Source organism: Marmota monax, unplaced genomic scaffold (assembly GCF_021218885.2).
Source record: "Marmota monax isolate L192 unplaced genomic scaffold, Marmota_monax_Labrador192_F-V1.1 WCK01_AAM20220418_F8-fsc00703, whole genome shotgun sequence".
Lineage (NCBI taxonomy): Eukaryota > Metazoa > Chordata > Mammalia > Rodentia > Sciuridae > Marmota > Marmota monax.
The window spans coordinates 21,305-93,393 of record NW_026694311.1 but is presented as its reverse complement, the minus strand read 5'-3'; the positions used below and the strand labels follow the sequence as shown (position 1 = coordinate 93,393).

Genomic DNA, 72,089 nt, shown 5'->3' with positions numbered 1-72,089 from the left:
ACTCTTCTGGGAATTGGGCCTTGGGAGGGAATTGCCTTCTCAGGCAGCTCAGGTCCATGAACAACTGCAAAAATAGAACAGCTTTGAATGCAAGGTTTGGCCTTGCTCCCAGGGCTGAGGAGGTGTGGCATGGCCCCCAGAGCTGGGACACTGTTGCTGTAGAAGTCTGGAGTGCGACAAGCTTCCCATTCCTTTTCAAGTTCCTGTGGTGTACAAACAGTCACTCAAGTGTGAACATCATGTTTACAGCTGAGAGTGTGTCTTGCACCTGAGTGTGTGGATCTGAGTGTGTGTTATTGTACAAAGTGATCCAGAAATGCTCTGTGTGTTTGTGAGTTTCCTCAATTCACCTCCAGCTGGAAACATAACATAATAGTACTTTTAATGGTTTTACACTACTGTTTGAGGACATACATTGTAAGGTTGTTGATTTTTAGCATTTTAACTTTGGGGCTATTACACATGAAGTTACACTTTTTGCAAGTTAATTTGGGGACCTTGGAATTCAGTATTATGGCATTAACACAGCTCAATCCATGCCAGTCAGTCATTATTTTTCTTTTAACTTCACAGTTATCTATGCTAGGCCCAGCCCCCACTCCTGCCTGAGTGTGTCAGGGTGGCCATGCAGACAGCCTGCCCAGCACCACTCAGGTCCAGTCCACGTCCTCACCTGCCTTTCCCCAGAGAGCTCACCCTGCCCATGGCTTCCCTTCTGCCCCTCTGCCCACAGCCATGATGTCACAGCCAGCTACAGGACAGGGGGATGGCCAGGTCCCAGCAGGTCTGCCAAGACTGCACCTGGGAGAAGTAAACAGCAGGCACAGAGACATGGGAGGATGGACTGATGGGTGACTAACAATGAATGAATGAGCAGAGCCAGGGCAGGGGACCTCGGGATGGTCCTGCAACACATGAGAGGAGAACTGATGGGAAACCACCTGAGGAGGCCAGACACAGGCTGCTCCAAAACCCAGATGAGCACAGTGAGGCCAACTGCAGTCCAACAGCCATGATGAACCAGGGGCTGGAACTCTGCAGAGAAGTCCTGGCAGGCTGGAGCTGAAGGGCAGGGCACAGTGAGAGTGCCACACCTTGAAAGGGGCCACCTGCCTGGGGTGCAGGGACAGCTAGAGGAGCAGCCCACTGTGGTTCCCTCCTCAGCACAGCAGAGGCCAATGTCACAAGAGCATCTCAACTAACCTAGAGTATAAAACTGGGCGAAATCCACCACTTTCCATGATGAAAGGAACCAGCAAGTTACTCAGAGGAAGAACAGCAGAGTGAGGCTAAGGGTGAGGCCAGGGGGCTGTGTCCAGTTGGACTGTGTACTGAGGCTGCCCAGAGCCCTCACCCATGTCCCCACAGTGGCCCTGAGGACAGAATTGGAGCACTGGGTTTAATGTCAGGCCTGCTGGGCTTCAGTCCCCTTCAACATGTCTCTGTCTTTTTCCTTCTCAATGGGAGTACTCACCCTTGCCATAGGACTTGGGAGTATGGGACCCCTCTTTGATTTTAAGGCACATGGTAGAGAGTTCCCTGAATCTTGCAGAATCTTGTAGTGGTCAGACACACTAACCTCTGCTCCTGCCTCCCCACGTTGTGCAGCTGTTTTTCACAAACTAAAACCACAGGCCTGGGGTGTGGCTACTGTAGAGTAGGCTTCAGTGTGCACAGGGCCCTGGGGTCCACCTGGATTTCTGGGCTCTGCTGGAGGATTTGTGACTTTAGGGACTCCAGGATGAGGACTGAATGTGCTCTGTCTTATGAGATGGATGTGAAAGCTTTGTGTCCAGGTATGAAATGACTAGTGTCATAATTGTCCTCCCAAAATAACATGTGCTAAGGATGTTCTGCAGCCCTGTGGGCTGTTGGGGAGTGGGGGATCCCTCAGGACATGGGGACTTTGAAATTTATGTCAATCACTGTGGACATGCACTGCAAGTGGGTGGTCATACACCATCTCTTCTCCCCTCCCTTTTGATTCCTAGAAACAGGGTGAGTGGCTGTCCCACAGTGGGATCTCTGCATTGCCCCTGGCACACCCAGGAAAGGTGTGAATGCAGTGGACTCCTCTCTTCATGGACTAGAGCACTGGAAGTCATGAGCCAAAGGAAAGCTCCTCTTCATGTGTTGGTGGCCTCAGGCACTTGCCACAGGGGTGCACAGCTGAGGAGCCCAATTTAGGTTACAGTGCTAGGAGAAAAGGCCAGGCCTGAAGGACAGCCTCTTCATGGCCTCATTACCCTGTCAATGTAAGAAGCTGGCTCACAGGCACAGAGCTGGACAGTGGCTGTGCTGGTGAGCAAGGTCAGGAGAGGGAGGGGCTGAGACAAGAGGCACATGGCCATGGCTGACACAGGAGCACTTCTCTGTTGTCACCCAGAGGGTGGCTGTGGGCAGCACGCTTACCCTGCAGACCCATCAGAGCCAGCAGAAGGGATCAGGAGGGCTCTCCTCCCAGGAGGGAGAGTGTGGGGTGATGGGTGGACCACGAGTCCTGAGCTGACCAACAGGCCATGCTCAGGCACCTGGACCTCTGCTCCTGCCTCCCCAGGATGTGCAACTGGTTTTTACAAACTGAAATGACAGCCCTGCGTTGTGGCCACAGGTAGAACAGGCTCCACCTAACACAGGGCCCAGGGGTCCACAGGGGATCCCCAAGATCCTAAAGTCCTTTGATTATGATGTTGAGATCTGCAAGGAAAATGCCCCCAGGTCCCAGGATCAGGAAGTTAGCAGAAGCTGGAGATGGGAACTGAGAGACAGAAGCCAACAGAAATGCAGCACAGGGAAGCACCAGAGGGGCACAGTGAGTATCAGGTGCACCAGGACAGGGAGCAGGTCCCCAGCAGTTTCCACTCAGCCACCAAGAATCAGTCAGTGACCGTGTCCCTGGGGGTTATCTGAACAAATTCCAAGAGGAAGCTCCACAACTCCAGCAGAGGGAAGCTGAGGAGTAGCTGCTCAGGCAGCACAGACTGGACTCAGCTCACACAGGCTGGGGCCTGAGGTGGACACACTGAACTTCCAAGGATGCGGATCCAGCCCTGGGAATGAGTAAGTGTTGGTCTGTGCCAGCTCTGGTCTGGAGATCAACACCCAACTGCCAACCTGGCAGCTCCCATGGACTAAATCTGCAGGCACACAGGGTGCCCAAGTGTGGAGGTGGGTCTTCCCCACCCTGATTCCAGAAGATTCACTGGGTAGCCATGGAGCACAGGCAGAACTAGAGTACTGGGAGCAATGTCACCTAAGGTCCCAGTACTCTAGTTCTACCAGCTACAGGGCCAGCTTGGAGGGCAGCAGGCAAGAGAGCTCACCCTGTGCAGCATGTCCTGAGAACAGCAAAGACATGGGGTGCGACAGCCTGAGGCTTGGGCACAGGACCTCTCTTCATTGTGCACAGCAGTTGGGACATGGAGTCTAAGCATCCTTTCATTAACTCATTAACATGGTTGTTGAAGCACTTTTTATAATCACCATTTTGTCCCTTGTATATGTGTATATGTGTAAAATATGCTGTCCACAGAGGAAGAAGGTAATTTAATCTTTCCTTGCTGTCCCTGGGAAAGGCTCTGGAGCACATGCACTTAGGTGAAATTGGTCAGGCAGAGGGAGACCATCACCACACCATCACTCATGTGGGGAAGCTACTGCATCAGTTCCTGGAAAGAGAGAGGACAGTGGCCCCTGGAGATGGGAAGGTGCAGGGAGGGTGAGGGTGAGGGTGAGGGTGGGTGGTGAGGGCCACGTGCAGAGAGGGCCTTGTCCTGGGGCTCTGCAGCTCACAGGGCACCTGTGGCCCACAGCCAGGCTGTGCTTCACAGTGACTGGGGCAGTGCAGCTGGTGGGCTCCCCACACCCAGGAGGGGCAGGTGATGGACAGCTGGGTGTGCACAGCCTGGGATCCACCATGGCGCCTGGCACCCCTGTGTCAGGGTGCTGTCCTCTGCGGCAGAACATCTACATTTCACTGAAAGTATGGAAGTACATTTGGAATGGCCAGCTGTGTATCTTATTGTGTGGGCTTTCTTTCTCCAGCCAGGAGGTCCAAGGACCAGGGTAGAGGAGAGTGTGTTTGCAGAATCGCTAATTAAGACCTCAGGACACCAAGCAGGAAGCAGGTCTGATTTTATTGTGCAGTTACTGTGTATATATACTCAGGAAGTACCTTAGCAGATAACAGGCAGCCACCAATGCAGTTTCTACTAAGTGTCCTTGCAGTGACCAATTGAGGAGTGGCCCATGGATCAAGCACAGGGACTGCAACCATGGTCTCAAGCCCCGGGCTGTATCTATGGTATAAACGGCCTGCTGCTCACACGCGTAGCACAAGGGGAGTGGCCTGCCACTCAGACACCCTCAACATATGCCATGTATGCAGTACTCCATGCACCTGTCCCCACATCTCCCCCCTCTGACTGTGCCACAAGGACCTCAGCCAGCATTGATGTTTTTCATTTGGTTACCCTTACATGGTTACATAAACATCTCAAAACACAAGAAAAAATTGTCACTAATATAAACAGTAGAGCCAGGGTAATAGCATTATAAGGATTATTTAATTTGGCTATCAGGTTTCCCAATGTTCAGTTAATCCCTGGAAGAAAGAAGAGGTGGTGAAAATAGACACCTTAGTCTCACTGATTTTGACAGTGTCTTAGTAAGGTTTTGCATAGTCACAACACAGTTAGCATCCCAAGTGCCCTTAATATACTGAGAAAAACTGTAGATGTGTAAGGTTACATTTTAAGACACAGCATATTGGGTGACACAAATACTATGAAACTCAGGGTCACAGTGACCCTTGCAACATAAACAGAATATCTAGTTGTTCCTGGTGGAGGTCTGTTTCTTGCTGAATGACTAAAATGGCACCTCAGGACATTTTGCTTAAGTCATTTTGAGTTACAAAAGCTTCTGCTGTGGCAGTAGACACATTGTTCACAATCTGAGCAGTCTGGATACTCTTAGTGAGTGAACCAGTGGCAGTGGCTGTGGCGGTGATGGTGGCTACCAGGTCGATAATTCCAGCAATGATGAGGCTAATTGCACACCTTGTCTGGTGCAGGATCTCATTCAGAAGACTCTTCTTCTCCCTGTCCCAAGGTCTCTTCCACTTTCTGGACAGGTTCACTGGAAGCCAGATTACTGGGGCCAGTTTAAGGGTAAAAAATACATTTAGCTTTCATATCAGGGGTTAGACAATTTGTGAGCCAGCAGGATGCGGTGACTACACAAGGGACCTCTGTATGAGTGCTACTTATGCCATCAATATCATTGATTATAAGCATGGCAAAGGGTGGCGTAACACAAGCTTGTTCCTGGTGGGTATGGGCATAATTTGGAACAATGGCAAATCCATGGTCAGAGTCTGGACTCAATATTGACCCATTCATCCAGACAGCTGCTGCCCATTTGTGGGCATAGCCACCAGCAATATTGGTGTGATATCCATCATCTGTCGCGACCCCTTGCCCGCAAGGAAGACACAACTCAGGAATCTTCTTTCAGCAGTTTATTCAGGCCCTTGATATTTCTTCTTCTCCCTCTCGGATGCCCCTCCCAGCCTTAATAAAGCATCTCAAGCCCCAATGCGAAGCTGCCACGTGGAGCTTTCTCATAGGGTGGTGAAAAACCATGCGCCAACTCTCCCAAATAAGGAGTTGTTTGTCACAGACCACAGCGGAGCCAGCGCCATCTTGTAATGGCGACCATAGTCTGCAGAAACGGCAGAAGCGGCTCACCACAGTTCCCCCTTTCTGTTTTCTTAAAACAATACAGGCGAGAGTAGAGGTCCTATCCCACTGTGCAGAAGTGGCTGCATAGTATGGCTCAGTCCTAAGGAGGGCCCTTCCCCAGATCTGAGGCCATATCAGCCGACGCCTTTTTTCGTGGGGCGGGGCGTGGACGCGTCTAACCCGCATGCAATAGGACATGCTCTCCTTGAGGTCCACGTCAAGGATCACTCAAGTGCAGTGCCTTGCCTCGCATCCTGTATCGTGACGATGGTGGACGAAGGGGGATAGCTGAGGCTGAACTGTGGCTGTTTATAACGACAAACAAGTTGACAGCACCCTGAAAGAAAGGCACGGACTTTAAGGCGATAGAAAAGCACTAGTGTGGAAACCCATCTGCGTGCAATGGCAGTAAGACCGGCAGAGTGCAAGGGCTTTCCAACACTAACAGAATAACAAGGAAAGTCATGTCGATCCCAGTGCAATGTTATAATAACTTGGGGTGTAACGACCATGTCAAAGGTTTACTGTTTAAGATGCGCAAGCCAGACCTGAGGTGAGTTGCCATTTTCTAAAGCTGCAAGAGCTTGTATGATCATAGCCTTATCGTGAGCACTGCGGGCCTTAAGGCGACAGAGAAACCACAAACAGAGGAACATACCGAAGCAACACATTGCACCAAAAATACCTACCCCCACCCACTCTTTGAAGAAGGAAAAAGCAGAAGATATACAATCGGTGAATTGACCCAAAGTCACGAGATCGACACGGGTACTGTTCAAGACAGCTATCTGGGTTAGTTGAGACTGGATCATGTCTTCCGCTGCCATGGACCAATTTCCAGCCAAATATTCGCCAATGATGCTGGAGGCATTCCTGGAATCATTAAATCTGACAGAGGTTATGCATAAATGTGCACGTTGGTCAACACAACCCAAAAGCACCAAGTCAGCCAATTCTTCTACCTGAGCTTGGATTAAATCTATTCTTTGGTTGGCAGCTAAAATCCCTGACAAAATATGTTGATTAATTGTATTTTGGGATTCAAGTATGGTGGAAGTTTGTTGAACAACTTGATTAATGGTGGCAGCAGTTTGTACTTGACTGGCCATGGCCACTCCGGCCGTAACCGCTGCAGCAGCAGACACTGCCACAGCTGTCACTATAGCTGCCGTAATTCCAAAATCCCTGCGGACTCTAAGTAGCTCAACAATGGGGAATTTATCTGGGTCCGCAGTGACTGGGATTGGGACAAAAGTTGGAATTTTCATAACCACTGCTACAGTCCAAGAACCATTCCAACACTCAGATAAGAGACAGGTAACATTAGAACAATCCAGCATCCCCGACGAGGTGTCATTAGCCAAAAGGAGCAAGAACGGGGATTGGACACAGACCATTGCAGGGGGCAATGTGGCATTATATAGCAGAGAGTTGAACGAAACGGGTTGACCACAATGGAAGCATGCTCCGGCACCAGGACTGCCCCCTTTTGCAATCCGAAGGACAGCAGCTGCAAGACCTGCGTTAGTTAAAGGTCCTCCAATCTCTCTACACACTTTCATCCATGCTTCTATGCCCTTATTTTTATAAGGAGTGATTGCCGCTTTACATTCCTTGGTGCATTGTTCAAAGACCAGTTGCTTGATAAGGGGCATGGCTCTATCAGGATCCCCAAAAATCTTTCCAGCGGCATCCACCATCCTTGCTACAAAATCTGAAAAGGGTTCTGTAGGGCCTTGTAGAATCTTGGTCAAATTACCAGACACCTCTCCTCTATTTGGAAGCGACTTCCATGCCCGAATGCAAATGTTGTTAATTTGATCATATGCCTCAAGAGGAAATCCTGTCTGTTGATTTGCAAGTCTACCCTGCCCCAAAAGCATATCCTTGTCCCAATGGGGGTGTCCCGCCACATGGTTTTGGGCGGCCTGCTCTATTGCGCCCTCTAGCACAAATGCTCTCCAGTCCAAATATTTACCCGGGGAAACACAAGCCAGAACAAGGCTAGCCCAATCAGAGGGAGTCATGCAGTATCTAGACAGACTCTCCACCTGAGTTAGTGTGAAGGCGGCATCCACCCCATAAGTGCGCACAGACTCCCCCAGGGTCTTCACAATTTTAAAATCTAAGGGTTCATGGAATCTTCCCCTATTGTCATCCTGAAAAACTGGATAAGCAAGACCCATCTCAGCGTTAACAGCCCTCCATGTTTGGGCATGGAAAGCTCTCCCCGAAACACCCCCACCATACGGCGGTGGATCCGGGGGATCGCTTTTCTTCAGCCCCTGTTTATTTCTGTTCCCTTCTCCTATAGCTAAACTCTCTAGCTGATGAGACAGCCTCCCAAGCTCTTCCTCCTCATCCTCCTCCTCCTCTGACCCACTTTCATATGGGGGTGTGCGCAGCGTACTGAGATCTGGATACAATCGTCTCCTCCCCTGTTTCACGCTCCGCACACTCCCATCCTCCTGAGGCACCTCACTTCCTGCCGTCTCCGATTTCTCCTCATGTAATTGCTCTAGAACTTCCTGTCCTTTAGTAAGTGCTTCCTGACATCTGCCATCTGTAAGGCAACTACGGACCATTTTCCAAAGGGGTATCACCCCACCCTCTAATATGCCCTGCTCAGAAGCAAAGTCAAGATCTTTGCCTAATTTATCCCAACTAGGTACAGTAAGGCTGCCCGAAAATGCAAACCACGGTGCAGCAATATCTATCTTCTGTAAAAATCTCTGTAAAGTACTATGTTTCACTTCCAGTCCCTTGGAACGTAACAGGCCATCTAGGGCCAGGAGAAGCGGACTTGAAGATGCGGCACCCATGACACAACAACAAAAGAAGCACAAAAAACAAAAGCGAAATGACACAACAAAAGAAACACAGAAAACAAAAGCGAAAGTAGAAGGAAAGTACACAGTGCAGCTGCTTTAAAATGTAATGCTCTCTCTTTCTTTACAGAGGAGCTGCCCCGCTTTGGTCACGGATCCCACTTACCTGGGACTAACCCCGCTTTGATCGCGGATCCCACTTATTGGGACTAACCCCGCTTTGGTCGCGGATCCCACTTACCTGGGACTAACCGGTGCACCACCCCTGACTGCTGAAAGTTCTGGTTCCCGGGTCTCGGCACCACTTGTCGCGACCCCTTGCCCGCAAGGAAGACGCAACTCAGGAATCTTCTCTCAGCAGTTTATTCAGGCCCTTGATATTTCTTCTTCTCCCTCTCGGATGCCCCTCCCAGCCTTAATAAAGCATCTCAAGCCCCAATGCGAAGCTGCCACGTGGAGCTTTCTCATAGGGTGGTGAAAAACCATGCGCCAACTCTCCCAAATAAGGAGTTGTTTGTCACAGACCACAGCGGAGCCAGCGCCATCTTGTAATGGCGACCATAGTCTGCAGAAACGGCAGAAGCGGCTCACCACAATCATCCATACTGAGTTCCTGCATACCGGTTGGTAATGGCTTGTCCTGTGTAGCAGGTACTGCAGTGGCCCATGTGGTTTTGGGGCACAACAGTTACATTCCAGGGAGCTGCACCCACCTAGGCACATAGGTGTTATTCTTCCCCAGAGAAATTCCTCTTATCAAGGAGGTAAGGAATAACAGTGACACATTATTCCATGGGATGATGTCATTATCTGAGGGGGGCTTTCCAAAAAGCATTGTTGGGCATGTTGGCAGCAAGGGTTTCGTGCATTTGCCATGGGGGAGTCTGTGACTATAGGTAGTATTAACTAAACCTCTAAGGTCAGAGAGAGACAGCCCAACACACGACTTATTATAGTTATCTACAATCGTTTCATTGGCAAGAGCAAAAAAGAGTGGACTGTCTGGATTATAGACTTCATTATCTACTATGGAGAAACAAGTAGGCACAGTGGGTCTAGAAATGCTGATATTGTAGGGGACAGTTACCTCCTGGATGGATAAATCATGATCAATAAGGTTGGAATTATTGGAAAAGAGCTTGGATAAAGCCTGTCCCAATTAGCAATAGCCAGAAGGGGTGGTCTAGTGAGCAGGGCCCAATTTACCTGATGGGGGCTTCACTGTTAGCAGTGAGCATTGCACACAGTAGGACCACCATCATAGGCCCAGGGATGGGGTTGCCAACAGGCAAAGGGGCCAATCTGGTGGCTTGGTCAACAAGTCATTTAAGATCACCCCAGTTACTTTACGTGAGGTCTGCTTGTGTTGTTGAGGTCTTTGCCTATGAGGATTTTCCTCCAGCGTTAGTTTCTTCATCTCCTTGGTTGGTGGTTCTGGGGGTCCAGGGCTTGACTTTTTGGCAGGCACCAGCTGGGGTGAGGCTCCTGTTAACATAGGTAAACCCTACACCCGTGGTTAGGAGAGACCCCAGACCATCCCATGCACTTGTTATGGGATCCCTCCATGAGACCATAGGTAGAGGGAGGGCCCTGTAAGGGGACCCCATGTTTATAGGCTGCTGTGACTGTAGAACATTTTGACATTGAAAGAAAATTTGAAGCAAGTAAGGTTCTTTTCAAGGCATCATGAGGGACTTGGTATAGCTTCTCCCTCTGTTTGGTAGCATGTCTTTAATTTCTTGTGTGTTCTTTCTATGATGCCTTGAGCCTAAGAGTTGTAGGGGATCCCAGTTAAGTGCTGTATATGCCATTCACTGCAAACTGCCTGAAATGCCTTGCTAGTACAGGCTGGCCCATTGTCAGCTTTAATAGAAATGGGAAACATTGTGATTCCAAAACATTGAAGTAGATGGGTTATGACCCTTTTTTTTGGTGTCTTCTGTGGGGACTGTGGCCATTACACAGCCTGAATAGATATCAATGATTATACAAATATATTTTAAATTTTCAAAGGTGCATAATGAGAGACATCCATTTGCCATAAAGCTTATATGTTAACCCTCAGGGATTCACTCCAGCAGGTTGTAAAGGGCCAATGGGGAGATAAGGTGCACATTTTTTGCAGTCTCTGACTAGCTGTCTGCAAGCCTCCTTAGTTCTGCTTTTATGCAGCTGTCATGGCTGAGATCAGAAGAGAGGCTTGAGCTGGTGGTGTCCCTGTATCCTGGGGAGACAAAATCCAGTCATCCAGTGTGTCATTGTGTACTGGTGACACTCCTGCTCTGTGTTCTTCTCTAGTCCATCCTAGATTAATTCCTTGGCTAATGCTGTTCTAGGTCCTTCATGAGACACCTTCCCTTCTACACCTAGTTACTCTCTCAGTAAATTGGCCAGTCCTCCATGGCTCTCTGCCTTAAGCCCTGTATAGGGACAGTACCTGCCCCAGCTTGTAACATCCCAGGCTCTCAGAGCACAGGGCCCACCTGGTCACAATGCTTTTGTGGGCCAAATTATTGCTCTTCAAAAGGAGCTCTGCCTCCTGGAAGGGTTTCTGGGAGACCATGGCTTGGGCCTGCCTGGTGGCTTGGTCATTTCTAAGCTGTCATAGTCCTTTGCTGGCTTGGGCATTGCCCCATAAGGAGGCAGTTGCCATGGACTCAGGGAAGGATATAACCTTTGCCTGTCAGTAGAAGGTGCCCCTGCACATTTGTGGCCACTTCTTGCTGCACATGAAGGCCAGCAGCACCATGTCCTGCCTCTCTCCCTCCTGCAGCTGTGGGGTTGCTGGCTGTGAAGTAGATTCTCGCCCCTTTCCTGTGCCTGCTGCGTGTGCTTGCTTTGAGGTAGATAGCCACCCCACCTTTTTCCTCTTGCCTGTGTGTTTTCTTGATCAGTCTCACCAAAGATTTGTCCATTTTATTGATCTTTAAAATGACAGAGCTTTTTTTCATTGATATTTTGTACTGTTGGTTTTATTCTGTTTCATTTATGTCCACTTTATGTCAACAATACTACTATATTTTTAATATTTTATTTGATCAGCTCAATTACATTAATTATTTGGCATATTAAAAATTAAAAATGCATAAATAAAATGTTATAAGAGTCATTTCTTCCTGCCTGTATTTTCTATATAAAATCTCTCTGTCATAACCTTCTCAAATTATTACCTGTTCTTCATACCAAATACAAATACAGTAATTTTCCTTTGCCTTTCATCCCTAATATCATTATATATCTAATTAATAATCATATTTTGTACAATACCTTTTCATAAATGAACAAACATGATATTGCAACTGATAAACAGAGTTTTCCCAATTGTTTACTTTCCCAGTGGATTAGTTTCTGTCTCCTGAGTCTCACTGAAACCTCAGGACTTGCTCTGGGGGCCTCCCTCAGCTCCTTCCAGGGCCCAGTTGGATGCTGGGATCTCTTTCCCTAAACATGATCCCTCACTTGCACACAGTCTGTATGTGATTGCTTAGGTCTGCTTTATTTCTAGGGGTGGGTTTCAGGGGTTCCCGAGCACTAAGCCACATCCCCCACTGATTTGTATGTTATTTGAGGTAGGAACTTATTGAGATTCTTAGTGCCTTGCCTTTTCTGAGGCTGGCTTTGAATTTACAATCCTCCTGCCTCAGCCTCCCGAGCCACTGGGAGTACAGGGGTGTGTCATTGCACCCTGAATATGCCTGCTTCTATGAGTGTAATATTTGGACTTGGTTATATGAATTAATTTCAGGGATTTGACAGTTGAAAACCTTTTATTTATTTGTTTTTCTTCTAATTTGTTATATAGAACAGCAATATGCATGACAATTTATATTACAGATAGAGAACACAAGTTTTTCATAACTCTGATTGTACCCAAAGTATATTCCCACCATTCATGTCTTTATACATGTACTTAGGATAATGACATCCATCTCATTCCACCATCTTTTCTACCCACATACACCTCACTTCCCCTCCCAACTATTTGCCCTATCTACAGTCCCTCCCATGCTCCACTCCTCCCAATGCTTTTATGAGTCAGCATCATTATATCACAGAAAACATTCAGCTTTTGGTATTTTGGGATAGACTAACTTCATGTAACATTGTATTCTCCAACTCCATCTATTTACCTGCAAATGCTATAATTTTATTCTTTTTTAATGCTGAATAATATTCCATTGTGTATATATACCATGTTTTATTTTTCCATTCACATACTGAAGGGTATCTAGGTTGATTCCACCATTTAGCTATTGTGAATTGTGCTGCTATAAACAATGATGTGGCTGTGTCTCTGTATTATGCCATTTTAAAATCCTTTGGTTGTAGTCCAAGGAGTGGGATAGCTGGGTCAAATGGTGGTTCCATTCTCAGATTTCCAAGGAATCTCCATACTGCTTTCCATATTGGCTGCACCAATTTGCAGTCCCACCAGCAATGTATGAGTGTGCATTTTCCCCACATGCTCCCCAACACTTATTGTTGTTTGTATTCTTGATAACAGCCATTCTGACTGGAGTGAGATGAAATCTTAGAGTAGTTTTGATTTGCATTTCTCTACTAGCTACAGATGTGGAACATTTTTCCATGTTTGTTGATTGATTGTAGATCCACTCCTGAGAAATGTCTGTTCAGTTCCTGAGCCCCTTTATTGACTGGGTTATTTGTTTCTTTGGTGTTTAGGTCTTTGGTTCTTCATATATCCTAGAGATTAGTGCTCTATCTGATGTGTGTGTGTGGTAAAAATTTGCTCCCAAAATGTAGGCTCTCTATTCCCTGCACTGATTGTTTCTTTTGGTAGGAAGGAGATTTTTAGTTTGAATCCACCTCATTTATTGATTCTTGATTTTAATTCTTGCACTGTAAGAGTCTTATTAAGGAAGTTGAGGCCTAGTCAGACATGATGGAGATTCGGGAGATTTGGGCCTGCTTTTTCTTTTATTAGATGCAGTGTCTCTGGTTTAATTCCTAGGTCCTTGAAACATTTTGAGTGATGTGAATAGTGAGAGATAGGGCTTTCATTTCATTTTGTTGCATAGTGTTTTCCCAGCACCATTTGTTGAAGACACTGTCTTTTCTCCAATGTATGTTTCTGTGCCATTGTCTAATATTAGATAACTGTAATTGTGATACATCACAACATCACAAAAGCTATCTATGCTAATCTATGCTAATTTGTACCTCTACTCCATACTATTGATCTGCAGGTCCATCTTAGTAACAATGCCATGTTGTTTGTGTTACTATTGCTCTGCAGTAGAGTTTAAGGTCTGGTATAGTGCTGTCACCTGCTTCACTCTTCTTGCTAAGGATTGCTTTAGGTAATCTGGATCTTGTATTTTTCTACATGAATTTCATGTCTGCATTTTCTATTTCTATGAGGAATGTCATTGGGATTTTAATTGGAATTGCTTTAAATCTGTATAGTGCTTTTGGTATTGTGGTCATTTTGACAATATTAATTCTGCCTATCCCAAAACAAGGAAGATCTTTCCATCTTCTAAGGTCCTCTTTAATTTTGTTCTTTAGCATTCTGTAGTTTCTGTTGTAGAGGTATTTCACCTCTTTCATTCAGCTGATACACAAGTGTTTTTATGTTTTATATTTTGAGGCTGTTGTAAATAGCGTTAGTTTTCCATGTTTCTCTTTCAGAGGATTTGTCACTAATACACCAAAATGCCTTTGACTTATGTGTGTTGGTTCTATATTATGCTACTTTGCTGAATTGATGCACTAGCTCTAGAAGTTTTCTTTTGGAATTTATTGAGTCTTCTATGTATAGAATTATATCACCAGCAAAAAGGGATACTTTGAGTTCTTCTTTTCCTATGCATGTTCCTTTAATTTCCTTTCTGTCTAATTGCTCTGGCCAGTGTTTCAATAACTAAGTTATATAGAAGTGGTGAAAGAGGTCATCTCTGTCTTGTTCCAGTTTTTAGAGGGAATGCTTTCAATTTTTCTCCATTTAGAATGATGTTGGCCTGGGATTAGCATAAATAGCTTTTGTGTTGTTGAGAAATGTTCCTGTTATCCCCAGTTTTTCTAATTTTTTGAACATGAAGGGGTGCTGTATTTTGCCAAATGATTTTTCTGCATCTATTGAGATGATTAAATGATTCTTATCTTTAAGTCTATGATGTGATGAATTACATTTATTGATTTCTATATATTGAGCCATCCTTGCATTCTTGGAATGCACCCCACTTGGTTGTAGTGTATTATCTTTTTGATATGTTTTTGTATTTAATTTGCCAGAATTTTATTGAGAAGTTTTGCATGTATGTTCGTTAGAGATATTGCTCTGAAATTTTCTTTTTTTGATGTGTCTTTGTCTGGCTTTGGAATCAGGGTGATATTGGCCTCATAGCAAAGTTTGGAAGTGCTCCTCTTTTTCTAATTTGTGAAATAATTTGAAGAGTATTGATATAAGTTCTTTTTAAAGATCTTTTAGAACTCAGTTTTGTATCTTTCTGGTCCTGGTCTTTTCTTGCTTGGATGGATTCTGATGGCATCTTCTCTTTCATCACTTGAAATTGATCTGTTTAAACTGTGTAGAGCATCCTGATTCAATTTGGGCAAATCATATGACTGCCTTTGATATTTTCTATTTTATTGGAGTACAAGTTTTCAAAATAATTTTAAATTATCTTCTTTATTTCTGGAGTGTCTGTGGTGATATTTCCTTTTGCATCATGTATGTTAGTAACTTGAGTTTTCTCTCTCCTTTTCTTTATTAATGTGGCTAGGGGTCTGTCAATTTTATTAATTTTCTCAAAGAACCAAATTTTTGTTTTGTCAATCTTTTCAATTGTTTCTTTTGTTTCAATTTCATTGATTTCAGCTATGATTTTTAATTATTCCTGTCTTCTACTGCTTTTGGTGTTTATTTGTTCTTCTTTTTCTAGAGCTTTGAGATGTAAAGTTGGGTCACTTATTTGTTGACTTTTTCTTCTTTTAAGAAATAAATTCCATGCAATAAGCTTTTCTCTTAGAACTGTCTTAATAATGTTTCAGAGATTTTGATGTTTATCAGTGTTCTCATTTACCTCTAAGAATTTTGAAATCTTTTTCTTGGTATCTTTTGCAACACATTGTTCATTTAGTAGCATATTATTTAGTCTCCATGTGTTGGAGTTGTTTTTATTATTTATTTTATTGTTGATTTCTAATTTTATTTATTTATGATCTGATAGAATGCAGGGTAGTATCTCTACATTTTTATATTTGCTAAGAGTTCCTTGTGGTATAATATATGTTGTATTTTAGAGAAGAATACATGTGTTGCTGAGAAGAAAGTGTATTCATTCATTGATGGATCAAATATTATATATATATATATATATCAGTTGAGTCTAAGTTATTGATTGTATTATTGAGTTCTATAGTTTCTTTTTTCAGTTTTTGTTTGGAAGATCTATCCAGTGTTGACAGAGGTGTTTTAAAGCCACTCAGAATTATTGTGTTGTGGTCTATTTGACTCCTGAACTTGAGAGGACTTTTCATGATAAATGTAGATTCTGTATTTTGGAGGGCATATATATTTATAATCATTATGACTTGTTGATGACTGGTTCCCTTAAGCAGTATGAAATGTCCTTCTTTATCCCTTTTAATTGCCTTAGGCCTGAAGTCTACTTTATTTGATATGAGGATGGAAACCCCTGCTTGCTTCCACAGTCCAGGTGAGTGGTATGATTTTTCCCAACATTCCACCTTTAGTCTATGTATATCTCATCCTTTGAGATGAATCTCTTGAAGGCAGCATATTATTGGGTCTTTTTATTATCCAATCTGCTAGCCTATGTCTTTTGATTGGTGAGTTAAACCATTAACATTCATGGTTATCATTGAGATAGGATTTCTATTCCCAGGCATTTTGTTTATTTTTGGTATTTAACTTTACTTGGTTTTTCCTTTGGTGCAATACACACTCTGTTGATTTTCTTGGTTGTTTTCATTTTCTCTGCATGGAAAATTTTGCAGAGTATGTTTTGTAATGCAGGGTTTCTAGCTGGAAGTTCTTTTAACTTTTGTTTATTATGGAAGGTTTTTATTTCATCATCAGTTCTAAAGATTAATTTTGCTGGATACAAGATTTTTGGTTGACATCCATTTTCTTTCAGAGCTTGATGTATTTTTTTTCAGGATCTTCTAGCTTTCAGAATCAGGGTTGAGAAATCTGTACATAACCTAATTGATTTTTCTCTGTATGTTATTTCTCTGATTCCTTTCTCTTGTAGCTTTTAAAATTCTCTTCTCATTCTTTACACGAAGAATTTTTATTATAATGTGTCTTGCATGGATCTGGTGTGATTTGTAAATTTGGCATTCTGTAAGTCTCTTGTATTTGGTTTTCCAATTCATTCTTCATGTTTGGAAATTTTCTCTTATTATTTTATTGAATAGATTGATCATTCCTTTGTTTTGTAACTCTATGCCTTCCTCTATCCCAATAACTATTAAATTCAGACTTTTTATGCTATCCATATTTCTTGAATGTTCTGCTCATGGTTTCTTACCATTTTCACTGTGTGGTCTACACTGTTTACAGGATTATATATTTTGTCTTCATTGTCTGACATCCTGTCTTCCATGTGGTCTAACCTGTTGGTGATGCTTTCAATTGGAGGTTTAATTTGGTTTATTGTCTTGTTCATTTCAAGGATTTCTGTTTGGTAATTTCTTGGAACCTCTATCTCCCCATTGAAGTAATATTTTCTTCCTGTATTTGCTTATGTAACTCTGAATCAAAATGATCTTATGGTGCCTGTAGTCTATCTCTTATATTATCCATTCATCCACAGAACAATTTAATTATGTGCATCCTGAACTCCCTCATTGTGATTCTTCTGTGGTTCTGGCCATGGATTCTAATAATGCCATATCTTGATTTGTTTGGGCTACTTTCTTTCCTGGTCTTTTAATTTACAATGTAATTCTATATTATTTACAATTCTATTTTTATTTACAATATATATTATATTGTAATCAGTTTGCACAAGGGCTTACAGGTTGTGATGGTGGACAAAGAACCAGAGGTGAGGTGTAGGATGCTATGCCTTCAGAACTGGTGAAACATTGTGGTTATTTAGCAAGGAAGTTCCTTCATTCCCAGGAGCTGCTGGGCCTGAGGAAGAGGTCAAGGCTGATAAGACTCTAGCATGGAGGTCATTTCCATAGCAACCAGGCATTCTATGCCTTTGCACAGAAACTTTCCCAGTCACCAAGGATGCCACAGCCATCAAGTCATCAGGGACCCCAATATCAGACCCTGGTCTCCCAGTAACTGTTACCACTCCCCAAGCTTTGTCATGGTTCTCTGCAGCTCACAGGGCACCTGTGGCCCACAGCCAGGCTGTGCTTCACAGTGACTGGGGCAGAGCAGCTGGTGGGCTCCCCATACCCAGTAGGGACAGGTGATGGACAGCTGGGTGTGCACAGCCTGAGATCCGTCATGGTGCCTGGCACCCCTGTGTCAGGGTACTGTCCTCTGCCTCACTATTGGTAGGTTTCAGTGTAAGTGTGAAAATACAGCTGGAATGGCCAGCTGTTGTCTGATGGAGAGAGATGCTGACATTCTTAATCATGTTAACAATGAAACACCATCACATGTAAAAGAAAACAAAATACAACATATAAATTTTATAATCAAGTTTTTAAAAATATATTCAACTGTCAATTCTTAAATCTAATTTACTTACATGAGGACAATTGTTATAGTCAGAAATGTGAGCTTAAGCAATCAAACACAGAGTCTCTGCAAGTCAGGGGCACAGTGTTTAGAGGAGATAATCCCTGCATCCACCAGGCTCAGGCATGAGCTGAGAGAGTTCCCCAGAGCAAGTCCTGAGGCTTCATTGAGACAAAGCAGACAGAAAATAGACCAATGGGAAAGATATGTATTGGTGCTGTCTTTGTCCAGATGAAATATCCCTTTTTGTTTACTAAATTACAATAAATTGTACAAGGCTAAACTATTGTTCAGGTTTGTCACAGGTCACCAGAGGTATACAACAAAGGAACATTAATGTATTTGTATTTAATATGAAGAAAAATATAGAGATAATTGCAGAGATGATATCAGGCAGGAAAACTTCAGGTAGGAAATATGGGCAGAAAGCAACCACTCTGCCATAAAATTTTGCTTATATATCTATAAATTTGTCAAAATGAACCACATATTTTGCACAATTATATCCAAAATAAAATATTAAAATATAGAGAAACTTGGAAGTATCATTGACAGAAATATAAGTGCCAAATATCATTATAAAACATAACACTCTAACATGGCAACTTACAAATTAATTATGCAAAATCAATACCAAAGCTCTAAACACATATTTTGAAAATACACAAATGATTAATTCTGTGGAGGGAACAAAGACTAGCTTGGGACAATCTGGGATATAAATATTGCCACTTCTCATCCTCACCCAGACTGGAGCTGGACTCTCAGGACAGGGTGGGCACTGATGTGAGGAGGGACAGAGCCCAGGTGACCCTGTCGGTGGTCCTGCAATGCAGCCACACTGGCTGGAAACCCAGGCAGGATCCAAGTTGTCTCTCCCCAGCAGACAGGTGTCCTGAGGCTTCTCAGGCTTTGGGTCATCTCACAGAAAAATGGGGTCAGAGTGGTCCTGGCACAGCATTTCTTGAGAGTCCTTAGGCCAGGGTCAGAGCTGACCCACAGTCATACCTAGAGAAGAAACACCTCCATGCACAGCTGACCACCCTCTCTCCTAGGTCTTTGCAAATGGAGACCCTGTCTCTCCAAGACATTGTTCAGGTCAACCCTGTCCACAGGGCATGCACAGGTTCATGAGGAGTAGGAGTGTCCACACTTTGGAGCCCTGGGTGTGAGGTGTGGGTGTCATAGAGGCTCATCATGAGGGACAGACATCTCCCACACACCAAGCTTCACTATGAATATACACATTTCTATGCATTTTAATAAGTTTTAAGGTTTTATGTCAACATTTCTAGCTCACTCCATGGATATTTGTGTCAGATAATTTCTTTCTGTGGTCTCTAAAAACTAGAAGCCAGGACAATTCATCCTTAACAGGTGAAAACAACTCCCTCCAGACATTGCCAATTGTCCCAAGGGGTAGAAAGTTCTGACACTAAGTGGGCTCCAATAAGAAGTGTGCATGTGACCTGATCAAAGGAAGGACAGTAGAAGATGTGGGAATGGGAAGGAGTCATGGGAAGGGGACAGAGGATCCACCTGAACAGGCAGGGACCAAGACATGGTGTCAGGAGGTTGTAAAGTTCACAGGTGTGGGGGAACTCACCTTTATCCCCAGGGACACTGAGGGCTGAGGCAGGAGAATCATAACTTCAAGGTCAGCCTGGGCATCTCAGGGAGAACCTGTCTCCAAATAAGACACAAATGAGCCAGGAATGGAGCTCAAGGGTGGAGCACTCTGGATTCAATCCCCAGTGCTGAAAAGAAAAAAAAAAGTAAACTTCACTTTAAAGGTGCTATTCAGGAAATGTCACTGAAAAGTAACCTCCATCTGCAAAATTGCCTGGTCTGTGCTGAGAGAATTCCAGAGAAGCAAGACCTAGAGAAGAATCACCTCCCAGAGGGTCTGGCAGTGGAGGGACCTCGAGAATCTGCAGGCAAGGTGGAGTCCGGAGGTGCTGGTGGGCAGGGACCTCAGGGCCTGAGCTGAGCTGCTCCCTCCTCCCACTGCACCTGCTCTTGGGTGACCCTGGGCTCCCTGTGTGCTGAGCGCACTCTGCTGGCCCTGGGAGCCCTGCAGGAGGTTTGTGTCTGGGCTCACACTGAGGTCCCCTCACTGTGTCTCTAGCACAGTAATAGGTGGCCATGTCCTCCACTCTCAGATTGCTCATTTTCAGGTACAGGGTGTTCTTGGAGTTGTCTCTGGAGATGGTGAATCGGCCCTTCACAGCGTTGGCATAGTTTATGGTACCACTGTTATAACTAATGTATGATATCCACTCCAGCCCTTTCCCTGGAGCCTGTCGGACCCAGCTCATCCCATAGCTACTGAAGGTGAATCCAGAGGCTGCACAGGAGAGTTGCAGGGAACCCCCAGGTTGCACCAGGCCTCCCCCAGACTCCACCAGCTGCACCTCACACTGGACACCTGCAAACACAGAGGCAGCCTGGTCAGGACACTGGCACTCATCCACTCTTCCTCTCACTCCTGTCCCCCCACACACTCAGGGTCTCTGCTTCTCCATTCATCATCTTTGAAAACAGCCACCAGGAAAACCCAGCTGAGCACACTCTCCATGATGAGCAGCTGTGTTCAGTCCTGGTCACTGAGTGGGCTGAGCTGGGAGTCCAGGGCTGGGCTCCTGTGCAGAGCTGCAGGGTCAGGTGGGCTGGTTTTCATGAGCAGAGGGAGGCCCTATTTGCATGTGCTCCTGCTATATAGCAGCTCTGGGTGGAGGCCCAGGTAGAGCAGTTCTGAGGGCATATGGGGGTGTCATGGGGCAGCATGGTGGATAGATTAGCTTTCAGGAAGGGAGAATTAACTTTGTGATCTATTCTCTTTTCAATTATGGATTTATTTTTACAACCCACTAAAATATATATTTGAGCTGGTAACTCCATGATGCAAGTGTGAAGTCATACACAGAAGCATGAGTGCTGGTTCCCTGGTCCAACAGCTCATGTCTGGCAAGAGGGACTGCTATACAGCAATCTGTATTTGGAGGCCTCAAATAGAGCTCAGCTCCAGCAGACAGGAGCTTGCTTCTTAGCTGTGGCATCCATCACATTCCATTCAATAGGATGCCCTACCATTTCAGGGGCCTTATGTGTCAAAAACCCTTCCTAATGTTCCATTTGCTGCATGTGCACACATCACCTGATGGAAGCTCTATTGTGCTGCCCTTTTGTTTTTTTTTTTTTTTTGAAAAATGCAGACAGAGTCATAAATGTCATAAATGGTTGATTTCTGTGTACGAGCTCATTATTTCTGAGCCTTTTCCCTAGTATCTGGGCTGGTGCTCTCCATCACCAGCAGGAGGAGAGCTGTGTGCACAGCCTGGGATCCGTCATGCCACCTGGCACCCATGTGTCAAGGTGCTGTTGACTGCTTCACTAGAGCTCGGTTTCACACAGCTGTCCCAAATCAGTCAGTGACCATGACCCTGAGAGTTACCTGAATAAATTCAAGCAGGACAATCCACAAGTGCAGCAGAGGAGAGCTGAGGAGAGGGACGCTGCTGTACACCCCTCCCCTGAGCAAGGCCTCCTGGGCCTGAGGATCCTGGATGCGGCCCTGAGTCCAGTCAGGTTCCCCTCCCTGCTCCCTCCAGGCAGAGGGGCTCTCCATGGTGTTGGGGTGAATCCATGGGACCAGGACTGTTGGTGGTGCAGCAGGGGTTGGAAGTCCTCAGAGCACGAGGACAGGCAGGAAGCCCTCATTCTTAGTCAGAGACACAGAGTCCTGCATGTAGCTGTCCCTCTTGATGACAACACAGCAGACTGACCTTCAGATGATGGTAATGACTCGGATGCTTCCATTCTCCAAAGGCCCTTGAGTTGTGCAGACTGCAGTCTACTTTCAGTTGTGTACAAGGTGTGTTTGTCTCTCAGAGAGATTCATAAGAATAAGATGAAGAAAACATGTACTTATAAATGCAGGAAAATTTAACAAAGAGTCTGTTCTATGCCAGGGGCTTGGACATTCCCCAGGTCCTCCACAGCAGGTGCATTGCAGGGTCTCTGAGGTTATATAAGGTACAGAAGGAGAGGAAACCCCACAGGCCTACAGGAAGCCCCTGACTCCCAGCTTCCTCTCTGCACCTGCTCCTTGGTCCCCTCCTGTCCCTCATGGTTCCCCAGTGCACCTGCTTGTCCTGAGCCCCACCCCTGGTCTGAGCTTCCCATGTTGGTCCTGATTTTCTGCTACTGATTCTGGTCCCCTGCTGGTCCTGAGCTCCCTGCTGGTCCTAATGTCCCTGTTTGTTCTTAGCTATATGCAGGGAGGCTTGTGTCTGAGGTCACCCTGAAGTCTCCCACTATGGATTCTGCACAGTCATACACAGCTGCATCCTCAGTGGTCACAGAGCACAACTGTTGGGAGAACTGGTCTTTATATGGGTCTCTGGACATGGAGACTCCATTCTTCAGGGAGGAGTTATAAACTGTGGCTCCATTACCATCAGTGAGCCCCATTCACTGCAGTCCCTTCCCTGAAGGATGATGGAGGCTGATGACGAGGTCCTCCAGCACAGGGGTGTGGGCTCAGTGTTCCGCAGGAGCCCTCCCAGCTCTCCAGGAGGGGCAGACCTTGTTCTCTGTCTCTGTCTTTCTCCTTCACTGCAGTGTCCCCACCATGTTGTAGAGAGGACCTTCCTGGTCACTCAGTCCATCTGCACAGCCAAAGCTTCTCAGAAGAAATAAGCTCACCTGGACCCAGGAGGCTTCTTGTGTCATGGCAGGTCTCTGTAAATGTATTCCTCAAGCTCATGTGGCCAAAGGGCTACCTGTGCCTACACTCAGGTTTCTGTAAACAACACCCTGTGACTTGACTTTTGTGGCCAAGTGTCACTGAATCCTGGACTGTGGAGAGATCTCCTGAACTGGATTGTGGCATGCAGAGGCCAGCCCATGGGAAAACCTCATAAAAGTTCACCAGTGTTTAACATCTCTTTGCCTCTGTGACCATAGTTCTGATGAGTGCAACCTAGAGGTGCAAACATTCCCTTTGCTGCACAGTTTTATAGGTACAAGAGCATGGAGGCTGAATCCTTAGCTCTGGGCCAGGTGAGGAGGAACTCATGGCAGAACGGCATAGAGGAGGAGAGCAGCTCCAGATGTTGCCATCAGGAAGCAGGAGATCATGGCTCAACAGGGACAATGTGTGAAGAACCACGGCACTTTCCAGTGACTTATGTCCACCAGCCACACCCCACCTGCCTACAGATACTGCAAGTGATTTTATGTCAGTGGATTAATCCACTCTAGGTAAAGAGTTCTCATAATCTAGTCCTCTCACCTCTGAACTTTCCTGCATTGACTTACAAAAGAGCTTTTAGGGGAGCTCATTTGTGGACCATAACAAGCAATCCTGGCCCTGCTAATCCTTCCACCTGGTCAGTTTCCAGGGTATTTAATCACCTCATTTCATATTGACATAAAGATCCCAGGGAAATAACCGACTGTGTGAGAGGCTCATGTGCAGGGAGGGGCGAGGCATGTCCAGGCTGCTGCTGTCCATCACCAGCATCGTGTCTGCCAAGCCTGTGGTCTCATGTGGAGCGTGCAGAATGCACCTCCTGTGTCCACACAGACACAGGGCACAGAGGATGGGAAGATGTCATGGGCAGGACCATGTTGATGTGTCAGGTGGGAGAAGAATTACCCAGGAACAGGTAGCCTGAGACTGAGAGCTTGCACATATAACTGTGGGTCTCTGTGTGGTTGTGCAAAGTGGCCCAGATGTTCTGGGCTATCAATTAATCTCCTGCTAGAAATGCCAATAATTGTAATGCCTTAATTATTTCAAATTACTCTTTGAGGAAGTATGTTGTGTGTTCAGGGACCTTTATAAATTTAGAATTTAGGGACATGAGACATGAAGATATTGCTCTCTGAACATTCATTTGTGGACCAAGGAATTCAAGGTTACACCATCAACCAGTTAATCATTATTTTTTAAGTTGATAAACATCTATTGAAGGCCCAGAGCATAACTGTGGAGGCCTTTCTCAGGAAGTGTGTCACATTTACAGAAAAATTAAATCCACAACTGGAAAAAATCCACTAGTCAATCAGCAACTCCTTACTCCTGAGCGCCCACTGCTGTCCACAGGTGCCTCCTGAGGGAGGTTTGTGTCTGGCTCACACTGAGGTCCCCTGAGTGACTAGGCACAGTATGAGTTGGCCATGTCCTTGGCTGCCTTCTGCACTCCTCCTTGGGGGCACTGCAATGTCCCTAGGGCCTCAGTCCTTTGAGGAGGACCTTGTGGAGTCCTCTGCAGGGACTCCCTCCTGCAGGGCTCCTTTCCTGTCGTTGGAGTTTCTGGGTTTTCTGAGGACTGTGTCATGCTGCCATGTCCCACAGATCTTGGACTCTGGTCCTGTCACTGTGAGAAGCACATGGACACCATCTCTATGCATGCACTGGACCTTGGTAGGGGCAGCCACAGAGGCCCACCCTGCCCCTGGACACACTGAGTCACAGCTGCTGTGATTACATAATAAAACTAGTTATCTGTGGCAAGTAAGAGCCAACACTATGGTCCTGTGGTAGGTGAGGGTCTCCCATGGCAGTTGTTGGTGTCATGCACACTGTGACCAGTCATACTGCCCTGTGAGGTGAACATCCAAGTCTGCAGAAGAACCTCTCCAAGTCCTAAGCTCAGGACTGCAGGAGAAGCCTTGCCTGTGGCCAGGACCAAGGGGACAAGCCCTATGGCATGGGAGCAGGCACATTGGCTGGGCTCACCTTGGTGCTATGAAGCATAGAGCTGTGGGCAGGCCATGACCTGAGCACCCAGGGCCCACTGGGAGAACCAGGGCATCCACGTTCTCCCTCACCTATGAGTGGCCCAAGCAGGTTAGACATTAATTTCAGGGACCCATCCTCTGTATCTTGACATACACCTGAGTGTTCACTGTCAGACTGAACCATCAAAAATTTATTCTTTTTATCTGAAAAGCTGTGGACTTGTGCTTCAAATGTAAACCTGTAATCCAGTTACTTTCAAGATGTTTACAAAGGATGCTTTCTGTATGTTTGAGTGTTCTTGAACCAAAAACGTCCACACACTTAGCACATGTGAAATTTGCACTTTAGTTTACATGGCCAGGTCCCTGGGAGGCTGCCTTAGTGGATGAGGGAGCTGCAGAGGCCCTGCTCTTCTCCCTGCCCATAGGCCTGGGTCAGTCTATGGCCACTGGTGCAGGACAGAGCACTGTGGAGGGAGGGAGTGCTCATCCTGCCCCACCACACAGAGCACATAGGTGACAGGCAGGACCTCTGCTGAAGCCACCATCAGGTGGGCCCTTTTTTGCAGGTGCTGCCTCTGCCCCTGCCACACAAGGAGCTGTCAATCATCCTTCACCCCTGACAGGCGGCACCTGTGCTGCTCGAGCCACTGAGCCCCCACACCTCAGCACAGTTTGGGAACTTCTGGGAAACAGGCCCCAGCAGTGGTGGGGAGAGAGCAGAGCCAGCCTGGGCTCCACACCAGGCTCCACTGCACAGAGCCATGCAGGGACCCCACCAGGGTCCTGGGAAGCAGCTGGCTGGCTGCTCCCTTCAGCCTCCCTACTCAGCTGTGTGCTGGTCAGGGAGGAACTGTCCATCCACCTGCAGACACAGGACGCAGCTGGCCATAAATCCACACTTGTACAAAGGAGGGAAGAGCCCTGGGCCCTCCCTGAGTGGCAGGGCATGCTGAGAGCAGGGCCAGCTGTAAGGGACACACACCTTTCCCAGGACCCCAGGTGGCATTGCAGGATCCTGTAACCCCTAACAAGGTCCCCAGGGCAGCTGAGCAGGCCCTGAGCAGCCACTGCACAGATTCCCTGTGGAGGTGCAAAGCCAGCCCTGGGTGCTGAGAGCATCTCGCCCTTGTCCCCAGGTGCTGCCTGCCCTGTGCTGTCCTCTAATCTGACAGCCACCTCTGCACTCATGGGGCCTGCTGCACTGCTGACCTGGGCCTGCTGGAGGGCCACCCCAGGCAGCCCTTGGGGACAGATGGGCTGCACCTCTTCTGCTCTGCCAGCAGCCCCTCAGCTGTACAGGCTGCCAGAGTGGCCCCAGCACCATGCAGCCCCCAGGACTGTGAGGCCCAGCTGCTCCAGGAACACCTGACCAAGGTGCTGTGAATGCACTCCTCAGGTGGAAAGAACAAGGAGCCTGTGGGGCTCTTCAGCCACCATTTAGCAAAGAATTATTTATGTTATGGGTGACACAGAGGGGAAAGAATGAAAGACATAATACCTGCTCAACCAGGTGTTTCTGAGCCCTTAGGAATAAAAGTGGTAATTAGGCCACCTGTTTGTATTTCCCTGATGACATACCAGAGCAGATGCATGCATTTCCAGAAATCTGTACCCTGCCCAGCTGAGCCTAGGAGCAGCAGGCAGCCTGAGCAGAGCAGAGACAGACACACAGGTCACATCATGAGTCAAAACCCAGGAAAGACACGGCCAAGGGCAGACGGCTTCACCAGAGGAGGATATGAATGATTAAGGACATCCAATGACATACTAACTGAATTAGGTAGGGTTAGTTTTATACATTCAGATGTTATCCACTGGGACAGGACAAATGGGGATGCTGTAACAGATCAGGGATTACCACTGTAGAAAGGCAAGCTTGGGGATCAGGTAATACATCAGATAGTATCCACTGGGGACAGGGCCAGTGTGTAGATGGGTTATGAGGCCAGATAGTATCCACTGTGGACAGGACCAGCGTGGGGAAGGAGGAAGTGTTCAGATAATATCCACTGGGTACAGGCCAGCATAGGGTAACAGGTCAGATGTCATCTACTGTGGACTTACCAGCACTGGGATGGAGGGACAGGTCAGATACTATCCACTGGGGACAGGGCAGTATGTTAACAGAGTAACAGGTAGATATTATCCACTGAGGACAGTCAAGTGTCAGATGGTGTGACAGCGCTGATATCATGCCCTGTGGACAGGTTTTACATGCAGAGGCAGCAATATGTTATATATTATCCACTTGAGATAGAGTGAGCATGGAGTGGGTAACAGGTCACACAGAATCAACTGAGATGAAAGAGTATGTGGATGGAGGAACCTGTCAGATGTTGTCCCCTGGGGTCTGGGCCACCATGAGGATGGAGGAACAGGTCAGATATTATCCACTGGGATAGGTTCAACATGGGGATAGATTAACTTGTAATGCAGGGATTGGGCAGTTGTCTAGGAATCCCCTGAACCATCCTAGCAATGACCAAGTGGTTAAGCCCTTGTCCAGGGAAGGTCTGTGGGCAACTGCCAGGGCTGGCATCTCCTGGGCCCACAATTTCATGGGAAAACAAGGTCTTGAAAGATTTTCCAGGAGAGAAGCAACACTGGCTCTTCATGAAGAAGATGAAATGGTCAACTTTCCAGCAGAAGCTCTGACGGGCTGCACCCTACAGGGGCTGGTGTAGATGAAGAAAGCTTGGAGTCTGTGCACAGTGGGTCTTCAGCCAGGAAGACAGTGGAATGACAGCATTTGCTGGGAAACAGGTGGAACTGGGACCATCAAGCTGATGAGGTAGGCCAGACGCAGAAGCCAAGGGCCAATTTTCTCTCCCAATTGAGGAAGCTGGAGAAGAGGGAGAGGAGAGGAGGGTGAAACTTCTCTCTTAGAACCAACTGCAAACCATCCTTCTGGGCTCTCCTCTTGTGGAAGGTCTTTAATGGTTGTTCAGTTTCATTGCTTAATATTTTTTTTTTTACATTTGTAGATTCTTGTGCTACAATTTGTCTAGATGACCTGCATTTAGAATTTTGTCAATCTCTTTACTTTTTTTCTAGGTTACTGAAGGATATTTGTAAAAATAGTTTATAATTCTGAATTTCAGCAGCAATATCTTCTGTTTTCTCTCTAATTTTGTTGATTGAGTCTTCTGATATTTGATTTCTGGAGACATGACAACATGTAACCTCAAATTACTTGACGGAGCTGTAGTAACTGAACCAGCATGGCACTGTCACCAAAGCAGACATGGACACCAAGGGGACAGAGTAGGAGGTACAGAGACAGACCAACCTAAGTGCACTTATCTGGCACTTGTCAGAGTTTCCAAAATCATGTTGCAGAAATTATAGCCTTTTCAAGAGAGAGTGCTGGGAAAACTGAATATCAATATGTAAAAGAATATACTAGGTCACTATCCCTCACCCTGTAAAATATCAACTCTGCAAGGGCTATAATCAAATATTGCAACAACCCTCCTCTGTACCTACACAGACACAGATTTCCTCAAAAAGGTCACTAAAGTGTAAGAGTCAAAACCAGGAATCAGTAAGCAGGACAGTATCAAATTAAAACCTTCAGCACAGCAATGGAATCCAGCCATAGTGTGAGGAGAGAGCCTTGGGAATAGGACATCATTGTCACCTGCTCCTCAGATAGGGCACTAATACACAGAATATATAGACAACACAAAACACTTAATGCCAAGACCAAATAGCCCAATAAATAAATGAGAAAGAGCTAAGGGGACATTTCTCATGAGAGAAAATCTATGTGGCCAACAAATATAGGAAAAGATACCCAATAATTCTACCAATCAATTAAATGAAAATTGAAATTATGTTTAGAATTCATCTCAGTCCAATCAGAAGGCGACCATCAAGAACACAGATAATAAAAAGTATCAGCAAAGATGTGGGAAAGAGTTGTACGTATGTGTTATTGCTGGGACTTCAAATTAGTGCTGCCATTCTAGAAAGCAGAATGGACATTTCATGAAGACCAGGAATGGAGCCACGGTGTGACCCAGCTACCCTCCTCGGTGTTTATCCAAAAGACCCCAGATCAGCACAGCACAGCTATCTAGCCACATCAGTGTTTACACCAGTGGGTCTGAAAACAGCCATATTATATAACTTTCCCAGATGTCCATCAACAAATGAGTGGATAAAGGGAAGGTGGCATATGCACAGAACAGTGTTTCACTCAGCCACAGGGAAGAGGGAAAATGTGGCATTTCCTGGTCAATGGATGGAACTGGAGAATATCAAGTTTATTAAGCCAGAATCAGAGGGAGAAATGTCAAGTGTTAAATCTCAAATGCGAATTGCAGATCACAAAAGGGGAAAGTTCTGGGAGGAGTCCCCTAGAAACAGAAGAGGGAGCAGGAGGAGAGGAAGGGGATCAAGGGTGAGGTAGGGGAACAGAAATGGGACGAGCAGTGGAATGACACTGAGGAAGCATTCCTGTGTCCTGTGTGAGGATGGCACAGTGGATGTCCCCTTTATGTGTTCTAAGAGGCACTAATGAACCAAATTATAGAAAAGATCTGTCAAGAAAAGAAAGGGAAAAAGGGTCAGGAGGGAGGGGTAGAGAGGAGGGAGGGAAAGGGAGATGGTAGGGGACAGAAGTGAAGAAATTATGTCCCATGATTGTGTAGTTGTGTCCAATTGAAATGCAGTATTATTTATAATTATGGTGCAACAATGAAAAAAGAAAGTATAAATTTAAAACCCAAATTGTTCTCTTCAGAGACATAAGAGATTAGTAGAAAAAAATATGTCCAGAGAGTTCTCTTAGAAAGCTGGATCATGGAGAAGAGAGGCCCCCAGAGAGAGGAAATCTCCCCCCACCCCCTCTGCACCTGCTCCTGGGTGACCCTGAGCTGCTGTGTGCTGAGCGCCCCCTGCTGGCCCTAGGCGCCCTGCAGGGAGGTTTGTGTCAGGCATCACACTGAGGTCCCCTCACTGTGTCTCTGGCACAGTAATAGGTGGCTGTGTCCTCAGTTCTCAGACTGCTCATTTGCAGGTACAGCGTGTTCTTGGAGTTCTCTCTGGAGATGGTGAATCGGCCCTTCACAGAGTCTGGGTAGTAGGTGCTACCACCATTTTTATTAATTTCTCCAACCCACTCCAGCCCCTTCCCTGGAGCCTGGCGGAACCAGTACATCCAGTAATCACTGAAGGTGAATCCAGAGGCTGCACAGGAGAGTCGCAGGGAACCCCCAGGCTGCACCAGGCCTCCCCCAGACTCCACCAGCTGCACCTCACACTGGACACCTGCAAACACAGAGGCAGCCTGGTCAGGACACTGGCACTCATCCACTCTTCCTCTCACTCCTGTCCACTCACACACTCAGGATCTCTGGTTCTCCATTCATTACCTTTGAAAACAGCCACCAGGAAAACCCAGCTGAGCACACTCTCCATGGTGAGCAGCTGTGTTCAGTCCTGGTCACTGAGTGGGCTGAGCTGGGAGTCCAGGGCTGGGCTCCTGTGCAGAGCTGCAGGGTCAGGTGGGCTGGTTTTCATGAGCAGAGGGAGGCCCTATTTGCATGTCCTCCTGCTATATAGCAGCTCTGGGTGGAGGGCCATGTAGAAGAGCTCTGAGAGCAGATGGGCATGTCATGGGCAGCATGGTGGACTGAGGAGCATTCGGGAGGGGAGAATTTCTTCTATTTGCTCTTGTTTTCCATTATCTTAATTTATTTACTATATACCAAAAAATTATGATAGAAAGGTCAGTGTGAATTCAATGGTCCAAATGTAAAATGACACACAGAAGCAAATGTGGAGGTTCAGTGTGTCCAGCAGATCATATCTGCGAAGAGGACGTTGAGTATTTGGCGTGTTTGGGCTTTGCTCTCACCATGGACATGACTACTCATCAGACCCTCTACCAGCCCCCTGGTGGTTACACCTGTTGAGATCCTCAGAGTCTTATTTTGTGGATGACCTCACATTTGGTGGGAGCTGGGCTCACTCAGGCTGGCGCAGACTTTGGGTTGGACAATCTGTAGGGCACAGGGGAGGCCCTGGAGTGTGACCTTTGAGAATGTACCACTGTGAGTTTCTCATATATATATCCATAAATACAGATACATTTGTATATATATGCACATACATAGTGTTAATTTAATTATAAATATAAAAATATAGAAGACAGATCAGTAGGTAAAGTAATTGGGGAATAGGAGGGAAAGACATAGAGGAAGTACATGACAGTGGACACCTCATGTCAGGCCATGTGCAGGACAGGGAGGGGCAGAGAGGGGCAGTGCAGGCAGAGCTGGTGCTTTGCACTTTGGCCAGGAGAGCAGCACACTTGTGGTGCTGCCCAGGAGCTGTGGCCAGGAGGGGGAGGCCAGCAGCTCACTGGGAGCAGCCCAGGGCTTTGCACCCAGAGGATGGAGGGTGGTTTCAGGATCTCAGGGATCAACAAGGCCCAGCTTCCCCAGCTCAGAGGCAGAGATGAAGATCTGAAAGACCCTCCAGGGCAGGGCCTGTGGGACAGAGCTCTGGGAGTGTGACCCAGGACTGCCCAGGGCATGTTTTCCCCTGTTCAGCCAGCAAAGGAGCTCATGGGTTCCCAGCCCTGGTTAAAGGGCAGCCAGGACCTGCTCCCTGCTTAGGGTGACCTTGTCCTCAGACACACCATGCTGGCTTTGCAGGTGGCTGACTGTGAGAGCTACAGGAGCTGTGGTGTCCTCTTGGGCACACTCCCCAGCATGTGCAGGTGTGAACCTCTTCTGCTGCTCAGTGGTGAGGCCCTACCCCTGCCCTGCACAGGCTGTTGGTGTGTGATGCAGATGTTTCCAGAGTCTGATTTCTTCACAGCCACATGGATGGAAGGTGGTTTTCAACTTGGTGGACTACATGGATCCTCTCTTCTCCTGACCAGAAGTTCCCTTTTGATGACCTCTGCCTCCTGGTAATAATTTCCTGGTGCTGCAATCCACATACACACCTTGATTTACATGGTCCCTCCTCATTCTGACCTGGTCACTCTCTGAACCCAGCCCACTGTGGAATGGCAGGAAGGTTCTTCTAAAATTGTGTTTTCATGATTAAAATTGAACCTAGAGATTCTCGTAAATGTGTTTCCACATTCCTGCTTCATTAACTTTTAATTTAAATATTAATATTTTAGTTGTAGTTGGACAAAACACCTTTATTTTATTCATTTATTTTCAAACCCAGGGCCTCGAACATGCTACGAAAGCACTCTACCACTGAGCCACAACTGGAGGACTTTGTTAACTTTTTGACAATTAGCTAGTGTTTCAGTTTCTGTTTTATTAAGTTGTTTATAACTTGCCAATGTGGCTGGTTAAATGTGAGTCTGACATGGAGCACACACATTCTGCTTTAGCTCTCAGTCTGTCCCAGTCTCTGAGCACCCACTTCTCTCCAGGCCATGAGCCCCATCAGGAGCTGATCCCAGGGATCCCTGGGGTCAGGTTTGCACAGTGCCTGCACCAGGCCTGCACAGTGGGGAGACCTTGGATCTGCCACCACCTCATGGGTTATGTTCTCAGTGCCCCTAGGGACACATGTGTCTCTTCTTCACTGCAGGAAGTGGTGTCTGTCCTGCCTTCTTGCATGGGCTCTGACCCCCAATGCCAGTGCAGCTCCTACACAGCAGTTAATGAAGGCACAGCTGGTGCTCAGTGGTGTTCTGCCACTGGGTGGGATTGGAGCCCGTGTAGCAGGTGGCCTGTGCATCTGTGTAGCCAGGGGCCAGGCACCCTGCATGCTGCCATCATGAAGTACAGCACATCACAGCACCTGCTTGTGCAGTCCAAGGGATGTGGCCAGAGAATTAGAGGGGGAACAGGATTCCAGGGCTGTGAGGCTCTGGGTGGAGAGGGAGCCACAGAGGCTGGCAGGAAGACCCTTTCTCCACACTATCCCCATAGGCAGAGGGGCAGGTCAGAGCTGAGGCCAGCCTGAGCCCTTGTGCAGGAAGCCCCAGGCTGTGCCTTTTCCACCCAGAGCACAGTCATGGGGGCTGCATCCGCAGGGTCCAGGCTGGTCACAGTCATGGGTACTGGGTCTGCAGGGTCCAGGCTGGTCACAATCAGGGGGGCTGGGTCTGCAGGGTCCAGGCTGGTCATGGTGAAGACCTCCTGTTTGTTGCAGGATTCCTAGGAGTTTGTGATACAGCTCCTCAGGGCTGGGTGGGCCAAACACTGGCCAGCCCCTACAGGGCCTTCCCTGGGTGAACACCCAGCCCAGTCCCCTGTTAGTAGAGCCCAGTGAGGACCCAGAGAAGGAGCAGGTCAGCCTGTGGTCATGGTGGGTCCTCCAGCCCAGGGCCAGATCCCTGCAGGGAGACTGGGGGCAGGTGCTCCATCACCCAGGCCCTGACTCTTTCACCTGCACCTGGGAGAGGACCCTGCGGACAGAGAAGCAGAGTGAGTCTTGAACTCAGATGCAGCTGCCCCAGGTCTTCCTCCCTGAGTCCCTGAGACCTCACATCTGGGAGCCTCCAGCAAAAGGAAGGAGAAGCATGGAAGGTTTTGTGCTCAAGTTTTTCTGTCAGGTCTTTCCATGACAGTGACCTAAAGCTGACTCAGGGTATGAGCAGACACCCAGAGTCCTGAAGTACCAGGATCTGGATGTGAGGTCACAGGTCAGAGTCTCAGTCCTCTCTTGAATGTAGCACAAACCCCCAGAGTGGGCAGATGCTCATGTCCCCTGTTGTTCTCAGTCTCTTAGGTGAGCAGGCTGAGCCCCTGGGGAGGTGAGCTGTGTGCTAAGGGCCAGCTCCCACTGCCCACAGTGCTTGGTGGCTACAAGATCCCAGGACAGAAGATGGCCATGGATTCTTGAGATGACAAAGGCAATGTCAATGTCCTTCCCTCAAGGCTCTCGTTGTGGCCCTCATCCTATACAGGAGGTGACAGCCATCCTGAGTACAGTCCGACCCAGGTGAGCACCTCTTAGTGGTACCAGCTGGAGTTCAAGTGCCAGCACATTAAAGAGAAGAGGTCCCTTCCATCAAGCCCCTGTGGATTCCAGGAACACCCATCCCAATGTCTAAATGCTCCAATTCCTCCCCAGGGCCACACGGTTTCACTCACTCCAGCACCAATTTTGGAGTCTTGGTCAACAGTGTCACCTATCCCCCATGTTGGTCAGGTGTGGGTGTCCCTGGGGTCATGCTCCTCAGGTTTGAGCTGGGAATCACACACATCATGTGCTGCAGACACCGTGCAGGACCTGGCACAGGTCACACTCCATTACCACCATGGAGATTAGACCAGGCCGTCCAATGGCAGCTGGACCTGCATCAACCTCAGGGCCCCAGAAGGCCCTGCTGATGTGACTCTGGCCATCCTTTCTCACTGGGCAGGTGCAGGTTGCAGACTCCAGCAGCCCCACCCTGTGCCTTTCTGGGGCAGCCAAGGGGAGTCCCTCCTGCCAGTGATGTCCTCCCTTCATCTCCCGCAGCCTGGCTCTGTGTGCTGGTGACTCTGCAGGCTGGAGTGTGGAGAAGGGCCTCCTCACAGCTCCCCTCTGCACTCCTCCTGGGGACACTTCACTGTCCCTAGGGCCTCAGTCCTGTAGAGCACGACCTCATGCAGGCCTCCTGCAGGGACTCCCCTCTGCAGGACTGCTTGAACTGTGCTTGGAGATTTCTGGGTTTCCTTTGAGGACTCTGTCATGATGCCATGCCCCAAGGGTCTTGGACTCTGTGCCTGTCACTGTGAGCAGCACAGGGACACTATCATTATGCATGCACTGGCCCTCTGGAGGGACAGCCACTGAGGACCACACTGCCCCTGGACACATTGAGCCACACCTGCTGTGACTACATAATAAAGCATCTCATCTCTGGCAAGAAAAAGGCACTGACAATGTCCTGTGGTAGGGATGGTCTCCCATGAAAAATGGTCAGTGCCTTGCACACTGTGACCAGCCATACTGCCCTGTGAGGTGAACATCCAAGTTTGCATGAGAATATTTCCAAGTCCTGAATTTTCGTGCTGGAGGAAAAGCATTGCCTGTGACCAGGACCAAGGGGAAAAGCCCTAGGTCAGGTAGTAAGAGTGGGAAAGGAGTAATATTCCTGACAATATCCAATGGGCAGAGGTCAGATATTATGTACTGTGGACTGACCATCATGGGGATGGAGTAACTGTTCTGATATTATACACTGGGGACAGTCAGCCATCAGAATGGAGTAACAGGTCAGATATTATCCACAGAGACAGGGAATGTATTAGGATGGAATAACAGGTCACATGTTGTCCACTGGGGACCGTGAGCATGGGGATGTGGTGACATGTCTGATATTATCCCCTGTGGACAGGCCAGTGTTGGGATGGGGTAAAAGATCAGATATCATCCCCTGTGGGCAGGATTAGCATGTGGATGTAACAACATGTAAGATATTATCCACTGGGGATGGAGTAAGTATGGGGGTGGGGTAACAGGTGAAATGTTGTCCCCTGGAGACCTGGCCAACAGGGGGATATAGTATTATGTCAGATATTGTCCACTGGGGACAGAGCATGGATTAAAGTAACTGCTCACATGTTATTCCCTGGGTCTTGGCAACCATGGGGATGGAGGAACAGGTCAGATATTATCCACTGGGTACAGGTTCAACATGGGGATGGAGAAACTTTCCATACCTGGATTGGGCAGTTTTCTAGGAATCCCCTGAACCATCCTAGCAGTGCCCAGGTGGTTATGCCCTTGTCCAGGGAAGGTCTGTGGACAACTGCCAGGGCTGGCATCTCCTGGGAACAAGATCTCATGGGAAAACAAGGTCTTGAAGGAATTTACAGGAGAGAAGCAACACTGGCTCTTCATGAAGAAGATGAAATGGTCAACTTTCCAGCAGAAGCTCTGACGGGCTGCACCCTACAGGGGCTGGTGTAGATGAAGAAAGCTTGGAGTCTGTGCACAGTGGGTCTTCAGCCAGGAATACAATGGAGTGACAGCATTTGCTGGGAAACAGGTGGAACTGGGACCATCAAGCTGATGAAGGAGGCCAGACGGAGAAGCCAAGGGCCCATCTTCTCTCCCAATTGAGGAAGCTGGAGAAGAGGGAGAGGAGAGGAGGGTGATGTGGACAGAGAAGGAGATCAGTGGATCCAGGAAGGGCCTGTGGGTGGGCAGAGGGGGGGGTGAAGGGAGGAGAGCAGAAGGGAACTCACCATCTGTGCTGTGAGCTGATGTGAAGGAGCACAGTGAACTCCACCTTCATGAACATCCATGAACCTCCAACTCAGACATGTGTAACACATAGAAGAAAGACCACAGAGCCCAGGAGGGGAGCAGGGAGGGAGAAGGGCAGGAAGGGGAAGGGCTGCCCACAGAAATGGGGGTCCTGATCCAGGTCTGAATTACTCCAGTACTCTGTTTCCCTACAATGCACCAACAGTTGTAAATATCACAGGAGAGAGCCAGAGGACACAGCCACAGCTGTGGGGCCAGCAGCCCTGCTCCTGCTTCATGGGCCAGAGGTCATGGTGAGGGCCTGGGCCTCTTCCAAGTGCTGAGTGTGACCAGGAAGAAGGATGACCAGGAAGGAGGCAGAACCTTGTCAACATGGACAAGTGATGGGGTCCCTGCTGGCTCAGCTTGGCGGACCTGTTACCCTCTGTCCTTCTGATGTATTGACATGGATGGGGCCATGTGTGCCCTACGTCTGGCCCTCCACTTGAGTGTGGAACAGGTATGTCCTGTTCTCTTCCCTGGCAATTGTACAATAGCAACAGCAAATTGGTTCCAGAAGATTGATTAGGAGGGAGAGTATGGCCACAGGACCAAGGAGAGGACTTGACTGACTAATGGCCCCTGGGGTCTGGAGTCCCCTAGACTGTGTCCTGATTGCCCTGGTGAGGGCTTCCACAGCAGAGAGCTCTTGGCTGTGCTGGTCATGGTGCTGACTGTTTTCTGGGCCAGAGTTCAGTAGGGCAGCAATGGAGGACATCTGAGTCACTCTCTCAGCATCTCTTGGCACAAGGGTCATCAGAGTCCCTCCATGGATATCCATCAAGTCACACTTCTGTCCCTCTCAGGACTGCTATGGAAAACTCAGGTTCAGGCCACCTGTAGTGTCAGGCAGGACCTGGGCAGTCAGGCTCCTGTACTCAGGTGCCAGGTCTGGGGTGGGCAGAGCGTGCTTAGGACAGGGCTTACTGAGTGGTCTGGTCAGATGTCCCCCTGCCACTCACTAGTGCTCAGCAGCTGTGGTGACCCAGCCTGGCTGCCTGTCCCCCTTAAGGAAACTCACCTGATCCTCAGCCCTACACCTTCCATTTACAAGCAGCAAAAGTGCCAGAGGACCAGTGCTGAGTCTCAGGGACTCCTTGGAAGCCAGGAGGACCATGAGCCTGGGGTTCATCAGGTGTCCAGGTCACCCACCCTGGACTGGCTTCCTGTTTGCTGTACTAAGAATCCCAAGGACAGCCCTAATGAGGAAAGCCCAGTGATGTCCCTTCTCTGAGTTGATGGGAAAAGACTCACCTGTGTCCTCTGAGCTTCCTCAACCTCTGGTCCTGGTAACCACACAGCAGTCACTTCAGCCTCAATAATGCTTCTCTGCATTTGGTTCATGTGAAAATGCTCCTGCATCCAAGTGTGCAGTGTAGGGACCCTGGGGAATCAGAGTGGGAGAGAGGACACCCTTGTCCTGTCCTGAGCTGAGAGGAACTGTTTCCAGGATGTCTCACTTCAGTATGGTGGTGGCCTTGGTTTTGTCACATGCAGCCTTTATAAGGTTGAGGTCAGGCCCTTGGATGTCTAGCTTCTCCAGTCCTTTAAACATGAGGGGTGCTGGCCTCCTCAAATGCTTTCCCTGTACCTGTTGATGTGATGGTGTGACCCTTGTCCTCACCTCTGTTTATGTGGTGAATCCCATATTGATATAATTAATCTGTATATGTTGAGCCAACCTCCCACCCTGTGGAGAAAACCACCTGATCACGGTACCACCTTCTCATGTGTCCTTCAATGCTCTGTGTCAATATTCCTGTGTCCAGGAACCTCACATCTGTGTTCATCAATGTTATTGATCTTAAATCTTCTTTCCTGAATGTGTTTTATTTGGCTTTGGGTCAGGGAGTAACTGACTTCACAGAATGATTGATCAGTGTTTTCTCTTTTTACATTTCAAGAAATAATATAAGGAGGTGATTTATCTCTTCTTATTGCTGCTTTAAAGTTCTCTTAGAGTCAACTGAGAATTAATCTGCTTCTGGGCTTTTCTCTTGGAAAGTTTTTAATGGTTTTTCAACTTCACTGCTTAAAATATTTCTATTTAAATTTTTTACATTCTTTTGCTTCAATTTCAGCAAGTTTCAATATGTTTAGAATTTTTTAAATCTCTTCAAGTTTTTCTAGTTTACTGGAGGATTTATATATATATAGTTATAGGTGGGCACGTATTTTTATTTTATTTTTTTTTGTGATGTTTATGATTGATCCCAGTGCCCCATGTGTGCTAGTGGAGCACTCTACCTCCGAGCCACATTCCCAGCCCCAGGAGAATATTTTTAAAAAGCAGTTTAAAATAATTTTCTGGATTTCAGAAAAGCGTGTAAGCATATCTTCTGTTGCATCTAACTTTGTTAATTTTTGGCTTCTGTTTTTTATTTTCTATAGTGTGCCATGGTCTTCTCCATCTTCTTTATGTTTGATAGGAACCATCTCTTTGTTTCTTTGATAGTTTGCATTTTGTACATAGTTCCTAAAATCTCCAGTCAGAGCAATCAGGCCAGAGAAGGAAATTAAAGGGTTACAGAGGAAAGACTAAGTCTGAATATGTTGCTTGCAGGTGGTGTGATCCAATGTCTAGAAGAACCAATATCTCCATCAGAAGGCTTCTAGATCTGATAAAAAATAGCAATGTATGTACATCATGCATCCATAACCACTTTCAAACCACTTTCAAATACTTTTAAAAGAGGTCTATGTTGAGGGCCACAGCGGAGTCGGGATGACGCATGGCATTTTTGCCAGAAGTAGTGGTTGAGAGGTGACACCAGCGAGCCATTAAGATGATGACTTTTGGGTTCTTGCAGAGTTCCCGTTGAGTTCTGGTTGAACTCTCACCCGGGGATTCCTGAAGAGTTCGCATTGGTTGGGGAAGTTCCAGAGGAGGGAGTTCCAGTTGGTGGTTCCTGGAGGAGCCGTGCGGCATTTGGGAGAGTTCCTGGGGAGCGTGTGTGGAGTGTGCTGGTGGAGTTCACAAATAAAGTTTGTTCCTCTTGAGTGGCTCGTGATCTGTGCCAAGCCAGACTGCAGCAATTGGTGGCCGGTGGGGGGAACACCTGAAGCTCGGAGGTAAGTGGAAATTGCTCACCCCTGAGGGAAGGCGAGAGAATGGGTGACCATTTCAAAAAACAATATGTTTTTGTTTTGATTTGTTTTGTTTTTGTTTCAAGCTGCCTATCCTAGAATTTCTCAGGCAAACTGGGAAAAATTGTTGGCTCAAGGTTTGAAGTTGTTCAGCCCTGAGGAAGAGATAGAGATAGACCATGAAAATACCTTTCAAGAAAATAGGAAAATTGATACAACAATTTTTTGTTCCATTTTTGTTTCATTCTGTTTTGGTTTTGTTTTGTGTTATCTTGTCGGGTTGCATTATCTTTATAGTAGATTAGAAATTAGTAAAAAACAAACTGAAAGAGTGTTAAGTAAATTGTTAGAGGTTCAGTTCATGGAGAAAGACATTTTAGATCAAGTAAAAGAGAAGATCTCTGTAGATAGTCAGACAGAGGAAGAAAATTTAAAGGAGGAAGAACTATCAGGGGAAAAGTTACAACAGGAGGCTGCTACTAACTCCTTTCTATCACCAGAGGGCGTAAGTGTCCAACCAACAGCTCCATCTATGGGGCCTCCAACCCCCGTAGTTGATAGATGGGATCCTGAGACAGGACCTCAAAGATTAGCATGCCCTGTACTTGAGCAGGCAGGAGGGCAGCGAATTCACCATGCTTTAGATTTCAAAACAGTGAAGCAGTTAAAGGAGGCTGTAACAACCTCTGGTCCTGAAGCACCCTTCGCTGTAAGCATGGTCGAATCCATTACCAACTTGGACATGACGCCAGCAGATTGGGCTAATATGTGTAAAGCTGTGCTAAATGGAGGACAATACCTGTTATGGAAGGTTGCCAATGAGGAATTTTGCATGGAGACAGCTAGGCAAAATGCACCAGCTGGTTACCCTCAAAGAAATTTAGATATGTTGTTAGAAATAGGACCTTATGGGGGTCAACGGCAACAAATTGAATATGATCCTGCTATGTATTCACAAATTGCTGTAGATGCAGTTAGGGCATGGAAGACTTTACAAGGACATGGAGATTTAGAAGGTCAATTATCTAAGATAATACAAGGAGCTAATGAACCTTACACTGAATTTGTAGATAGGCGTATTCAAACAGCTACCAGAGTTTTTGGGGACACAGAACAAGCAATACCATTAATTAAACAGCTAGCCTTTGAGCAAGCAAACAGATAGTGGAAGGAGGCCATTAGACCTTGGAAACATGGAGATTTAAACACATATATTAAATTATGTAGAGACATTAATGAACAAGGGCAAGTCTTGGCAGCTGCAGTACAACATGCTTTATATGTCAGGCTGAAAACATGCTACAATTGTGAACAAACAGGACATTTTAAAAGGAATTGCCCCATAGGAGGAGGGTTTAACAAAGCTAGGTATCAAAGGAGTAGAATACTGGGTATTTGCACATGATGCCGTAGAGGGAGACATTGGGCTAATGAATGCCATTCTCAAACCACCATAGAGGATACTCCATTATCAAAAAAATGACAAGGGACCTTTCTTGGCTCATCCTCGTTGGGGAGTGCTTTTCCTGCTTCTCCTGCTGGTCAGGAAGAGATGGGGGCTAAAAACCCCAACAATTCTCCATGGGCTGAAGTTATGATTTGGGCAGATGAAGCCTGGTGCCAGCCAAGCCAGACTGGCAGAGGAAGACCGGCGCCAAGCCAGACCAGAGGAGGAAGCCCGGCCGCACCCCGTGTGCTAGTCCAGAGGAAGCCCATCAACCCTTAAAACCCATCAAAGGGGGTGTGGCTACTTGCATGGTTCTGCGGCTGATCCTGGTACCCAGTTTCAAACTCCACCACCCTTAGCTGCGATAACTCAAAATATTTCCCACAAGCTTTTGGGGGTTGTAGCTTTCAATGCAAAACAACAACTGTACAGGCACCTGGTTTCTACCTCAGAGACTAGAGTAGTGAAGATACAGGTGGAAGCTCATTTCCTTTCACACTGGCTATACCCACCACCCTGAATACAGAGGCTCAAGCTAGGAATAGACAATGCTACCTACTGGAAGCAAGGAAAACAGTGTTCTGAGAGACTTTTTTTCTCTTTCTTTCTCTCTTTTCTTCTCTCTCTTCCACAACTTCAACATATGTGAAACTAAGAACTGTGCATGAACAACCAAATTATCAAAGTAATGTAATATAGAGGAATTGCATATACCCCACCTTCTCCCCATTTTTTTCTTTATTTCTATCTTACTTTCCTTTTCCTTCTCTCTTATTTCTCTTTTCTTCCTTGTTATTTTTTTTTTCGTTTCTTCATTCATATTTCCTCTATCCCACTTTCAATCTCCTAACTTTTGCTATCTATACATAGGGTAAATATCAAAATACAGATAGGAGGTTGAGTCTACACATTCTTCCATAAATTACCAGTCTATTGGTTAGAGTTCTCCAAAGGTGCTAAGTTAGTTTAACCTCATACCCTTACTCCTTTCCCTCTAAGTATAACATCCTTCATTTGAACTTAAGTTTTCTATATGCCACCAGATATGGTATGCCTTTTATGAAACTAATGACTATATTCTTAAGTAATAATTAAAACCAATATCTATAGACTTAGAATCTAACTATAAATGTATTAATAATGAAAACTTGTGCTTAGATGATGTACTGTTGATATTGTGAACTGTTAACATTGTCTTTCTCGGCAAAAGAGGGATTTTGGAGCTCTACAAGAACAATACAAATATATAAGGGGAAAAACATTAACACAACAGTTTCACAAAGCTAGAAATAATCATGAGCAGTATGAAAAGACAAGGAAAGAAAGGACCACAAACAATACAGGTCAATTCAACATTAGATGAGGTAATATCTGCAGCTGATGGAATGTCAGAAAAAGAGTTCAGGATATACATGCTTCAGATGATCTGGAGTCTCAAGGAAGACATTATACAGCAAATTCAGACAATGAAAGATCACTTTGAGAATGAATTACATAAACAAATCCAAGAAGCAAAAGATCAACTCTATAGGGAGATAGAGGATATAAAAAACAAACAAACAGAAATCCTGGAAATGCAGGAAACAATAAACCAAATTAAAAACTCAAATGAGAGTATTACCCGCAGAGTAGAATACTTAGAAGATAGAACTTCAGACAACAAAGACAAAGTTTTTCAACTTGTAAAGAACATAGACAGCTCAGTGAGAATGTTAAGAAATCATGAGCAGAACAACCAAGAGTTATGGGATAACATAAAGAAACCAAACCTAAGAGTTATTGGGATACAAGAGGGTAGAGAGGTCCAAACCAAGGGAATGAGCAATCTATTCAATGGAATAATACTAGAAAACTTCCCAGACTTAAAGAATGAAAAAGAAATAAAAATACTAGAAGCCTACAGGACACTGAATGTACAAAATCATAAAAGATCCATACCAAGACACATGATCATGAAGATTCCCAACAGAATAAGGAGAGAATCTTAAAAGCCACAAAAGAGAGGAAGCAGATTACATTTAGGGGTAAACCAATAAGGATAACTGCTGATCTTTCAACACAGACTCTGAAAGCTAGAAGATCCTGGAACAACATATTTCATACACTGAAAGAAAAAGGGTTCCAACCAAGAATCATGTATCCAGTGAAATTAAGCTTCAAGATTGAAGAAGAAATAAAAATCTTCCAAGATAAACAAAAGTTAAAAGAATTTGCAGCTAGAAAACCAGCTGTTCAAAACATCCTTGGCAAAACATTACAGGAAGAGGAAATGAAAAATAACAATGAAAACCAACAGCGGGATGCAGTACAGTAAAGGAAAAACTAATCATAGAGGAAAACCAAATCATGTTTAGTAACATACATAATCAAATATGGCTGGAAATACAAACCATATATCAATAGTAACCCTAAATGTTAATGGCTTAAATGCACCAATCAAAATACATAGGCTAGTAGAATGGATTAAAAAAAAGATCCAACAATATGCTGCCTACAAGAGACTCATCTAATAGGAAAAGACATACACAGACTGAAGGTGAAAGGTTGGGAAAAATCATATCACTCATATGGACCCTGGAAGCAAGCAGGGGTGTCCATACTTGTATAAAATAAAATAGACTTCAAGACAATGTTAATCAAAAGGGATAAACAAGGACACTCCATACTGCTCAAGGGAACCATATGCCAACAAGACTTGACGATCATTAATATATATGCCCCAAACAATGGTGCAGCTACGTTCATCAAACAAACTCTTCTCAAGTTCAAGAGTCAAATAGACCACAACACAATAATCATGGGAGATTTTAACACACCTCTCTCACCACTGGACAGATCTTCCAGACAAAAGTTGAATAAAGAAACCATAGAGCTCAATAATACAATTAATAATTTAGACTTAATTGATATATACAGAATATACCACCCATCATCAAGTGGATACACTTTCTTCTCAGCAGCACATGGATTCTTCTCAAAAATAGACCATATATTATGTCACAGGGCAAATCTTCGCAATTACAAAGGAGTAGAGATACTACCATGCATTATATCTGATCATAATGGAATGATATTGGAAATCAATAATAAAATGAGAAAGGAAAAATCCTACATCACATGGAGATTAAACAATATGCTACTGAATGAACAAAGGGTAACAGAAGACATTAAAGAGGAAATTAAAAAATTCTTAGAGGTAAATGAAAACTCAGACAAAACATATCAAAATCTCTGGGACACTATAAAAGCAGTACTAAGAGGAAAATTCATTTCATGGAGTTCATTCCTTAAAAGAAGGAAAAGCCAACAAATAAATGACCTCAAACTACACCTCAAAGCTTTAGAAAAAGAAGAACAAATCAGCAGCAAATACAGTAGAAAGCAAGAAATAGTTAAAATTAGAGCTGAAATCAATGAAATTGAAACAAAAGAAACAATCGAAAAAATTGACAAAACTAAAAGTTGGTTCTTTGAAAATGTAAATAAGATTGATAGATCACTAGCCACACAAACAAAGAGAAGAAGAGAGAGAACCCATATTACTAGCTTATGGGATGAAAAGGCAACATCACAACAGACAATTCAGAAATACAGAAGATAATTAGAAATTATTTTGAAACCCTATACTCTAATAAAATAGAAAATAGTGAAGGCATCGATAAATTCCTTAAGACATATGAACTACCCAGATTGAGTCAGGATAATATAAACAACCAAAACAGACCAATATCAAGTGAGGAAATAGAAGAAGCCATCAAAAGACTACCAACCAAGAAAATCCCAGGACTGAATGGATATACACCACAGTTTTACAAGAACTTTAAAGAAGAACTAATACCAAAACTCTACAATCTATTTCAGGAGATAGAAAAAAGAGGGACAATTTCCAAATTATTTCTATGAGGCCCATATCACCCTGATTCCCAAACCAGATAAAGACACCTCAAAGAAAGAAAACTACAGACAAATATCCCTAATGAATTTAGATGAAAAAATCCTCAATAAAATTCTGGCCACTCGGATACAAAAACATATCAAAAAGATCGTGCACCATGATCAAGTAGGATTCATCCATGGGATGCAAGGCTAGTTCAATATATGGAAATCAATAAACATTATTCACCACATCAATAGACTTAAAGATAAGAACCATATGATCATCTTGATAGATGCAGAAAAAGCATTTGAAAAAGTACAGCATCCCTTTATGTTCAAAACACTAGAAAAACTAGGGATAACAGGAACTTACCTCAACATTGTAAAAGCTATATATAGCATCATTCTAAATGGAGAAAAACTGAGGGCATTCCCTCTAAAATCTGGAACAGGACAGGGATGCCCTCTCTCACCACTTCTATTCAATATAGTTCTCAAAACACTGGCCACAGCAATTAGAGAGACAAAAGAAATTAAAGGCATAAAAATAGGAAAAGAAGAACTTAAATTATCACTATTTGCGGATGATATGATCCTATACCTAGAAGACCCAAAAGGTTATACAAAGAAACTACTAGAGCTAATTAATGAATTCAGCAAAATGGCAGGATATAAAATCAACATGCATAAATCAAAGGCATTCCTGTATATCAGCGACAAATCTTCTGAAATGGAAATGAGGAAAACCACCCCATTCACAATATCCTCAAAAAAAAAATAAATAAATAAAATAAAATACTTCGGAATCAACCTAACAAAAGAGGTGAAAGATTTATACAATGAAAACTACAGAACCCTAAAGAGAGAAATAGAAGAAGATCTTAGAAGATGGAAAAATATACCCTGTTCATGGATAGGCAGAACTAACATCATCAAAATGGCGATATTACCAAAAGTTCCCTATAGGTTCAATGCAATGCCAATCAATTGCAAAAGTAATTCTAAGCAGTAAGTGTGAATCAGGAGGTATAGCGATACCAGATTTCAAACTGTACTACAGAGCAATAGTAACAAAAACAGCATGGTACTGGTACCAAAACAGGCAGGTGGACCAATGGTACAGAATAGAGGACACAGAAACCAATCTATAAAATTACAACTATCTTATATTCGATAAATGGGCTAAAAGCACGCAATGTAGGAAGGATAGCATCTTCAACAAATGGTGATGGGAAAACTGGAAATCCATATGCAAAAAAATGAAACTGAATCCCTTTCTCTCACCATGCACAAAAGTTAACTCAAAATGGATCAAGGAGCTTGATATCAAATCAGAGACTTTGCATCTGATAGAAGAAAAAGTTGGCTCCAATCTACATATTGTGGGGTCGGGCTCCAAATTCCTTAAGGACACCCATATCACAAGAGTTAAAAAGAAGAATCAACAAATGGGACTTACTCAAACTAAAAAGTTTTTTTCTAAGCAAGAGAAACAATAAGAGAGGTAAATAGGGACCCTACATCCTGGGAACAAATCTTTACTCCTCACACTTCAGATAGAGCTCTAATATCCAGAGTACACAAAGAACTCAAAAAATTAAACAATAAGAAAACAAATAACCCAATCAACAAATGGGCCAAGGACCTGAAAAGACACTTCTCAGAGGAGGATATACAATCAATCAACAAGTACATGAAAAAATGCTCACCATCTCTAGCAGTCAGAGAAATGCAAATCAAAACCACCCTAAGTTACCATCTCACTCCAGTAAGATTGGCAGCCATTATGAAGTCAAACAACAACAAGTGCTGGCGAGGATGTGGGGAAAAGGGTACACTTGTACATTGCTGGTGGGACTGCAAATTGGTGTGGCCGATTTGGAAAGCAGTATGTAGATTCCTGGGAAAGCTGGGAATGGAACCACCATTTGACAAAGCTATTGCCCTTCTCGGACTACTCCCTGAAGACATTAAAAGAGCGTACTATAGGGATACTGCTACATCAATGTTCATAGCAGCACAATTCACAATAGCTAGACTGTAGAACCAACTTAGATGCCCTTCAATAGATGAATGGATTAAAAAAATGTGGCATTTATACACAATGGAGTATTACTCAGCACTAAAAAATGACAAAATCATGGAATTTACAGGGAAATGGATGGCATTAGAGAAGATTATGCTAAGTGAAGCTAACCAATCCCTAAAAAACAAATGCCAAATGTCTTCTTTGATATAAGGAGAGCAACTAAAAACAGAGCATGGCGGAAGAGCATGAGAAAAAGATTAACATTAAACAGGGACAAGAGGTGGGAGGGAAAGGGAGAGAGAAGGGTAATTGCATGCAAATGGAAGGAGACCCTCATTGTTATACAAAATTACATATAAGAGGATGTGAGGGGAAAGGGAAAAAAACAAGGAAGAGAAATGAATTACAGTAGATGGGGTAGAGAGAGAAGATGGGAGGGGAGGGGAGGGAAGGTTACTAGATGATAGGAAAGATAGCAGAATACAATAGTCACTAGAATGGCAATATGTAAAAACATGGATGTGTAACCGATGTGATTCTGCAATCTGTATACAGGGTAAAAATGGGAGTTCATAACCCACTTGAATCAAATATATGAAATATGATATGTCAAGAGCTTTGTAATGTTTTGAACAACCGAAAAAAAAAAAAAAAAAACAAGGACCAGATGTTTACCCACGATATTGTGGAGAAAGGCATCGGGCATCATTGCCATAAAACGGACAGGTGAGCCGAATGCTCTGGGGCCCACAACCACAAATATTTGGGGCACTGGAGGAACCCAGCAACACCATCAGGGTAATGCCCAGGACACATTGTCCATTAGATCTCTCATCAGACAAACCAGAGGAAGTGCAGGATTGGACATCTGCGACTCCACCAGAGCAGTACTAACTCCAGAGATGGGAGTTCAAATCATTCCCACAGGGGTAAAAGTGCCTCTTCCCCAAGGAACAGTAGGCTTATTATTGGGATGCAGTTCTTCTACTCTAAAAGACTTATGATAAGTCCTGGGGTAATTGATCCTGATTATGAAGGTGAAATACAAATTATAGCTAGTTCTCCAAGAGGTATGTCAGTAATTTCACCAGGAGATAGAATAGCACAGTTATTAATAATACCCAGCCTGCATGAAAAATTTTCCAGTCGTACTGTACAAAGAGGTTCCAAGGGATTAGGCTCCACAGGTGTACATTGGGCTATGCTGTCTTTAAATTCAGATTCTCACCCCATGCTAAAACTAAATATTCAAGGATGTGAATTTAATGGGATACTGGACACAGGTGCAGAACTTAGCATCATATCTCGTCAAGAATGGCCAAAACATTGGCCATTACAACAAGCCACTCAAATGCTTCGAGGCCTAGGAGTGGCAACTAATCCCCATAGAAGTGCAATGGTATTAGATTGGAGGAATCCTGAAGGATATGAAGGAACTATACGGCCATATGTATTGGATCATCTTCCTATAAATTTATGGGGACGAGATGTCCTAGATCACTTAGGTTTGACATTAACAAATAACAGCAATCCCAATGTGCCCAGTATAAGGGCTAGACAAGGTTTTAGGAAAGAAAAAAGTTTAGGAGAACAAGAACAAGGTATAGCAGCACCAATTCAAATACATCAAGGAATAAATAGACATGGATTGGGTTTTCAGAAGGGGTCACTGAGACAGTAAAAATTACTTGGAAATCAGAAAGACCAGTATGGGTTCCTCAGTGGCCCCTGACTAAAGAAAAGATACAAGCAGCCCATGACCTGGTCAAACAACAATTAGCGGAGGGACATACACAACCTTCCATATCTCCCCATAATACTCCCATTTTTGTCATTAAAAGAAATCTGGTAAATGGAGATTATTGCAAGATTTAAGAGCCATTAATAATGAGATGGTTATTATGGGACCTGCTCAATCAGGGATTCCTCAATTGTCTGCTTTGCCAAAAACCTGGTATGTTTTAGCTATGGATATTAAAGATTGTTTTTTTTTTTTTTTCAATTCCAATTCATCCTGAGGATAGTCAGGTTTTGCATTTACTATCCCTGCACTGAACCATGATGGTCCTGATCAGAGATTTGAATGGAAAGTACTCCCTCAAGGGATGGCTAACAGCCCAACTATGTGTCAAATTTATGTTAACAAAGCAATCCAGCCACTTAGAAATCAAAATCCTGAACTACAAATATTTCACTATATGGATGATGTATTATTAGCACACAAAGATAAAAACACATTGCTAGAATGTTATGCCACACTTACAAACTTATTAAAAAATTATAATCTAGAGATATCAATAGATAAAGTACAATTAAATTTTCCAATTAATTATTTAGGAGTTCTATTATCCTCAACCATGGTCCATCCACCAAAAATTCAAATATGAGTAGATCAACTCAAATCACTTAATGACTTTCAAAAGTTATTGAGAGACATAAATTGGATAAGGCCTTACCTAGGCATACCAACAGGAGAGTTGGGACCTTTATTTGATATTCTAAAAGGTCCATCAGATCCAAATTCACCCACATGTTAACTCCTAAAGCAAGAAAGGCATTAAAAATTATTGAAACATATATGGAAAATATGCATTTGGATAGAATTGATAAGTTTGCCTTTATTATTTATTGTACTGCCAACAAAAAATATTCCTACAGGAGTATTTTGGCAAGAAGGTCCATTATTGTGGATACATTTATCTTATTCTCCTAACACTATTCTTACTAGATATCCTGAGGCTGTAGGACAGTTAATACTCAAAGGAATAAAGGCACCCAAGGGAGTGTTTGGAATTTCTCCCAATAAAATTATTACTCCATATACTATGGATCAAATTGATGAGTTAGACAATGAGTTAAATACTTGGGCAATAATCATGTGTAAATCTAATGTTTCATTTGATAATCACTTACCATCTAATCCTTTGTTGTCTTTTTGGTCTAAACATCCTGTAGTTTTTCCGAAGATGACAAAAAAAAACCCTATCATAAATGCTCCAAATATATTCACTGATGGGTCAAATAATGGTACAGCAGCAGTAGTTACCCCTGATCAAACTTTTACATTTTTAGTACCCAAACAATCAGCTCAAAAGGTAGAGCTTAATGCAGTATTACAAGCTTTTATGATGTTTAAATATTCTGTATTTAATTTATTTTCTGATAGTCAGTATGTAGTTAATGCTATAGTATCCCTTGAAGATGCTGGTAGGATTTCTCCTTCCTCTACTGTTTTCTCTTTGTTTTCCACTATACAAAGTCTAATCTGGGACAGAAAAGATCCATTCTTTATAGGACATATCAGGGCACATACAGGATTGCCTGGAGCCCTTAGTTTGAGCAATGATTTAGCAGATAAAACTACACATGACATACATATTTTCTCTACACTAGAAGAATCTATAAATTTTCATAAAAGGTTCCATGTCAAGGCTAATACTTTACAAAAGCATTTTTAAATAACTAAGGAACAAGCTAGACAAATAATAAAACAATGTCAAAATTGTGTACCCTTTTACCACAAGTTAATCTTGGAGTCAATCCTAGAGGACTGATACCTAACCATATTTGGCAGATGGAGGTCACACACTTGCCAGAATTTGGAAAATTAAAATATTTGCATGTTACAGTTGATACTTCTTCCGAATTTTTGATGGGCTCCCTTCATGTCGGAGAAAAAACTAAAGATATTATAGCTCATTGCTTACAATATGTTGCCACTGTGAGAGTTCCAAAACAGTTACAAACAGATAATGCCCCTGGTTATACTTCTTCCTCTTTTAAACAATTTTGCTCATCATTTGGCATTACTCACATAACAGGAAGTCCATACAATCTACAGGTACAAGGCATAGTTGAAAGAGCTAATTAAACTATTAAAATGTACTCATTAAAGCAAAAAGAGGGAATTGGAAAGGGGGTTATATCCCCCAAAGATAAACTTAAAATAACCCTTTTACTCTAAACTTTTTAAATTTGGATTCATCAGGGCTTAGTGCTGTGGAAAGACATATGTATCCAAAACATGTACATAAGCCTAAGGTACTTTGGAAGGATATTCTAACAGGACAATGGAAAGGTCCTGACCCAGTGATTGTCTGGAGTCGGGATTCTGTTTGTGTGTTTTCACAGGGAGAACAGCAGCTGATTTGGATTCCAGAGAGACTAACCAAAGAGATTTCTACAGACCAAAAAAAGATGATTTGACTCAAATCCATAACAGCTGATATCCAGAGCTCCAGCTTGGCTATTCTTACATCTGCGACAGTGATTCCCCCACACCTGGAGGCTAATGAATAATGAACACCATTAAGGACTATTTCAAATGTAAAAAACCTTGAGGCTTGCTTGTGGGAATGCCTTCAGACCCATATGCAAGTTACAGAAAAAAAGGATGGGATATCCAAATAAGAGTCAATCCTAGGTGGTAACCAGGATGTCTTTTTTCAATATCTATTTTATTATTGCCCTTTCCCTCATCATAAAGTTCTATTTTATTTTTTGAGCTCATACACACCTAGGTTAATGTTTTTCTGATCAGTTCTATTTTTTGACTGTGGAGTTTTTAATCATTGCAGTGGAGATTTCACCTGTGTAAAGCTACAAGGCCTTTACTATTGTCTTATGTGTTGTATGTTACATGTGCACACTTGTGTTTTGTGTTGTATGTCTGTATGTGTGTATGTCCATATATCGTATATGAGGAGAGCTCATGAAAAAATGGATCTGAATTCTTTTTATTTATGTGATTTAAATGGTTTAATTTAAATTGAGTAAACAGCTGTTGAGGATTGTTTTAATATGTGATCAAATAAGGAGGTTAACAGATCTGTTTGTTTACTTTCACCTTTTCTTTTCATTATATTTCATAAATCTGTTCAGGATAATGTAAATTGTTCAGAAAATTGTTTTCTTAGTACCTGTTGGAATGTTACATAATTTTTTTTTAGCCATCATTGCCAGAATTCCTATCTTCATCCCAGTGCCGGTGAAGACAAAGATAAAACCAAACTACAGCTTCTTCGATAGCTATCACAGTAAACTGTATAAAGTGATGCAACAATGAATAATAACCCAACAAGTAATGCTCGATCAAGGAGTCAATTTAATTTGGGAGTAAATGGACATATTGATAGATTCCTCTGCTTTGAACTGCTTGCAGAACTTTCCTGGACTATGTATCACTTGTATGCATTGTGAACTATCTGTTGGTGCAGTGAATTGTGGTAGTGCTGATGTATCTTTGCTGATGGTGTCACTGGTGGTACAATTTTTCCAAAAGAGACATCAATTGGCTTGGTGTCGTGGCATTTCTGTATCCTCCCTTCTGCTAGTGATTGTCTAAAACTTGGGGGCCAACAGAGGTGAGGCAAAGAACCTCACCCCCCCACTGGCACCAAGCCCAAATTTGGGGGCCAACAGAGGTGAGGCAAAGAACCTCAACCCCCCCACTGGTGCATAGGCCTATCCACAAGTATGGCTGTATGCTGGACCAGTAGTCTGTGACGGGTAAGATCCAATTGCAGTGCTACCAACCTAAGACAGGAGGCTGACGCCTTGAGGTCAGCACATCCAATGATGGATAAGGACCATATGCAGTAATGTACAGCCTAAGAGACATGGCATTTTTGCCAGAAGTAGTGGTTGAGAGGTGAGGCCAGCGAGCCATTAAGATGATGATTTTTGAGTTCTTGCGGAGTTCCCATTGAGTTCCAGTTGAGCTCTCATGGGGATACCTGAAGAGTTTGCATTGGTTGAGGAAGTGCCGGAGGAGGGATTTCTGGTTGGTGGTTCCTGGAGGAGCTGCATGGCATTTGGGAGAGTTCCTGGGGAGCGTGTGTGGAGTTTGCTGGTGGAGTTCACAAATGAAGTTTGTTCCTCTTGAGTGGCTCGTAATTTGTGCCCAGCCAGACTGCAGCAGGTCTGCAGAGAAAGATATCAGGAAAATATTCCCATTCTAAATAACTTAAAAAGTAGTTGGAAAGAAATCAACCAAGGAGGTGAAAAATCTCTACAATGGAAACAGTGAGTAACAACACAGGGTAAAACTGAAGACCTTAGAGATGGAAAGAACTGCCAGTTTTTGCTATTGTCAGAATGATTATTATCAAATGGCCAAACTACCAAAAATGTCACAGAGATTCAATGAAATCTCCAACAAATACCAAATATATTCTTCAAACAACCAGAAAAATTCCTGATATTTGTGTGGAGAAATTAAAAATACAAAATAGCCAACGTAATTCTAAGCAGGAAGATTGAACCTGAAGTTATGAAAATATCTGACATCAAACGATTTGACAGAGCTGCAGTAACAAAACCAGCAGGCACTGACCCCATAGCAGACGTGAAGAACAGCAGAATAGAAGGTACAGAGACAAGCCAACATAAGTGCAGTTATTTGGCACTTGACAAAGTTTTCAAAATCCTGTTGGAGACATGACAGTGTTCTCAACTAACAGAGCTGATAAAATTAAATATCCCAATATGAAAAAAGATTCAATAGATCACTATATTTCACCCTACAAAAGTCAACTCAAAGTTTATCAGAAATTGAAGAATTAGACTAGGCACTCTGCAAGGGCTAGAATCAAATATTGCACCAACCTCCTCTGTACTGACACAGACACCGACTTCCTCAACCAGGTTACTAAAGTGCAAGGATCAAAACCAGGAAACAGTGGGACAGTATCAAATTAAAACCTTCAGCACAGCAATGGAATGCAGCCACAGTGTGAGGAAATAACCTTGGGAATAGGACATCATTGTCACCTGCTTCCCAGATAATGCACTAATACCCAGAATATATAGAGAACCCAAAACACTTAATAACCAGAACAAATAGCCCAATAAATAAATGGGAAAGAGCTAAAGTGACATTTCTCAATAGAGAAAATCTAAGTGGCCAACAAATATAGGAAATGATATCCAATACTTGTAGCAATCAGGAAATGAAAATTGAAATTATGTTTAGAATTCATCTCAGTCCAATCAGAAGGCGATCATCAAGAACACAGTTAATAACAAATGTCAGCAAAGATGTGGGAAAGAGGTGTACAGATGTGTTATTGCTGGGACGTCAAATTAGTGCTGCCATTCTAGAAAGCAGAATGGACATTTCATGAAGACCAGGAATGGAGCCACGATGTGACCCAACTGCCACTCCTTGGTATTTATCCAAAAGACCCAAGATCAGCACAGCACAGCTATCTAGCCACATCAGTGTTTATACCAGTGGGCCTGAAAACAGCCATATTACATAACTTTCCCAGATGTCCATCAACTGATGAGTGGATAAAGGGAAGGTGGTGTATACACAGAACAGTGTTTCACTCAGCCACAGGGAAGAGGAAAAACATGGTATTTCCTGGTCAATGGATGGAACTGGAGAATATCAAGTTTATTCAGCCAGGATCAGAGGGAGAAATGTCAAGTGTTTAATCTCAAATGCGAATTGCAAATCACAAAAGGGGAAAAGTTCTGGGAGGAGTCCCCTGGAAACAGAAGAGGGAGCAGGAGGAGAGGAAGGGGATCAAGGGTGAGGTAGGGGACAGAAATGGGACAAGCAGTGGAATGACGCGGATGAAGCATTCCTGTGTCGTGTGTGAGGATGGCACAGTGGATGTCCTCTTTATGTGCTCTAAGAGGCACTAATGAAAACAAATTATAGAAAAGATCTGTCGAGAAAAGAAAGGGAAAAAAGGGCCAGGAGGTAGGAGTAAAGAGGAGGGAGGGAAAGGGAGATGGCAGGGTACAGAAGTGGAGAAATTATGTCCCATGATTTTGTAGTTGTGTCCAATTGAAATGCACTATTATTTATAATTATGGTGCAACAATGAAAAAAGAAAGTGTAAATTAAAACCCCAAATTGTTCTCTTTAGAGACATAAGAGATTAGTAGGAAACATATGTCCAGAGAGCTCTCCTAGAAAGCTGGATCATGGAGAGGAGAGGCTCCCAGAGGGAGGAAATCTGCCCCCACCCCCTCTGCACCTGCTCCTCCTGGGTGACCTTAGCTCCCTGTGTGGTGAGCGCCCCCTGATGGCCCTGGGTGCCCTGAGGGGAGGTTTGTGTCTGGGCTCACATTGAGGTCCCCTCACTGTGTCTCTAGCACAGTAATAGGTCGCTGTGTCCTCGGTTCTCAGACTGCTCATTTCCAGGTACAGGGTGTTCTTGGTGTCCTCTCTAGAGATGGTGAATCGGTCTTTTACAGATGCAGCATATGCTGTGCTGTAACTATTAGCTTTGGTTCTTACAACAGCAACCCACTCCAGCCCCTTCCCTGGAGCCTGGCGGACCCAGTGCATGTAGTAACTACTGAAGGTGAATCCAGAGGCTGCACAGGAGAGTCGCAGGGAACCCCCAGGCTGCACCAGGCCTCCCCCAGACTCCACCAGCTGCACCTCACACTGGACACCTGCAAACACAGAGGCAGCCTGGTCAGGACACTGGCACTCACCCACTCTTCCTCTCACTCCTGTCCACTCACACACTCAGGGTCTCTGGTTCTGCATTCATTACCTTTGAAAACAGCCACCAGGAAAACCCAGCTGAGCACACTCTCCATGGTGAGCAGCTGTGTTCAGTCCTGATCACTGAGTGGGCTGAGCTGGGAGTCCAGGGCTGGGCTCCTGTGCAGAGCTGCAGGGTCAGGTGGGCTGGTTTTCATGAGCAGAGGGAGGCCCTATTTGCATGACCTCCTGCTATATAGCAGCTCTGGGTGGAGGCCCAGGTAGAATAGCTCTGAGAGCTGATGGGAGTGTCATGGGCAGGATGGTGGACAGAGGAGCATTCAGGAGGGGAGAATTTTTTTAATTTTGATTTTGTTGTCTTTCATTTTAATTTATTTATTAAAAAGAAAAAAAAATCTAATAATGGAATATTAGTGTTAACTCTCTTCACTTAGAGGTATGTGTGCGGGTTCACTGTGTACAATCGCTCAGTTTTAGCAAGATTGACTGGTTTTCTGGTCTTTTGCTTTCACCCTGGACACGACTGCTGCCCTGACCCTCCTCCAGCCCCCAGGTGCACACACTGGTGAGGTCCTCAGAAACATCCTGCATTGGAAATGTGCTGTGTGTCTTCTCCCCTCTGCTGCCACCTGCTCTCTAGGGAGGTGTCCAGCTGAGGGCCTCAGAGGCTCCCTGCAGTGGGAAGGTTGTGCCTCCCTGTGAGGGCCTCCTTCAGCTCAGGAGCATCCAGTTGGCACAGAGCCCTCAGGTACACAGGCTGCTGCCATCTGTGGTGGGCACAGACCCCAAGTGTGGGCAGGGAGAAACCCAGGTTGTTTCCTCACTTTCAGTTGTCATGGGCTACATGCATAGAGGGCTACATGAAGCCCCCTTTTATGAGGTGCCTGGCAAAAGGACCAGCCATTGTCTCCATGGACTTGGTGTAACTAATTTATCATCTGTGATCTAGACCTCCTGTCCTCCTCCTGTGCCCTGAAGACCTGGGGGAATTAGGGAATCTCTGTGTGGATCAAGTGTCTTGGAATCCTCCTGGAGGCACAGCCACATGCCCTCAGTACTGGTGCCCTGTCATTCTTCACATGTCCACATGGTCCCAGAATGTAGAGTACACCTGACAGCCTGGTCCTGGTCACCTGGGTTCCCCCAGAGCTGGTAGAGCCTTCCTGGCACCCTGAGCCCCAGTGGGACCCCAGCACCAATCAGGGGTCCAGCCCCATCTGCCTCTCTTTGCCTCCTGCCTCCTGCCATGTGGTGCTTCAGCCTCAGGAGCCCTGGTCAGGAGCAGCACCTGGGTGTTTGCACCCTGGTCTCCAGAACCTGCTGCAGCACAGCTCTCTCCTTGTGCACCCTCAGCCTCAGGAGCTGCTCACAGAAGCACAGACTGGACTCAGCCACACTGGTGCTGGGGCCTGAGGTGGTCATAGTAGCATCTAAAGAGGTGGACACAGCCCTGGGACTGGGTAAAGGGTGTTTATGTGCCCGGACTGATCCAGGAGCTGGAAGGGTCACCCAAGAGCTGAACTGGCAGCACCCATGGTGTTAACTCTGCAGGCACACAGGGTGCCAGAGTGTTGGGGTGGCTCTTCTTCTAGAGGATGTCTGTCACATGACCAGCAGTGACTTCATTAATGAAAGTTCAATTCATGAGTAAATGCTAGGGAATTTTAAATTAAAGAGACAAAACTATAATTACCTTTAACACCAGCTCCAGGACCGCTCCTCCTAGCTCCCGCCTCCAGCCAACTAATGATATAGTGAGGTTTACTGAAGAGGGTAGTGAGAGAGGGAGAACATGCCAGGGAGTGGACTTATATTAGGGAACAAAAAATTCCAGGGAAAATCCCATGCAATGAAGGTCAAGGGGGCAGCATCCCAAGGTCAGGGGTGATGATTGGCTCTTCGGGGAAGTGGCCAGACACACCTCTGCATGGACAAGCCCTGGGACCTGGAGAAGGGTGGGCAAAGCTCTGACACAGCTGTGTCTAAGCACCTCTCACCCAGCCAGGGAGGTAACGCAAATCATGTGCGAGGATGGCCTCCCACAAGGGTGCATTACAGAGGATTCTCTGGGTAGGCTTCGGGCTCAGGCAGAGCTTTGTCAGAGGGGTGGCCCCTACAGAGTCCCCTTATGCATTGTAGGTCCACCAGCTAGAGGAACAGTTTGGAGGGTAGCAGGCAGGATACCACACCCTGTGCAATTTCACTTGAGGTCAGCAGAGACATTGGATGGGACAGCCTAGGGATTAGGGACAGGACTTCTAAGCAATATGCATGTCTGGTGGGACATGTGTCCAAGAGGCCTGCCCTTAACTCCAATCCCATGAGTGTTGAAGCACTTTTCATGTGTCCCTTAATGGAGATGTGGTTCATATGCTGTCCACAGAGAGAGAATGTGATTTGCCAAGAAGAATGGCATCCTGTCTCTGCTGGCCCTGGGCATGGCCCTGGAGCACATGGACCTAGCTGAAATGGGTCAGGCAGAGGGAGACCATCACCACACCATTCCTCATGTGGAAAGCTACTGCATCAGATCCTGGAAAGAGAGAGGACAGTGTCCCCTGGAGATGGGAAGGTGCAGGGAGGGTGAGGGTGAGGGTGGAGGGTGAGGGTGAGGGTGGGTGGTGAGGGCCACGTGCAGAGAGGGCCTTGTCCTGAGGCTCTGCAGCTCACAGGGCAGCTGTGGCCCACAGCCAGGCTGTGCTTCACAGTGACTGGGGCAGAGCAGCTGGTGGGCTCCCCACACCCAGGAGGGACAGGTGATGGACAATTGGGTGTGCATAGCTTGGGACCCATCACGGAAACTGGCACTCCTGTGTCAGGGTGCTGTCCTCTGCCTCACTAGAGCTGGGTTTCAGTGTAAGTGTGAAAATACAGCTGGAATGGCCAGCTGTTGTCTGATGGAGAAAGATGCTGCCATTCTTAATGATGTGGATAATGAAACACGCTCACATGAGAAAGAAAACAATATTAAACATATCAATTCATATTCAGGTTTTTCAAAATATATTCAACTGTCAATTCATAAATATAATTTATTTAACTGTTTATAATTGTTGTAGTCAGAAATGTGACCTTAATCAATCAAACACAGAGTCTCTGCAAGTGAGGGGCATCATGTTTATGGGTGGTGACCCCAGCACCCACCAGGCTTGGTTATAAGCTGAGGCCCCCAGAGCAAGTCCTAAGGTCTCAACAAGGAAAAGCAGAAAGAAACTAGACACTGGGGAAGATGGATATGGGGAAAATTCTGTCTTTATTTAGGTGAAATATCCCTATTGTTCATAAAATTACAATAGAATTTACAGTGCTAACTTATTATTCAGGTATGTCTCAGGCTACCAGAGGTATACATCAAAAGAACATCAAGGGGAGTGGATCCAACATGGCGGCGAGAGGGGAGGCAGCGCTTTCAGTACCTCCTCAACAACGGGGTCAGAGAGACACATGGATACGCTTAGATTCGACCTGCTGAGAAACTCCTAGCAAAATTCCACTAAAGAGAGACCGGCCGGGAATCGGTAGGATTTTTGGAGGTGACAGTTTGTGCTAGACAAGTGAATCTCTGCCACGCAGCGCAGAGGTCCAGACCCGCCAGCTGCTGCCCGCGCGACTCGGCGACTGTCAGCTGCCTGCACTGGCCCCCACGTCAGGGCGGATAGCCTCCGAGGCGCAGCGCAGCAGGAGCGGTGCAGGGACTCTAGGAAGAGGTCTCTCGCCAAGCCTTCATGAAATAGCGAACCGGGAGCTGAAACCAACCAGAGACAGACCAGTCCCACCCCTCCCTTCAGACACTCTGGCAAGGAGCCTGGGGCCCGCCATAGCAGAGAGGTGACATCACCAAAGTTCCGCCGACAGAATTCCTTCCCAGCGGAATCCACGTTAGCAGGTGTGTGACTCCCACCCCTTCCAGATACAAGCAGCCAGGAAACCTCGGGAATCTCTCCGGGGGCGTGTCTGTAGGGAAGCAGAGGGGATTCCAGATCCCCACCTCCCCTTAACACCAGCGGCGACACCCAAGATCTTAGCCGCCAGTTTCTGGGGGCGTGCCCACCAAAGGGGTCCGGAAAAATTAAACTGTTGGTTCCCAGATCACCCCACCACAGCACTGGGGCTTAGATGAATGACAGAGAGGGTGTTCATCGTTCGGGATATAGGACACGCGGTGGGGCTGCAAGTGTAATCAGATCCTTGGGGAACCTCCTCCGGTGAACAGGACCTGGCTGGCTGGCTGGGAGGAGGAACAGGGGGAGGGGCCGGATAAGTGAAAGGGCTCTACACTAACAGGATTGAGAGACTCCCAGGAGCCACCGTACAGGGATTTCTGTCAGCACATAGAGGGCAGAAGCTTGGTTCAGAGGGCACAGCTCTGCCTATTGGAAGAGAAGAAAATGAGATTCAGCCATAGAACAGGGGAGGCCAGCATGGCAGACATCTGATGTCATCGGAGAGCGGCCGAGGAGAGAACTTCATCGGTGCCAGCAGCGACGGAAACAGTTGGTCCCCTGGTAGGGAGTGTGAGTCACAGATACCTGAGTCTCTCTCGCTTTGTCGTCGAGCCAGAGGGGAGGAGAGGGGCCACCGCCCACGCCCGCAAGTTAGGCAGACCTGCGACCAACCTGCAGATCAGGCCCAGCGGTCTGCGGGCGTGGTAGGAGGGGCAGGGCAGAGCCGCCGCCCAGGCCAGCAAGGTAAGCAGACCTTCGACAGACCGGCAGATCAGGCCCAGCGGCCTGCCAGTGTGGTACACACTTCACCCCAACTGGAGTAGGGGCAGAGCAGAGCCTTCGCCCCCGCCCAGATCAGGCCCAGCGGCCCGCCTGTGTGGTGGTCAAGTGACCCCAATTGGAGTGGGGGCAGAGCGGAACTGACACCCATGCCCGCAAGGTGGGCAGACCGGCGACCAACCTGCAGATCAGGCCTAGCGGTCCCCGGGCGTGGTAGGAGGGGCAGGGCAGAGCCTTTGCCCCCACCTGAAAGGTAGGCAGACCTGTGATAGAATGGCGGATCAGGCCCAGGGGTCCGCAGGCGTGGTAGACACCTCACACCAATTGGAAGAGGGGCAGAGCAGAGCCCCCGCCCGCACCTGCAAGGGAGACTTTTCAACTATACAAGAGCAATATAAATATATAGGGGGGGAAATTTCAAAAACACAACAGTTTCACCAAGAAGAAAGAAACGCAAGCAGTATGAAAAGACAAGGAAAGAAAGGACTAAAAGCAATGCAGTTCAACTCAATTTTAGAAGAGGTAACAGCTGCAGCAGATGGAATGTCAGATAAAGAATTCAGGATATATATGCTTCAGATGATCTGGAGTATCAAGGAAGACATTAGACAGCAAAATCAGACAATGAAAGATCACTTCGACAATGAATTACACAAACAAATCCAGGAAGCAAAGGATCAACTATACAGGGAGATAGAGGTTATAAAAAACAAACAAACAGCAATCGTAGAAATGCAGGAAGCAATAAACCAACTTAAAAACTCAATTGAGAATACTACCAGCAGAGTAGAACACTTAGAAGATAGAACATCAGACAATGAAGACAAAGTATTTCAACTTGAAAAGAACATAGACAGCTCAGCAAGACTGTTAAGAAACCATGAGCAGAACATCCAAGAAATATGGGATAACATTAAGAGACCAAACTTAAGAGTCATTGGGATACAGGAAGGTATAGAACTCCATACCAAAGGAATGAGCAATTTATTCAATGAAATAATACGAGAAAACTTCCCAGACTTGAAGAATGAGACAGAATCCCAAATTCTAGAAGCCTACAGGACGCCAAATGTGCAAAATCATAAGAGATCCACACCTAGACACATTATAATGAAGATGCCCAACATACAGAATAAGGAGAGAATTTTAAAAGCTACAAGAGAAAGGAAGCAGATTATATTTAGGGGCAAGCCAATCAGGATAACAGCTGATCTTTCAACACAGAATCTGAAAGCTAGAAGATCCTGGAATAACATATTTCAAACACTGAAAGAAAATGGGTTCCAACCAAGAATTGTGTATCCAGCGAAATTAAGCTTCAGGATGGAAGATGAAATTAAAACCTTCCACGACAAACAAAAGTTAAAAGAATATGCAGCTAGAAAACCATCTCTTCAAAACATCCTTGGCAAAACATTACAGGAAGAGGAAATGGAAAATAACAATGAAAACCAACAGTGGGAGGTAGGACAGTAAAGGGGGGGGGGAATAATCATAGAGGAAAACAAACCATATTTAGTAACATAAATAAACAAATATGGCTGGAAGAACAACCCATATCTCAATAATAACCCTAAATGTTAATGGCTTAAACTCACCAATTAAGAGACACAGGCTAGTAGAATGGATCACAAAACAAGACCCAACAATATGCTGCCTACAGGAGACATATTTGATAGGAAAAGACATACATAGGCTGAAGGTGAAAGGTTGGGAAAAATCATATCACTCATATGGACTTCGGAAACAAGCAGGAGTGTCCATACTCATATCAAATAAAATAGATTTCAAGCCAAAGTTAATCAAAAGGGATAAAGAGGGACACTACATACTGCTTAAGGGAACCATACACCAACAAGACATAACAATCATAAATATATATGCCCCAAACAATGGTGCAGCTATGTTCATCAAACAAACTCTTCACAAGTTCAAGAGTCTAATAGACCACCATACAATAATCATGGGAGACTTCAACACACCTCTCTCGCCACTGGACAGATCTTCCAAACAAAAGTTGAATAAGGAAACTATAGAACTCAATAACACAATTAATAACCTAGACTTAATTGACATATATAGAATATACCACCCAACATCAAGCAGTTACACTTTTTTCTCAGCAGCACATGGATCCTTCTCAAAAATAGATCATATATTATGTCACAGGGCAACTCTTAGACAATATAAAGGAGTAGAGATAATACCATGCATCCTATCTGATCATAATGGAATGAAACTGAAAATCAAGGATAAAAGAAGGAAGGAAAAAGCATACATCACTTGGAGAATGAACAACAGGTTACTGAATGATCAATGGGTTATAGAAGACATCAAGGAGGAAATTAAAAAATTCTTAGAGATAAATGAAAACACAGACACAACATATCGGAATCGATGGGACACATTGAAAGCAGTTCTAAGAGGAAAATTCATTGCTTGGAGTTCATTCCTTAAAAAAAGAAAAAACCAACAAATAAATGATCTCATACTTCATCTCAAAATCCTAGAAAAAGAAGAGCAAAACAACAGCAAAAGAAGTAGAAGGCAAGAAATAATTAAAATCAGAGCTGAAATTAATGAAATTGAAACAAAAGAAACAATTGAAAAAATTGACAAAACTTAAAGTTGGTTCTTTGAAAAAATAAACAAAATCGACAGACCCTTAGCCATGCTAGTGAAGAGAAGAAGAGAGAACTCAAATTACTAGCATACGGGATGAAAAAGGCAATATCACAACAGACACTTCAGAAATACAGAAGATAATCAAAAATTGTTTTGAATCCTTATACTCCAATAAATTAGAAGATAGTGAAGGCATAGATAAATTTCTTAAGTCATATGATCTGCCCAGATTGAGTCAGGAGGATATAGACAACGTAAACAGACCAATATCAATCGAGGAAATAGAAGAAACCATCAAAAGACTACCAACTAAAAAAAGCCCAGGACCGGATGGGTATACAGCAGAATTTTACAAAACCTTTAAAGAGGAACTAATACCAATACTTTTCAAGCTACTTCGGGAAATAGAAAAAGAGGGAGAACTTCCAAATTCATTCTACAAGGCCAACATCACCCTGATACCTAAACCAGACAAAGACACTTCAAAGAAAGAAAACTTCAGACCAATATCTCTAATGAACCTAGATGTAAAAATCCTCAATAAAATTCTGGCGAATCAGATACAAAAACATATCAAAAAAATTGTGCACCATGATCAAGTAGGATTCATCCCTGGGATGCAAGGCTGGTTCAATATACGGAAATCAATAAATGTTATTCACCACATCAATAGACTTAAAAATAAGAACCATATGATCATCTCAATAGATGCGGAAAAAGCATTCAACAAAGTACAGCATCCCTTTATGTTCAAAACTCTAGAAAAACTAGGGATAACAGGAACATACCTCAATATTGTAAAAGCAATCTATGCTAAGCCTCAGGCTAGCATCATTCTGAATGGAGAAAAATTGAAGGCATTCCCTCTAAAATCTGGAACAAGACAGGGATGCCCTCTCTCACCACTTCTGTTCAACATAGTTCTCGAAACGCTGGCCAGAGCAATTAGACATCCGAAAGAAATTAAAGGCATAAAAATAGGAAAAGAAGAACTTAAATTATCACTATTTGCAGATGATATGATTCTATACCTAGCAGACCCAAAAGGGTCTACAAAGAAACTATTAGAGCTAATAAATGAATTCAGCAAAGTGGCAGGATATAAAATCAACACGCATAAATCAAAGGCATTCCTGTATATCAGCGACAAATCCTCTGAAATGGAAATGAGGACAACCACTCCATTCACAATATCTTCAAAAAAAATAAAATACTTGGGAATCAACCTAACAAAAGAGGTGAAAGACTTATACAATGAAAACTACAGAACCCTAAAGAGAGAAATAGAAGAAGATCTTAGAAGATGGAAAAATATACCCTGTTCATGGATAGGCAGAACTAACATCATCAAAATGGCGATATTACCAAAAGTTCTCTATAGGTTTAATGCAATGCCAATCAAAATCCCAACGGCATTTCTTGTAGAAATAGAGAAAGCAATCATGAAATTCATATGGAAAAATAAAAGACCCAGAATAGCAAAAACAATGCTAAGCAGGAAGTGTGAATCAGGTGGTATAGCGATACCAGACTTCAAACTATACTACAGAGCAATAGTAACAAAAACAGCATGGTACTGGTACCAAAACAGGCGGGTGGACCAATGGTACAGAATAGAGGACACAGAAACCAATCCACAAAACTACAACTATCTTATATTTGATAAAGGGGCTAAAAGCATGCAATGGAGGAAGGATAGCATCTTCAACAAATGGTGCTGAGAAAACTGGAAATCCATATGCAACAAAATGAAACTGAATCCCTTTCTCTCACCATGCACAAAAGTGAATTCAAAATGGATTAAGGAGCTTGATATCAAATCAGAGACACGCCGTCTGATAGAAGAAAAAGTTGGCTACGATCTACATTTGGTAGGGTCGGGCTCCAAATTCCTCAATAGGACACCCATAGCACAAAAGTTAATAACTAGAATCAACAAATGGGACTTACTCAAACTAAAAAGTGTTTTTCTCAGCAAAAGAAACAATAAGAGAGGTAAATAGAGAGCCTACATCCTGGGAACAAATCTTTACTCCTCACACTTCAGATAGAGCCCTAATATCCAGAGTATACAAAGAACTCAAAAAATTAGACAATAAGAGAACAAACAACCCAATCAACAAATGGGCCAAGGACCTGAACAGACACTTCTCAGAGGAGGACATACAATCAATCAACAAGTACATGAAAAAATGCTCACCATCTCTAGCAGTCAGAGAAATGCAAATCAAAACCACCCTAAGATACCATCTCACTCCAGTAAGATTGGCAGCCATTATGAAGTCAAAAAACAACAAGTGCTGGCGAGGATGTGGGGAAAAGGGTACACTTGTACATTGCTGGTGGGACTGCAAATTGGTGCAGCCAATTTGGAAAGCAGTATGGAGATTTCTTGGAAAGCTGGGAATGGAGCCACCATTTGACCCAGCTATTCCCCTTCTCGGTCTATTCCCTAAAGACCTAAAAAGAGCATGCTACAGGGACACTGCTACATCGATGTTCATAGCAGCTCAATTCACAATTGCAAGACTGTGGAACCAACCCAGATGCCCTTCAATAGACGAATGGATAAAAAAAATGTGGCATTTATACACAATGGAGTATTACTCTGCATTAAAAAATGACAAAATCATAGAATTTGCAGGGAAATGGATGGCACTAGAGCAGATTATGCTAAGTGAAGCTAGCCAATCCCTAAAAAACAAATGCCAAATGTCTTCTTTGATATAAGGAGAGTAACTAAGAACAGAGTAGGGACGAAGAGCATGAGAAGAAGATTAACATTAAACAGAGATGAGAGGTGGGAGGGAAAGTGAGAGAAAAGGGAAATTGCATGGAAATGGAAGGAGACCCTCAGGGTTATACAAAAGAACATACAAGAGGAAATGAGGGGAAAGGGAAAAATAATACAAGGGGGAGAAATGAAGGTCAGTAGAGGGGGTAGAGAGAGAAGAGGGGAGGGGAGGGGAGGGGGATAGTAGAGGATAGGAAAGGTAGCAGAACACGACAGTCACTAGTATGGCAATATGTAAATCAATGGATGTGTAGTTGATGTGATTCTGCAATCTATATATGGGATAAAAATGGGAGTTCATAACCCACTTGAAGCAAAGTGTGAAAGATGATATATCAAGAACTATGTAATGTTTTGAAAACCAACAATAAAAAAAAATTAAAATTAAAAAAAGAACATCAAGGTATTGTATTTATTTATTATTTTCTAAACATTTTTTAGAAGTAGTTGGACACAATACCTTTACTTTAGTTATTTACTTTTATGTGGTGCTGAAGATTGAACCCACGGCCTCGCACATGCTAGACGTGCACTCTACCGCTGAGACACAACCCCAATCCAAGGTATTGTATTTAATATGAAGAAAAATACATAGTAAATGCAGAGATGATAACAGGTAAGGAAATTCAGGTAGAAATATAGGCAAAAAGAAACAAATCTTAAAATCTATAAAATTTTGCTCATGTATCTATAAATACATCAAATGAATCACACATTTTGCACAGTTATATTCACAACTAAAATACTAAACTGTAGAAAACCTGGAAGGATTACTGACAGAAATATAAGGGGCCGCAGTTGTTAGACAACATGACACTCTTACTTGAAACTTACAAATTGATCACACACAATAATCTACACTACAGCTCTAAACACGTCGTTTGAAAATACACAAATGAATTCCATGGAATGAGCCAGAAGTGCCTTAGGACAATCTGGGTATAAACATTGCCTACACTCATGGTCACCCAGCTGTACCTGGACTCTCAGGACAGGAGCAGGGACAGAGCCCAGGTGTCCCTGTCTGTGACCCTGTAGTCCAGCCTCAGGGGCTGGAAATCCAGGCAGGCACCAAGCTGCCTCTCCCCAGCAGCCAGGTGCCCTGGGGCTTCCAGGGTCATGGTCACCTCACAGCAAGATGGGGTCAGAGTGGTCCTGGACATCTTGTGTCTTCAGGGCCCTTAGACCAGTGGCAGAGCTGACTGCAGCTCCCACAGTTCATGCAGAGCTGACCACCCTCCCTCCTGGTCTTTGCCAAGGGAACCCCTTTCCCTCCAAGACCTAGCTCAGGCCATCCCTGCCCACAGGCCACACAGAGCTGCATGAGGAGTGGACAACCTGCCATTGGAGCCCTGGGAGTGTGGTGTGGCTGTCACACAGCCTCATCATGAGGGGTAGACAGCTCACATCCACCAAAGCTCACTCTGACTACACAGAGCTCTGTGGATTCTGACAAGGTTGGGACTTCTCTCAGCATTTCTGAGCTCAGTCCATGGGCACGTGGGTGAGACAATATGTCACTGTGGTGCTGTGCTGTGATGGCTAGAGGTTTGGCAGCCTCAGTGGTCTCCAACAACTGGTTGCCTAGGACAATCCCCCCTCATCATAGGAGAACAAGAACTGCCTCCAGTCATTGCCAAGGGTGCCCAGGGGTGGACAGTTCTGGTATTATGTGGTCGTCAGTATTAAGGTGAGTATGTGACCTGATCTATAACTGGAAGGGCACTGGAGGGACTGGGAATGGGAAGGAGTCACGGGAAGGGTAGAGGGGACCTATGTGAACATGGAGGGGATGAAACATGGCCTCAGAAGTTCATGAAGTCCAGCTGGGCATGGCTCATCTACTTTCCCAGGCCCTGAGGATACTGAGGGAGAAGGACGACTAGTTCAGGGTGACACTGGGCTTCTTAGGGAGAACCTGCCCCCATATAAGAAGTTTTCAGGGCTGTGATGGGGCTCAGGGGCAGGGCCTGGCTGGGCAGCTGCAGTCAGAGGAGAGCTGCAGAGGACACAATCCTGAGGCCCAGCCTCCCACTCTAGCCTGAGTGTGTCAGGGTGGCCATGCAGACAGCCTGCCCAGCATCACTCAGGTCCAGTCCACATCCTCACCTGCCTTCCCCATAGAGCTCACCCTGCCCACGGCTTCTCTTCTGCCTGTCTGCCCACAGCCATGATGCCACAGTGAACTACAGGACAGGGGGATGGCCCAGGTTCCACCAGGTCTGCCAAGACTGCACCTGGGAGAAGTAAACAGCAGGCACAGAGACATGGGAGGATGGACTGATGGGTGACTAACAATGAATGAAAGAGCATAGCCAGAGAGTGTACCTAGAGATGGTCCTGCAAAACGTGCAGAGGGAATCACAGTTGCAAATTTCCCAGGTCCTGAAACCCCAGGCTCCAAGGCTCCCGTCAGTGCCCAGCTGGGGAGTCACAGGCCAGGCCTGGCCCAGCCTCATCTTCAAGGACCTCAGGATGGGCAGAGTGGGCTCCAGCTCCCACAGGTGTGTGGCCTTGCCCTGTCCTGCACCTGTGTCTTCTGTGGACACCCTGCTCCTTCCTAGGTGCACACTCAGGTCACTCATCCCACATTTCAGGGACACAGGGGTGAGGAGTGTTCCCAGTGCCCTCTGTGCACACTGAGACCAGGTGAGCTGAGGGTGTTCAGGTCAGTGAGTCACAGCCAAGTCACTTTGTGGGATGAACTGAGACGAGGCTTTATGTGGGCACAGGTTCCTGAGCCTGGCAGAGCTGGCATTTGGGCTCTGAGATTGTGAGGTTGGAGGCAGCAGGAAGCTCTCTACCACCCAGGGCCAGGAGAGGCCCACTGCCCTGCAGACACCCAAACTGATTGCAGACACTGTCATGGTCCTTGGGGTGGAGCCCATAAGCAGAAGGACCTGTGGACACCACATCCACATGCAGGACGCCACCTGCCCAGGGAAAGGCTCAGGCAACCCATGAACCAGGGTGGGAGAGGTCACCAGGGAGAGATGAGAAGGAGATGTGGCCATATGAGGGCAGCTGTGCAGTCACCAGGAGAACCACTGTGTCAAAGGACGTTTCTATGATGACAGGTAAGGACACTCTGTGGTAGGCTGAGTAGTGTGAGTGTCTGTGTGTGTGTATGTGTGTGTGTGAGTGTGAGTGTGTGAGAGTGTGTGTGTGAGAGAGAGAGAATGTGAGTGTGCATGTGAGTGTTAATGTGTGTGTATGTGTGTGTATGCCAGTATGTATGTGTGTGTTTGTGTGTGTGTGTGTGTGTGTGTGCCCATGGCCTGAGGACTCTGAGATCCCGTGCTCTGGTCTGGAAGAGGAGGCTGCAGCCTTGGTGTGAACTGACAGCTGCCTGCCCTGGGGAGGGTGAGCCCAGGTCAGTGTGTAAAGAGCACCTGGCAGGGTCAGGTTCATGGCTTTGATGGGTGGAGGTGTCTGAGAGCCTGCTGAACCTTCCCCATGTGAGTCCTCTGAAGCTGCCCAGGGACTGGCTGCTGGAGCAGGGGACAGCAATGTGACAAGGTAGCAGAGTCTGCCTTTCAGGAGTCTCACCCATACAGTCTCAGAGACACACACTCTAAAATCAGCTTACTATAGTGGCACAGCCACATTAATGTTTGTGGCAGCTCAATTCCCAATAGCTAGACTCTGGAACCAACCCAAATGTCCCTCAATAGTGAATGGATAAAGACAAGGTGGTATATGTACTCATTGGAATATTACTCAGCTTTAAAGAAGAGTAAAATTATGGTATTTGCCAGTAAATGGTTGAAAATGGAGAATATCATGCTACGCAAAATAAGCCAATCTCACAAAACCAAAGGTGGAATGTTTTCTCTAATCTGTGGATGCTAATTCACAGTAAGGCAGGGGGCACTAGGGAGGTGTAGCATTACCTTAGATTAGGTAGAGGGAAATGATGGGAGGGGATGTGGGGATAGGAAAGATGGTGGAATGAAGCAGACACCATTACTGTGTGTGCACATGTGACTGCAGGACCAACATGATCTTGCTACACGTACACTCAGAGAGTGAGAAATCGTATCCCATCTCTGTGTGATTTGTCAGAGTCACAAGTGCATTCTACTGTCAGGAATCACTAAGTAAAATATTAAATAATTAAAAATAAATAGAAAGTGATGCAGTATGAGAGGAAAAGGAACGACTGGGAAACCTTAACAGTGGCCTGAGAGCAAACCTCATGCAGCCCAGCATCGGGCTGTGCTGGGGTCAGAGGAAGCCAGAGGAGGGACAGAAGAGGATATAATGGCCTGCTGTCCAGCTCTGTGAGACTGTGACCCACAAAGGGAGGACTCCAGGAAATACACACAGAATCAACAAAGAAAGCCACACAAGCACATCAGAATCGGAGTATTTTATTTTATTTGGTGTTTATTTGCATAATTTATTAACAATGTGACTTCTCAGGATTTCATCAACCTAATTATGGGGACAGTTCAATTAGAGAGTCTTTATAGTTCCCAGGAGACTTATAATGAAAGCAAAACAAGACCTTAGAAGTGTATGACCCTGTATCTGCACAGAGCCACTTTATTCCAGTCATAAACCACAAAACCCCAGAGCACATGTATGCATTTGTTATTTATATTTTGTCATGTCCTGTGCCATATGTTAATCCCCACATAGAAATTCAAATTAGCAATTATGCCTTGTGAAAGATTCATCTTTTTTACTCATATATGGCAGTGGAATGCATCACAATCCTTATTACACATATAGAGAACAAGTTTTTGTATCTCTGGTTGCACATAAATTATGTTGACACCAATTCATGTCTTCATACATGTACTCTGGACAATAATGACCATCACATTCCACCATCATTTGTGAACCCCTGCCTCTCCCTTCCCCTCCCACCCCTCTGCCCTATCTAGAGTTTCTCTATTCCTCCCATGCTCCCTCTCCCTACCCCACTATGAGTCAGTCACCTTATATCAGATAACACATTTGGCATTTGGTTTTTTGGAATTGGCTAACTTCACTTAGACTTTCGTCTCTAACTCAATTCATGTTCCTGCAAACGTCATGATTTTATTATCTTTTATGATTGAGTAATATTCCATTGTGTATATATGCCACATTTTTTAATCCATTCATCCACTGAAGGGCAGCTATGTTGGTTCCACAGTTTAGCTATTGTGAATTGTGCTGCTATAAACATTGATGTGGCTGTGTCCCGGTAATATGCTATTTTTAAGTATTTTGGGTGTAGAAGAATAGCAGTATTTTAAAAGTGACTAAAATAAACCTCTTTACAAACATCTCGTGAAGACACTTTGCTCAGAGAGAATCGAGCACACTTCCCACCAGGGTCCACAGGAGCCGTGTGCGTCCCCCCGTTCCACACCAGCAGGAGTGCTTCACAAACCAAAGCAAAGTCAGCAGGATCTCAGCAACACCCACAGACACAGGAAGTCCTGCTCCAGGAAATGCAGGCGTGGAGGATAGTCTCTGCAAAATGGAAGGAGCAGGCTGCCCACTTCCAGACACCTCAGGAAGGAGAGATTGCAGCAGGTGAGAAATTTTAAGAGCCAAAGGCACGCTGTCCATCAGGAAGAACAGGCCACAGTGACACCCCCTATGCTTTGTAATTACTAGGCTCTAATAAAGACCCACTGTGCATGTCAAATACAAGGACAAAGCTAGGTTAAAGCAGAAAGATGGAACCAGACACATAAAACATTAATCCAAAGAAAACATAATTGATTTTATCGCCTAATTGGCTACCAAGCAGAGCAGACTTTAGAACAAGCAGTGGATTACCAGGGATTGCCACAGTCTGGCTGGGCATAATTCACAAGCCACTTGTCAAGCAGAAATGAACTTTATTTTTAGAACACACGCTGCACCACAGGAGCTCTTCAGGAATTCCCTCAGACCCCAACTGCCACCACAGGCTCTCCTGGCCAGCCTCTCAACCGCTCTTGAGCCTGATTAGTTGGGTTGCATGGGCGGAGCCAAAAGAGTCCGCCAATGAGCAGCCCCGTGGTCTGAAAGGGCGGGGAAACAGCCCAATGAGCTTCACTGCAGAGGAGTCAATCAGCTGGAAGTTTGCTGGGGCCACTTCAGCTGTGGCTCTCAACAAGGGATGATGAGTATAGTTTTCCTAAGGATAAAATGGTTAAGTCACCAATCATCATCATCATCATCATCATCATCATCATCAGTACATATCTAATAGAATCTAACAGAAACTCTTAAGGAAAAATGTGGAAATGAGAGAATAAAGACAAATTAAGAATTGCAACAGGATATTTCAACATTTGTTGTTGTTGTTGTAATGGAGAGAAAAAACAGACAGAATAACAGTAGAGAAGCCTTGAATGACAGTGCCACCCAGTGTGACCTTTGTGAAATTTTTAGGACACTCCACTCACTAACAGTTGAATGCAGTAAAAGTCACCCAGTAGGGCCCACACTGAACTAGGAAACAAGACTCAAAATGCAAAACAGTTTAAAACCACCCAATATATGGTGTCTGGACAGAGTGAACCTACAGACCTATTGACAACAGAAAGATATCTGGAAAAGCCACAATTATATGGAAATTAATCAACTTACTTCTAAATATTCCAGAAGGAGTTGCAAGAGAAATGAGGAAACACTCTGCACTGACTGAAAAGGAGAGCGGGACACCCCAAGGTCTGAGGGAGAGCAGCTGAAGGCGTCTTAGGAGGGATTTCATGGCATTAAGTGCTGCGATGGAGAAAGGGGAGAAACTCACTAATCCACACTCTAAGTATCCTCTGTAAGAAGTGAGACATTAAAACAGCAAGC

General features: G+C 45.0%; 2 gene segments (V, D, J or C); both read right to left on the bottom strand.

The window, feature by feature from the left end:
- Positions 1-29,952: 29,952 nt before the first annotated feature.
- On the bottom strand, positions 29,953-30,509 carry LOC124109014 (immunoglobulin heavy variable 3-74-like). The segment is given in 2 exon segments: positions 29,953-30,290; positions 30,395-30,509. Coding segments are annotated over 2 exon segments (384 nt in total).
- Positions 30,510-32,917: 2,408 nt separating this feature from the next.
- Positions 32,918-55,311, bottom strand: LOC124109013 (immunoglobulin heavy variable 3-73-like). The segment is given in 3 exon segments: positions 32,918-33,157; positions 54,735-55,096; positions 55,201-55,311. Coding segments are annotated over 3 exon segments (648 nt in total).
- Positions 55,312-72,089: the final 16,778 nt, after the last annotated feature.